Source organism: Helianthus annuus, chromosome 15 (genome assembly GCF_002127325.2).
Source record: "Helianthus annuus cultivar XRQ/B chromosome 15, HanXRQr2.0-SUNRISE, whole genome shotgun sequence".
Lineage (NCBI taxonomy): Eukaryota > Viridiplantae > Streptophyta > Magnoliopsida > Asterales > Asteraceae > Helianthus > Helianthus annuus.
This window is the reverse complement of record NC_035447.2, coordinates 12,036,392-12,101,569: the sequence shown is the minus strand read 5'-3', so window position 1 is coordinate 12,101,569 and position 65,178 is coordinate 12,036,392. Positions and strand designations below refer to the sequence as shown.

General features: G+C 36.6%; 4 protein-coding genes across 8 annotated transcripts; 3 read left to right on the top strand and 1 right to left on the bottom strand.

The window, feature by feature from the left end:
- Window positions 1-17,902: 17,902 nt before the first annotated feature.
- LOC110910681 (protein SCAI) lies at window positions 17,903-24,914 on the top strand. Its single transcript, XM_022155287.2, has 9 exons — window positions 17,903-18,503; window positions 19,773-19,979; window positions 20,065-20,307; window positions 21,041-21,107; window positions 21,194-21,373; window positions 21,462-21,553; window positions 23,117-23,299; window positions 23,378-23,514; window positions 24,383-24,914. Exons 1-9 carry the CDS (start codon window positions 18,018-18,020, stop codon window positions 24,567-24,569), a joined length of 1,782 nt encoding a protein of 593 aa, XP_022010979.1. The 5' UTR covers window positions 17,903-18,017; the 3' UTR covers window positions 24,570-24,914.
- Window positions 24,915-29,277: 4,363 nt separating this feature from the next.
- Window positions 29,278-36,983, bottom strand: LOC110910680 (asparagine synthetase [glutamine-hydrolyzing] 2). 4 transcript variants are annotated; one of them, XM_022155285.2, is made up of 14 exons: window positions 36,891-36,965; window positions 36,478-36,619; window positions 35,215-35,353; window positions 35,022-35,117; window positions 34,402-34,543; window positions 34,229-34,324; window positions 34,027-34,121; window positions 33,790-33,951; window positions 32,927-33,007; window positions 31,045-31,266; window positions 30,395-30,529; window positions 29,860-30,027; window positions 29,664-29,771; window positions 29,278-29,591 (listed from the first exon to the last, which is right to left on the bottom strand). In XM_022155285.2, the coding sequence occupies exons 2-14, from the start codon at window positions 36,555-36,557 to the stop codon at window positions 29,439-29,441; spliced, it is 1,677 nt and encodes a 558-aa protein (XP_022010977.1). In that variant the 5' UTR covers window positions 36,558-36,619; window positions 36,891-36,965; the 3' UTR covers window positions 29,278-29,438. The 4 variants fall into 4 exon arrangements, with proteins under 4 accessions (XP_022010977.1, XP_022010978.1, XP_035840053.1 ...); XM_022155286.2 differs by having other exon boundaries at window positions 29,289-29,591; window positions 36,478-36,562; window positions 36,891-36,983; XM_035984160.1 differs by having other exon boundaries at window positions 29,289-29,591; window positions 36,478-36,635.
- An 11,741-nt stretch (window positions 36,984-48,724) lies between these two features.
- On the top strand, window positions 48,725-53,041 carry LOC110910679 (pentatricopeptide repeat-containing protein At1g09410, mitochondrial). Its single transcript, XM_022155284.2, has 3 exons — window positions 48,725-50,292; window positions 51,174-51,596; window positions 52,438-53,041. Exons 1-3 carry the CDS (start codon window positions 49,479-49,481, stop codon window positions 52,944-52,946), a joined length of 1,746 nt encoding a protein of 581 aa, XP_022010976.1. The 5' UTR covers window positions 48,725-49,478; the 3' UTR covers window positions 52,947-53,041.
- Window positions 53,042-54,728: 1,687 nt separating this feature from the next.
- LOC110910678 (translation initiation factor eIF-2B subunit epsilon) lies at window positions 54,729-60,710 on the top strand. Of its 2 annotated transcripts, XM_022155283.2 has the most exons (4): window positions 54,729-54,883; window positions 56,843-56,980; window positions 58,103-60,265; window positions 60,337-60,710. In XM_022155283.2, exon 3 carries the CDS (start codon window positions 58,129-58,131, stop codon window positions 60,262-60,264), a length of 2,136 nt encoding a protein of 711 aa, XP_022010975.1. In that variant the 5' UTR covers window positions 54,729-54,883; window positions 56,843-56,980; window positions 58,103-58,128; the 3' UTR covers window position 60,265; window positions 60,337-60,710. The 2 variants fall into 2 exon arrangements, with proteins under 2 accessions (XP_022010975.1, XP_022010973.1); XM_022155281.2 differs by lacking the exon at window positions 56,843-56,980.
- The last annotated feature ends 4,468 nt before the right edge of the window (window positions 60,711-65,178 follow it).

Sequence of the window (65,178 nt, the reverse complement as noted above, 5' to 3'; positions counted from 1 at the left end):
CCGAAATCGTCGGAACGCCATAGTATATAATTTTTAGTTTTAAAAAATATACCGGTAGTCGTTGTCGTCGCGTTTAACCGTCGGTTGCGTATAAAGCATGTAAGTTTCATCGTTGGCCGTTTGTAAACCATTTTTAGATCTGTTTTCGACTACAGTTGTTAAAATTTAATTAAGAGGCTAAATATATCATAAATTTCAGTTTTGAAGGTAATAAGCATTTCCAATGCTTCCGTTTCGTTGTCGGTGCGTTCTTGCAGTCGCGTTTCTCGTTCATGTTTTCGTTTGTGACATACGTAAGCACGATAAATTCGCAAAATTAAATTTATAAATATAAAATACGCGTATAAAATTCATAGTTTTCGGCGTTGTCAGTATTTTGTACGGTATCGATTCATTACCGCTTATCGCTCAACAGATTTCCCGAAAATTACCATACGCGCACTATAACGTCAGATAAGCGTTCCTAGGCATTCCAGTAGCCTAATTGAGTTAATTCGTGTCTTAAACACTATTTATTACCGTCTAAACGTTTGTTAATCGCGTAATTAAGAGGCGTTAATTACCGGTTGTCACATTCTCCCCCTGTTACAGAAATTTCGTCCTCGAAATTTAGACTATGTTATCTACTCAGAGTTGTGTCGTTCCTAGGTAAGTCCGGATAATACCAATATGAATGATCGTAATTGAATCAAAACTTATTCAGATCACGTGAATGTAAGGACATTTTGAATCAATAAGAACCCAACAAATCAACTGAGTTTGTTCGAGAAATCGATGTCAAGTGAACGAAATGTTGTGATACTATCACCAATGTGACTAGGATTACTAGGTTCAACAAAACAGGAAATTCAACTAATGGAATTCCAAATGAACGTTCACAATATGCAAATCAATTTTTGAAACAATAGAATTCATTACCAACGGAAACTTGCGTTGGTTTTTGTATGACTGAAACTCGAATGTAACAAGTTCAAATAAATAGAATCATAAAAATGATTTGTCAACAATCAAACCGTGAAATGAATAAAATCAACGTGTTGAAATTACTGAGTTGCAAGGATACACCGAAATGAAATACAACCGAACCTGGTGTATCATCGTCTTAATACATAGTTGCATTAAGACTGTTTGAATGAGTAGTCAAACCAAAAGCATACGTTGTTTTGCATGAAACAGCTGATTGTGATTAGCACAAGCTACAAGTTTATCCCAACACCACAAGGTGTCACAGCGATTGGAATAATACAATAATAGCGGTGACCGAACAAGTTCACCGTGTTTGAAATCAGATGAAAAGTTCAGCGAAGTAAATCCGAATGTCTGTTTCAAACAAATCTCTTAGGATTTGCGATTAAAAATGAAACAAATAAATAATGTTTTTGAGCGGAGATGGAAGAGCATTAAATATCACAAAATGTTCGATCGATGCTGAAGGAACCGTTAAGAAGTACACTGGAAAATGAAATAAATTTGTGTACCATTATCTTAACACACGATTGTGTTAAGACTGCTTTAATATCATAAACCAACAATGCGGATTTAATATCAATGACAATTAAATAAATAATTAAATCTGTACATAATGTGAGCAACGAGGTTAGCGCAAGATTCAGACTTGTGAAAAACGTCACCACAAGGTGATCGTGATCAAAGAAACGATACAATGAAGTCGAAGACCAAACAAGCATGTTATGGTTCAAAGCAAATGAAGTGCTTGTTGGGATTATTTCAAATATGATGGCCTCAATCCATCATATGGAATCTTAAATCGAATATATATTATGAGCAAGTTCAATCAATTGAACTTGGTTGAAACGTAATCCAACAATGAATTCATGTATCAATAAAAGTTTCGACATGGCCACAACGAAAAACCATGTATGCCACTCAAAAGAAGATGAGTTTTCCAAGAAATTCGTCGACTCGATATCAAAGAGTCAACGCTTTGCAATAATGCGGGTCATCTAGATCACAAAGCAAAGATCAAGTGTAGCGAAACAATATTTGGACTTTTATACAACAACAATTTGGAGTGAAGCCACATGCGCAACAAACAATGCATGCATATCGGATGAATTTGTCAAGAAATAAGCAATTGAGTGTTTGCTATCATGGAAGAAAATCTTTGTGGTGCAACGATCTTTAGGGGGAGTAGAAATGCAAAAATCTACTCACTATATGCAAGAAGTCGAAATTGCAACAAAAGAAATTTAAGGACATTACCTGGAATTTCGAACATAGCGTAATCGCCATTAATGAGGGAGGGGGAGTGCGAAGACATGTGACTTCTTATGCAGCGCCAATAGTTGTGAGTCTCATTAGACTAAACACCGAATGTTATGAAATCTTGTTTAAGCGTACCTCGGCGTGATTCGTGTTGTTTGTAGGTTCATGTGGCAAATTGCCGCATTTCGGGTGGTAGTCCTCCCGCTGACGGGATTAGCATCATTGCTGCCGTGTCCATCATGTTTTCCAAAGGCCTTGCCTCGAAAGTAGTGTGTGATATACTTCGACGTCTGCTGACGCATAGTTTATGTTTCATGTATACTTGTGCACTATCGTTTCATTCCGCGTAGGTTACCTGCTCGGGTAAGTAAGATAGCATAGACGACATAATATAATGGCTTTTGCCCGAGTTGTTAGTCACGGTTTCCAAGTGAGGACCTTTAATAAGTTTTGACATAAGCTTTACAAAGGTCCTAAATGCATGTTATCCAAAACTCTCAAAGTTTTGCTTAATGTATGAATCTATTTCGTGAACCGTGAATCAACACAGCGCTTGTGTTTGTTTAAAACCAAAATTGTTGACTCATTGTTTTCGGCAACGGTTGGAACCCATATTCGAGTCCTAGGCATTCAATACGTATTCAATGTCTTAAAAATCTAAGTACCCAGAGGGAAAATGAGGTTAAAGCCTAGGTATCTCTACAGAAACCTAATTCGCTGAAACCTATAGCTCTGATACCAATCTGTCACACCCCGAAAAATCAGAGCTGGCGTGACTGGACCGGTATCTTCATTGCACAGCGGAAGCAAATAAGCTAAGACTTCTAAACAGTGAATGCCTGCTAGGTACTCGAATTCCAATGGGTTCTCCTATTCCAACCGTTCCATAGTTTTGAAAATGCAACCTGAGGAAGAACATGCAAAAAAGTCAACACAAAGTTGAGCGAGTTCATAGTTTGTTTTGAAAAAGATTTAAAATAAATCTTTTTGATAACCGGTTTAAAAGTTGTTGAGAAAGCATAGTAAAATCATTTTCTCGGCATGATATATGAAAGTTGTGAGTCTAGCCCACGAGAGTCTTTGTAAGCAGGACCAACTCGTCCTCTTACTTGTACATAAGTTGAAAACATTATCAAAGTTTGTAAATACATGTATTATGAGTTTGCGTCAAATGAATATCAAAAACATTTGAAGGTTATAGTGTTGTAAGTTGGTATGAAAAGCGTCTATGAACATGTTGATCATTAATGTTTCGCGAGGACATTAATATATGCGACGACATAGGAGGTACTCAACCCGCGTAGGCAATTTTTAGTGTCGAATCACCTCGACTGGGACACAACAGCACTCTAAGTGGTCACCCATGGACCGTGAGTGGGGCTCGCCCGTACCCATTAGATCTAACCTTTGTTCCTTGGTCCTCAAAAGGATTAATGGCACCTCAGTTACAGCCTATGCTCACATGATCTAAGAGTTCATTCCATAACTTAATCATACCTAAGTTTGACATGTATTTCCCCCGAAAGTTGTAAACCAAAACGTTGAAAGAAAAGGGGGACATGATCTCACTGAGTTGTCTCGTTTTTCGTACGCAGGCCAACCCAGTCCCGTTGTTGTAACTAGGACGTTCTCGTCTCTTGTCATGAAAATCATGCACGTTTCGAAAATATGCAGTTGTTTTGTAAAACCGGTATGTTTAGTATAAATCGTTTCGTAAACCATTTGAGTTTGTTAAAATCATGTCGCAAAATGGTTTATAAATATGCAATATTCATTTATCGAAACCTTGTGTGATTTTTGCAAAACTTGCATGTCTTTCCACCCCCGAAAACATTTTATAAAAATGTAAAACAGTAAAAAGTGGGGGTTATGAACTCACCTGGATGTTCCTGTGCAAAGCTAGCTTAACGTGATTCCGTGATGTCATTCCACGAATGTGATGTAGCTAGCGTGCATCTATAGTATTCCTAACAGGGAGAATGCTTATAAGTTTCTAATTAAACGTAGATAAACTACGTGTCCGAGCTCTACCGAGTCGCTAACTAAACGACTCTTAAGTAGTGTTATCTTGACGTAGAACAACCATTCTATGGTTAATGGATCCCGTTTATAATCGGAATAAAACTAAGTCTCGAAAACAACTTAGATTTCGATTGGTTTAAAATATATATTAATATATTTAATATAAATATACTTACATCGTCGTGTTAGTCGTCACAAATAGAAAGCGTAGGTGAATAGTGGTACGTATCCGAAATGTCGTATGTGGTGCGATAATATACCGCTGTAGTTTGCGTAAGATGTAAACAAATAAATATATATATGTATTCGAATCGTTGGCGTTCGGAATAAAAATAAAACATTATTTTTATTTTATAAAAGTATTTCCGAATTTTGGGCGTTTCAAATAGATGTAAACATTATATTTGTGTGTAAAAACGTTCGGAAATATCGATGTTCGAAACAAATAGAACATTATGTTTACCTTGTAGAAAGTGTTCGGAATATCAATGTTCGAGGTAAACGTAAATAATTATGTTTATTTTACATAAGTATCGGAAATATCGATATTTGAAATAACCATAAGCGTTATATTTATTTCAATTAAGTATCGGTTTCGAAATCATATAACGTCGTCAAAATGAGTATGTATTTATATTTAGTTTATAATAAAACTCGGATCTCGTCAAGTGTCGCTTTTAAATCATAATTAAGTGCCGTGTTTTGGATTTTTAACGAAAATTGGGCAGAGTTTCCTCTGTTTTTCGAATAACCCAACAATAAAAGTCATCGTATAATTTTAAAATTCAACGCAAAGTAATCACAATATATAGTTTTCGTCAAAGTATCAAAACCAAACTAATATTTAGTCGAATCGGGTCGAGCTCGGTCGCGTAAACTAAAAGTCTAACGTAAACCACTTCGATACGCTAACAACTTTACCGGGTCTTTCGTTGACTGTTGTTGACCGGCGTTGACCATCTGTTGACCAGTTGACTGGCTTTGACCAGTTGACCTAACTCAATCTTCTGTTGACTAACGTTGACCTGCACATCGAACCGAACCTCAACTCTGACCATGTTGACTGAGTTAACTGTATGACCCGGACCCGAACCGAGTTGAATCGAACCAGAACCAAAAACTCGAACCCGAACAGAAGCTGTTGACCCGATCCGTTGACCCGAACCTGAGACGTAACCCGAAAACGTGAGTTTATAACCTTTCACTTGAATCCGAGCCAAAACTAGATGAAATCACCATACATGTGTCTTCATCGAACTCCGACGGCCGGAGCTCGTCTCCGCCGTCAAGATCTTCATCGTCAACAACAGTTAAAAATAAAAGAAATAAAATGAACAAGGACAGAGGGGGGGGGGTTTACCGGAAAGAAAATACGTCACCGGACTCACCAGGGTCATCTTCAACCTCTTGTGGTCATCAACATCACTGCCTGGCTCACCGTCGAAACCCACAGCCGCCGCCTGCTCTCTCTCTCCTCTGCTACAGCGTCACCGGAAACAGAACCTCCAAGAAATCCCACCTCCGCCACCGGCATCTGAGGCGGTGGTGCCACATGCCGTCGCTGGAGCTCATCGGAGGGGAGGGGTGGGGTGTCGCTCGCCGGAGAGGACCACCGGCAGCCATCGGCTTCAAGGTTCCACCGGCCGCCGGTCACTAGACCGAGAGGGTATCTTGGTTTGTGTTATGTATGTGTGTGTTTGGAGTTATAGTTAAAAGAGATGATGGCAATGAAAGATTTTGAGAGGATGATGTTCCAGACAAGAAATGAGAGTGAAAAGGAGAAGAGTCGGTGTATGCGGCTGTAAAGTGAAGGGAATTAGGGTTTAGCTTCTCTTTTATACTTAGGTTAGAGTAGTGGGCTTTGGGCTTGGGCCCAAGGCCCACAAGCCCAAGTCTCATGTTTTAAGTGGCCCGCCAACTCATACGAACCCGTTTTCGAAACCCGAAATCGTCGGAACGCCATAGTATATAATTTTTAGTTTTAAAAAATATACCGGTAGTCGTTGTCGTCGCGTTTAACCGTCGGTTGCGTATAAAGCATGTAAGTTTCATCGTTGGCCGTTTGTAAACCATTTTTAGATCTGTTTTCGACTACAGTTGTTAAAATTTAATTAAGAGGCTAAATATATCATAAATTTCAGTTTTGAAGGTAATAAGCATTTCCAATGCTTCCGTTTCGTTGTCGGTGCGTTCTTGCAGTCGCGTTTCTCGTTCATGTTTTCGTTTGTGACATACGTAAGCACGATAAATTCGCAAAATTAAATTTATAAATATAAAATACGCGTATAAAATTCATAGTTTTCGGCGTTGTCAGTATTTTGTACGGTATCGATTCATTACCGCTTATCGCTCAACAGATTTCCCGAAAATTACCATACGCGCACTATAACGTCAGATAAGCGTTCCTAGGCATTCCAGTAGCCTAATTGAGTTAATTCGTGTCTTAAACACTATTTATTACCGTCTAAACGTTTGTTAATCGCGTAATTAAGAGGCGTTAATTACCGGTTGTCACACAGTAAGCTGAACACGGGGCCGTGCTCACTCAACACGCCCCCGTGCCCAAGATTCACTTACTGAAAACAGAACCGTTAGATCCCGGCGGTTGGTAATTTCTGACATAAACATGAGTGATAATAATTCTTTTTACTTTCGGCACTCTTATGGTACGTGGTGTCAATTATGTGGAGGCGAACATAAAGAGTTAGAATGTTACTTTCTAACTTATAGGCCCCACTACATAGACCCACCGATTCCTTATAACCTTAAGAGGGGCGAAAGTAAAAATAAGCACTATCTCTCACTCGAATGCGCCAAGCCAGATATTCTAGGAGAAATGCTCCTTGACGAGTTATTTCAACTAGAAGAGCTAATTCTAAATTGGTCAAAAGAGCTTAGGAAGGATTTCATTGATCCGCCCCAAGACGATGACCATGAAGAAGAGTTGGAACCGCATTCCGACAATCTCGTTGCTCCCGAAAATACCTTCATACCTAGCAAAGACCTGGACGATAGTCGTCCCTGTGCCGATTGTGCCGTGAAGGACTCTCTATCGACTTCGTTCGGTGCATACATAGACCTGAGCGATTCGGCATACACCTTCTTTAACGAGAGCCCGGGAAAGGGTTGGACTTGTCCACCTAGAATAAAAATAGGAATTACCCTCACCGACAACCTCTTGCGTTCTCGCCTTAGTCTAGGACAATTAAGGTATCTTAGGCACTTTGGGGTTGTTCCATCCAGTAAGGAACCACCCGATATCAACGAGATCCTTAGGAGTAACAAAACTCCATAAGATAGCCTCTAGACACGGGGCCGTGTCCAGGTCAACACGCCCCCGTGCTCACCTAAAAGATTCTCTGCTGATTTTGTCAGAATACGGACAAAATGTGTCAGGATTTCCTCTGCACACGGGGTCGTGTCCAGCCAACACGGGGCCGTGTCCAGTGCGCTGTCGTTTTCTTTAAATGCAGCCTGATTCCTGCTCATTTTTTACCACTTCACTAGACAGAGATTCCTGAGATCTTGACTCATACCATCCTAGGTAAGTGCTAAAAGAAGGTTCCCAAGGACCATCTTGTCCCTTCCACTTTTATTCATTTCCTCTTCTTTCCAAATTTTTCAACTCTTCCTCCATAGAAGCTTGGAAACTCCATGATTCCAACCCTCTATGTGAAGTTTGTAAGATTATTTGCTAAGGATTCTTGTTTAAAGTTAGTTGTATAACTTTGTTTTAAATTATCTAAGCTCAAAACACAGTTAAAAATCATGAAAAACCCCAAGACTCCTTAGCCTAAAATCCTGCAGACAAATGGACACGGGGCCGTGCTCAGCGAGCACGGGGCCGTGTCCGATGTACTGTTTTGTAGAAATTTAGCTTTCTTCGGTTTCTTTCACAGAAAATGGCCAGCAGAACGAGCGGATCATCTTCAAGAGGAAACCGACACGGGAGGAGGACATCAACAGCAAAAGACTCTCTTGTAAACTATGTTTACACCCTAAGGGAGGCTATTGATGAAATGACGGGAGTGGAGGAAGCGTTAGTGGACCGTATCAACCATCTGACGGTGGGACTGGAGGGTTGTCTCCGAGAGGTAAACCTCTTGCACCGGAGGTTAAACCTTCTCGCCTCCCCGCCCTTGGTGCCTGTGATAACCCAAAAAGCATGGAACGTGGTGCCCGAAGTCATCATTCCGGCCGAATGGTACGCCATGCACCCTGAGCCTCCGCAAAGGGTGGTGCAAGGAGTCCCGGTAAATGTGCCCCCTCAGCCACAAGTTGCTGAGGAAAATGAAGCCGCCTTCTTCCTTCCAAGGGAGATAGAAGAATGGCTTTAAACGACATCTAGGGAACCATCGGCCGAAGGTCCTACTATATCGGGAGACTATTCTCGAAATTTTCTTAAAAAGTAGAACCCTTTATGATAACCTTGTGTACCTCTTGACCTAGCTAGTTAAGTTTTAATTTTATTTTATTTAAGATTTATATGTATTTCTCTATGGTTGCAATGAAATGATGGTTTTTAAAGTTTGATGGTTCATAACGAATAAAACACACTCATGGTGGTAAAGGATGAACAAGGGAACGAGAAAAATGGCCCCATGCACAAGAACAAGGCAACCCGACACAAATTTCTCCATTACAGAAGGCTCAACACGGGCCGTGTCCAACCAACACGGCCCCGTGCTGAACCCCCTGCAGAAAAATGCCCAGTTCAGGTAACTGGACACGGGCCGTGTTCACCAGACACGCCCCCGTGTCCAGGCTTCTGTCTCATTTCTCTAATTTTTGTTACTGGCACCTGAACACGGGGCCGTGTCCGGTCCCCACGGGGCCGTGTCCAGACTGCCAGTAACATAAATCTTTGCTTTTTAACACCACATTACACACCCAATCAACCTAAAAATTTATTTTTGGGACACATTGAGGACAATGTGTAATTTAAGTGTGGGGGGAAGCTAAAACCTTGAAATTTTGCAAGTCCTAATAACAAGCCTTACACAAAACTCTATTGGAACCGCTAAACATCCCAGATTTATTTTCAAAAATTTTCATTTTTTTTTTACTTGTCTAAAGTTTAAGTTAGGAATCCTAAGATTAATAAGGTTATATTTTTACAATTTTACAACCGAGAGCATCGTGATAACAAGAACCAACATAAGAAAATTATGAAACGGCATGACAAGCTTAGTTAAAATTTGATTATATATACTTGATCACATAAAAACCCATTCCCACAAAAGTGAGTTTTGAGCCTTTATTGAGCATACAAATTTACATCTTTAGACTAAATGCTCATTTTTCGTTTCTTGTGTGAATAGCCGCTTGGTTCTTACAACTCTAGAACTTGCCACGACGATTCATTCCCGGTCCTTACCAACTTAAACCCAAGTAAGTAAATGATTGAGGCATTGGGACTAACCATTTTTTCTTTCTACACCATTATTTTTCAGTTTTTTTACCACCTACCTAAAATCCCCCTAGTTAACCCCTTTGAGCCTAAATCTTTCATTTCTTTACCCTACAAAACCTTTTTACCCACCAAAAAAACCCTTTTTATTTTCACCCTTTATTTTAGTATCAAGCTCAGTTTTTCGTGTGACTAAAAAAAAATGATGAAGTTAGAAATAAACAAAGAAAGTTATTAAAACAAAAGCTTGTTTGGAGAAATACTTCGAAATAAAAAGTCACTAAAAACAAAGTGTTTTACAAAAAACCGACGCTTTTTACGCTTTTCGCCCTTTTACTAACCACTAACCCAACTACCCACCTTTAGCCCAAGCCTAACCCTTCACCCAAAAAGTCCTCTTGATATTTACAAAGGTATATAGTTAAAAAGGAGGAAGATTGATTGCTTGGCAAGCTTATGGTAGGAATAAGTTCTATGCCGCTCTCGAGTGATTCACTAAAAATACACCTTCGGCCGAGTGTTGAGTGATTTCTCCCCTGAGGTATGTGAACTTGTATATAAATGACATTTTAAAAGGGCATGCTATGCCCAAATAAGTAATTACTCTTATGAAACGTTCTAAATAAATCATAACGAATAGGATTGTAAATAAATAAAAATAAAACCCAAAAAGATCTTGGATTCCCGACACTCTATGACAAGCCAAAAACCTTCTCTTCTACCCATTCCATTTGAGAGTGTAAGCCACATATTCAAAGAGTTTTGCTTGAGGACAAACAAAAGTTCAAGTGTGGGGGTATTTGATGTGTGTAAAATGCAACATATAAATTACATCAATTAAGGCATAAAACTAACCCTTTTTAAGTACTAATGTTGGAAAAAGAGTGTTTTTGTCTTCCTTTTGTATTTTCAGGATAAAATGAGCTCAAATTCGCAAAAGAAGCAAAAAGACAGCTAATTCTAACATAAATACAAGAAAAGGAACAAAAGTGGATTGCCCGACCCCTCAACGGCATCCTTCCAAGCAGAAAAGAGAAGTCAGAAGACTGAACACGCCCCGTGCTCAGCCAGCACGGGGTCGTGCCCAAGAAGCAGCAGAAAAGACAAACCTATAGAAGCTTCTATTGCCCACCACGGGGCCGTGTCCAGTGAGCACGGGGGCGTGGCGAAAGTACAGCAGGCGCATTAATTGTAATTGCGAATTACAACTAATGAAGAGAGAGAGTGTCAGACGGGCACGGGGGCGTGTCCAGCGGACACGGGGCCGTGCCCAGCCTTCTATTCAGCCTATAAATAGGAGTGCTTGGTTTCATTTCAACTCATCCCTTGGCACACCACCTCTCTCACACTTCATCCACCACCCACCACCATCACAACACCATCATCCACCATCATCATCCATTGTCCATCATAGAGTGTGTGCGTCGTCTCGGGATCCAAGATTGATCGTAAGAGTTCTTGACAATCAAGGCCATGTTTGCCTAAGTCTCTTACATCACTTGGTGAAGACAAGTGTTTAGTATAATACTTTTTATTTTTAATCTTTTGCACTTTTTATATGGTTTTGTATTAATGACTTTAATAACTAGTTGCTTATGTTGAAGGTGATCTTTCCTTATCGTTTGTCCGTGGTGTCTTGGCATTATTTTACTGTCTATATAAAATAAAAGATTTTCACCATTCATATCTCCACGGTCTATATGAAGGTATGTTGGCTACCTGGTCGGGGGTTAAGGGAACGGTTTGGTAAGAGTCTTGCCCTTGTTCAGCGTTTAGAGGTCCTACAAGGGACCTGGGTCAAATTTAGTAGGATCTCCTTCAATGCCCATAGGTATTGGATGGCGGGGATCCAAACTCTTTGACCCCCTCATAAGTTAACTACTATTAATACTATAACCGGGCTATTTAGGACTGTATCCCTGCTGACTCAGACTACTTAGCCGAGGGTAACGTCACCGCCAAAAGCGGGGCCTACCACAATTTGCATTAATAACTTAATTCATTATCTTCCAATAATCCAACCCTTTAGGATTGTATCCTTGCTGACTCAAACTACTGGGTTGAGGGTAACGTCGCCTTCAAAAGAGGGGCCTACTACAATAACTAAGATAATCTCTTAAACAAGTGCAAAAGTGCGAAAATAATCAAAGGTTATGCTAGTACACGAGTCGGATCCAAGTGATTCATCTTGTCTATCTGTTTTTATTTTATTTTTATTTTTCAGCATTTAGTTAGTTTTTATTTTCTTAGTTTAAAAACCTTTTCTAACTTTTTGATTTGATTAGACGTTGAGGATAAACCAGTACTAAAAGCTCTTGTGTCCTTGGACGACCTCGGTATCTTACCAACACTATACTACGTCCACGATGGGTGCACTTGCCCATATGTGTGTTTAGTGTTAGTAAATATCGTGTTTTATAAATTTAAAACTTGGCTAAAAGTGTAAAAAGGGCTTAAAATATACATCAAAAATATATCGCACTTCACGCACATCAGTGACGTTACCCTCGACTAAGTAGTCTGAGTCAGCAGGGATACGGTCCTAAATAGCCCGGTTATAGTATTAATAGTAGTTAACTTATGAGGGGGTCAAAGAGTTTGGATCCCCGCCATCCAATACCTATGGGCATTGAAGGAGATCCTACTAAATTTGACCCAGATCCCTTGCAGGACCTCTAAACGCTGAACAAGGGCAAGACCCTTACCAAACCGTTTCCTCCCGACCAGGTAGCCAACATACCTCCATATAGACCGTGGAGATATGAATGGTGAAAATCTTTTATTTTATATAGACAGTAAAATAATGCCAAGACACCACGGACAAACGATAAGGAAAGATCACCTTCAACATAAGCAACTAGTTATTAAAGTCATTAATACAAAACCACATAAAAAGTGCAAAAGATTAAAAATAAAAAGTTTTATACTAAACACTTGTCTTCACCAAGTGATGTAAGAGACTTAGGCAAACATGGCCTTGATTGTCAAGAACTCTTACGATCAATCTTGGATCCCGAGACGACTCACACACTCTATGATGGACAATGGATGATGGTGGTGGATGATGGTGTTATGGTGGTGGTGGGTGGTGGATGAAGTGTGAGAGAGGTGGTGTGCCAAGGGATGAGTTGCAATGAAACTAAGCACTCCTATTTATAGGCTGAACAGAAGGCTGGGCATGGCCCCGTGTCCGCTGGACACGCCCCCGTGCCTGTCTGACATTCTCTCTCTTCATTAATTATAATTCGCAATTACAATTAATGCGCCTGCTGTACTTTCGCCACGCCCCCGTGTCCGCTGGACACGGCCCCGTGGTGGGCAATAGAAGCTTCTATAGGTTTGTCTTTTCTGCTGCTTCTTGGGCACGGCCCCGTGCTGGCTGAGCACGGGGCGTGTTCAGTCTTCTGTCTTCTCTATTTTGCTTGGGAGGATGCAGTTGAGGGGTCGGGCAATCCACTTGTGTTCCTTTCCTTGTATTTATGTTAGATTTAGCTGTCTTTTTGCTTCTTTTGTGAATTTGAGCTCATTTAATCCTGAAAATACAAAAGGAAGACAAAAGCACTCTTTTTCCAACATTAGTACTTAAAAGAGTTAGTTTTATGCCTTATTTGATGTATTTTATATGTTGCATTTTACACATATCATACAGATTTTACAAACATATCTTTGATCATATAAAACACACATAGTACAGAACAATGTTGGCTTCAATAATCAACAGTTTATATAAAGCTACTATCAACTTGGATATAACTGATCCAAAAGTAGCATCTTGTAACCAATCTTTATATGAAAGTTGGTTGATTTAATCTATTTAATTTATTGCAAATTTGAATAACAATCAAAACTAAATCACAGAGGATGTATAAATTTGCAATTAAGGAAATCAAAACATTTAGTGATTCGTTACTTTTACATTTAGGATATCTTAAATAAGCCAAGTAAAGGATTACAAAATAAATTAATTAAATCACCAATGGTTCATTATGCCGTTTAACTATCAAAAAGTTTAAATATATATTGTATCATAGTCAACTATAATTTGGATTAATCCCAAAACATATTATGTACGACTTAGATTTCCCTTTATAACTCTAACAATGTAATTCATCGTAAAAAAACTTAGAACAAAATTAAAAGACTATTCAAAACAATTTATCCATAGTAATAAGTCAATTACAATTTAAAAACAAAAATTGAGATACTGAAAGTTTTATTAGAGATAAAGATATATATCAATAAAGTCAAAGTGACGGCACGCCATATTCTAATATTTAACCAAATGCCATATTCCAATCTTATTTAGGTAAACAAGATTATGTAACCCTAGCCACCAGAGAATCAAGTTTATATATGTTATTAGTTGGTGATTTAAATTAAAAAAAATCACGCACACACATCAAAAGCATTATAATCATGATTCATAGTCAAATAATTAACAGAAACAATATTGATTTTACTCAATTTTTAATGAACTTTACTAAATGGGTTATTTTTTAAAATTTTAATAACAATTATAAGTTAGTAGGATAGCATGGACTTCGAAAGTCAGATTTATGGTCATCTTAATTATTATTTTTTTCATGAAAAGAACTTGAATGATATGCATCAACAACTATAAAAGTAAATGCTTTACCTTGGATTCCATTTGAATTCTTTATGAATTCATTATGTTCTTATACAGAACCGAATTAATGAGCCCATCTTGTTCTGAGCCCATCTTGTTCACGCAGCTAGCATCTGGAATCCTTAATAGACGAAACCAAAAAAGTGTAGAGGAAGGGGTTGGAGGTGTCGGCTACTTATCACAAAAGAGTACTTTCGTGCTGATAACGTGTTGTGAAACAACGACCTACTAGCCTAATAGCAAACGATAAGAGAAATAGATGTAGGGAGAAAGAGACTAATATTCCATTGATAGATATGTCTAATACAAAAGATACAATGTAGTATATATATGAGAAGAAAACTTGGAGAAAAAGTCAATCTATTTTAGGAGTTGATAACCATAATAATATAATAATATATTTATAACAAACATGCATTTATACATGTCATATTCGGTTAGTATATTTCACTATCCGTATCCGGAACTTCGGATATCCGAGGGAGAATGAGTTTTGTAAATGATTGGTTAAAAATTAAAAAGGTGGTGATGATGTCATGATGTGGCAATGGCTGTAAGTGTTTTTAGGTTTCGTTATCGGGTGAGTTTTGTTTTTTTTAATAATGTGTGTGTTTATGATGTGATAGCTGACTAAGAACGTTTTTAAACGTGTTTAGAGTTCTTATTATGGATACTCTTACTTTTCTATCGAATGTTTTCGTATATGTCAGGTGTGGTCAAAGCTAATAAAAATATTAAAATAATCACTAAGCTAATTATAATAGTTTCTATTGACCTAATACTTGATTTGAATTGTATACAATGCAAGACTCTGTGTTAATCCATCTCACTTGGTTATAAATTTTAAACAGCGATTAGGATTGGCAATCCACAAAGAACATGACAAAAGAGGCAACTGTCGAAACTTCATATTGAGTTGCTTGTAACTTGAACTTCATACAATAAGAACAAGCTACATATGCGATTCATCTTTAAACGACCCTTAAAGTCTCAATCATCAGCATATCTCGTTTTGAAAACAAAATCGGCCAGGTGCTCCAGATTTGCATTAACATAATACAACATGCGTTATTTGCATAAACATAAGTAAAAAGATTAATACTAAATCACCGAAATTATTACACACAAATATAATAATATAACATTCATTATCAAATGATGTGGAAACGTTTAATGACAAAATGCAATTGATATGACATATATTCCATCCATTGAAGGATATACTCATATTAGACCGGAGGGTATGGGGGCCGGCTTAGGCCCGGCGCCACACCCCCCACACCGCCCCCCATAGGAACGGCGCGTCTTCTCCGGCCTCCCAACGACGTGCTCGACGGGCCCAGTTTCTCTCTCCTCACACACACAACTATACATACATACATACATATATATATAAAGGGGTTCATCCCCCACCCCACTAGGTCCATCCCCTTTAGGCCGCGCTTACATGGCGGTGACGTGGCGACCCATATAAGCACCACACATGGCTCGTCCCATATGGCTCGTCCCAAGGGTATTAGACCACCACTAATACAAATCTATGTACAACCATATAAGCACCACACATGGCTCGTCCCATAGACCCCACAACCGCGCGGCTACAAGTGTGAAGCATTTTTTTATAATTTACATAACTATATTATTTCATATGTGTACAAGAAAGAGATAGAACTATATGGTCTTTTAATAATCCAAATACTCGAAATATTATCACAACTCCGATAACAAATAAAAATAAAAAATATACATATAATAAACTTAAACCTAATATATTTGTCGTTTGTAATGACTAAATACAGACAACTTGTTGGGTGTGAGTATACTAAGGGTGAAGGGGGTGCTCACCTAATAGGTGAGTCCCCTCTCTTACGCCAAACCAATCCCCGTGTGCCACGTCAACTCCCCTCTTAAACTCCCCTAACACCCCAATTTGATGGCGCCACTCCCCTCTTAACTCTCCTTATTTTTTTATTCAAAAAAAAAAAAAAGAAATAAAATGGTTTGATTGGCTGGAAATATGGGGCCCATCACCGCTCTCGTTGAACCACCACCGAATCCACTCACCGATTCGGGTCCCCGCAACGTTGGCGGCGGTGTTCCCGATCGGTGGATGTGGCCACCGCAAGCCCTCCCCGAGAACGCCCCCCCGTCCACCCTAAGAACTAGAGTAATTATTATTACTATGCTATGGTTTAAACGTAGTGTAATAAATATCAGGTTATCATAAAAGTGTAGCGTAACATATATATTATCCTAGCTCAAGCATAACTACTCTAGCGCTTTGCACAAGTCGCACGCTAAAATCTATTTGTGACGGATCCCACCCTCACATTCCTAGTACTCATCATCTTCTTGTACATGGTGGTTCTTTATGATTGTATGATGAAGTTTGCTTCTCAATAACTACTACCACCATCATCATGGTTGATCATGGGTACTAACCACCCATTCACATCCATAAGCATTGGTTTAAGCTGTTTATATTGTTATCTAAAAAGTTTGACCTGAAAAAGTCAAACTGCAACGTTTTCATAGGCATTTGGAGAAATACAACTAACACACATGGGAATATGCTTGTAAATGGGATATGATGGTGTTGTGTCAACAAAAGGATGTCAAATGCCATGTGTTGACAAAATGGAGCTAAAGTCAAGATTGCTTTTTGGTCAAAGTCAAAGTCAATGTGTGAACAAACACTAGTGCACCACATGAACAAAAAATCTCCAATCATAACACAATTGCCCTTTCAAATTGTTTTTCACATTCCCATTACGGTAAGAAATCATACCTCATGCATTTTTGAACTTCGGATGTCTTCGTGCTGTCTCTTCAGTCAAAACAAGGCTCAGTAGAGGATCGTTGCCAGTCCATGTTTGGGTGGAGTTGTTGTGGCGTGGGACCATGGCTGGCCCTGAGGGTGGGCAGGGAGGACTACCGGCCAGGACCCGATATTTTGAAGGGCACGCTATTTTAAAAAAAATCGATATGTATATGTAAAAAAATAAATTAATAGGGGGTTTACCCATACAAACACCAACATAAGCCCACTTATAAAACTAATTTTATGGTTTAGATTAGTTATTAGCCAATTGGCATTAGGTTTAGACCTTTAGTGAGCCCAATACCCAATTTCGTTAAGTTCTAAGGGCACGTTTTTTCAAGCTCGAACATGGTACACGAATTCTCAGGGTCGGCCCTGCGTGGGACTACCAAACCCATCGGTGCCATCCTTCTTTTGTTGTTGCCCTCCTTTACCCAGCTCAACCTTGTTTCCACCACCACCTTTACCACCGTCAACCTCCCAACGATTCCCCTTCAAAACGCCCAAAATCTCTACAAGTTCCCCATTAAATAAAAAAAAAAGCAAAGTTTCACTGCCACATAAAAGAATATCCTTCAAGGATACTACTAATCAACGCTAGATATAACTTAGCATCACTTTAAAAAAAATATCCTTCCAAATACTACTCATCAACACTAGATATAACCTAACAGTTAAAAAAAATTTGTAACATTAACACACCATAAATTTACTTTAATAAAATAAAATATTTATTTATACGTAATGACAACATGTTGAATAAAAAAAAAAAAAAACATTTCTATATGTGTTAAACTAACAGATTCGCCAGCAGCTCCTTCCTGTCAACACACAGAAAAAGTCCAACCCCAACCCCAACCCCAACCCAAAACCCAAATGATGGTAGCCACCTGTCTCCGGTCAAATCCTTAATGGCAGAAACCGACGTCCCCAAAAAATTCCGAGCCCTACTCGAAACCGCCGACCGAAAGTTCTCCAAAGTTCGCGATGCTCCGCCGTACGGCCGAGCTCCAAACCACTACTTCCCCAAAGTCTTCAAAGCCTACACCAAACTCTGGGACTTCCAGCAGAAAAACCGGGCTAAACTCGTCGAATCCGGCCTCCAACGCTGGGAAATCGGCGAGATCGCCTCCAGAATCGGTCAACTGTACTTCACGCAGTACATGAGGACCAGTGAGGCGAGGTTTTTGCTCGAATCCTACATTTTTTATGAGGCGATATTGAATAGAGGCTATTTTGAAGGCTCGATGGTGAAGGATCGAGGGCTTAGGTTTAAGGAATTGAGGTTTTATGCTAGGTTTTTGCTTGTTGCGGTTATTTTGAACCGCTGGGAGATGGTTAGGGTTTTGCTCGACCGGTTTAAGAAGCTTGTTGATGATAGTAAAGCCAAGTTTCCGGTATGCTTGACTGATTACATGATTAATTAGGTTTTCTAGTTTAATTTGAATTTATGTTTCTTTTTAGGTTAATTTTGTTTGATTGTGATATAATCAAGTGCTGTGGTTCTAATTATACCAGTAGCGATTTAAGGCTCTTGTTTGTTTTCGGGTACGGTTGATTGTGTGACATTGAATATTAGGAAGGAACTTTAATTGATAGTTTATAGTTATAAATCTTAACAAGTGTTTACCGGTGCGCTTGATTACATGATATTAATTAATTAGGTTTTATAGTAACTTAATTCAAAGTTATGTTTGTTTTTAGGTTAATTTTGTTTAGGGTAAATTACTTTTTGAGTCCCTGTGTTTTAGTGGTTTTAACTAGTTGAGTCAAAAAGCAAAAAGTTTAACGACCCGAGTCCCTATAAGCATTTTCATTAACCATTTGAGTCCTTTTGGGTCCAAATTTTAACCTTTTGAGTCCAATTTTTTGGACTCAAATCGTTATAAAATGAACAAAATTGGACTCAAAATGTTATAAAATAAATGACTAGGGACTCAGAACGTTAAACTTTATAATTTTGGACTCAAGTGGTTAAAACCACTAAAACACAGGGACTCAAAAAGTAATTTACTCTTTTGTTTAATTGGGATAGAATGAAGTGATTCTTTGATAGTTATAACTCTTAACAAGTGTATATAGAGGGGTGGTCTACTAGTTTGTTGGAGGAGGTTTCAGTTAAATGTGGAATAATGATGTTAATAGTTTATAAGTTAGTATCATGCTAATTTTATTTGTTCTGAATTAAAGTCATGTTGAAAATGTGTAACTGAAGCATTGTGAGTATTAGAAGATCGCTTTTCGGTACTTCGACTAGGGCAGGATAGGAATTAGGAAGAGTGACACATTCATTAGATTCTCGGATGTCGTTTTGTCACATCTAGTAGTAAGATGCCGTTTTACCGTTTTACGGTTCACGTAAGAACTATTGATTAATTAGGTTTTTTAGGAACCTAGTTTGAAGTTTTTTCCTTCACATATTGAATGTTTGTTCTTAGGGTAATTTTATTTGATCGGGATATAATGAAGTGATTATTGTTGTTTAGCTCGTTTTAATTGATAGCTATAAATTTTAAGATTTACAGAATAATCACTAGTGAAGCTAGTGTTGCTTACTTGCTTCTGGTCTCATTAATTGTGAACACAGTAATGTATCATGTTAGGAGCTTAAAAGGTTTTGAATTTTTTAACCATGTTTACACTTTTGAAAACCATACTGTTTACAGGACACCACCTTCAAGGAATGGAGGGTGGTGATGCAAGAAATGGTGCGGTTTATGAAAGTCGATGCACCCTTTTCAAACACTAGGCCTTTGCGATACTGTGCTATGTTCGATTCACACCCAAACTCACTTCCATATGTGGCACGTTTCCATGCTAAGAAGGTTCTAAAGTTGGGAGATGCATTGCTGATGAGCTATCACCGGAATGAGGTAAGTAGTTGCATAGCTTGCTGGTAACACATTTACATGTACGCCTCTCCGTTAATCTATTTGCGTTCTGGATATATGATTGCAGGTTAAGTTTGCAGAACTTACGATAGATACGTTCAGAATGCTGCAGTGCTTGGAATGGGAACCGAGTGGATCGTTTTACCAGAAGCAGCTCGTTGAAGCGCATGAGAATGGTACTTCAACTGATCAGTCTGCTACTTCGGGATTGATTGATATAAATTTAGTGGCGGATATGACCGATCCATCTTTGCCTCCAAATCCCAGAAAGGCGGTTCTATATCGCCCATCTGCAACGCATTTACTCGCTGTGAGTTGAAAACTTTTAGTGTTATGGTTATATATATGGAAAGTAAATCTGAAGATTTCATTAGGCCTGTAAATGAACCGAACGGACATGAACAAAGGCATGTTCGTGTTTGTTTGTTTAACTGTAACCGAACACAAATATATAACTGAACACATTTTTTGTTCATGTTCGTTTATTAAGAAAATGGGCATGTTCGTGTTCGTTTATGCTCGTTCATTTAAAACCTAAACGAACAGCTCACGAACGTAAACGAGACATAAACAAACAAACTTAAACGAAGTAACGAACATAATTTAACAAACAATAAAAACACAAATGAACATATTGACTAAACATAAACGAATATAAAGTAATTTTTTATCAAAGTTAGTGATCAATTATGATAAATTCCATTGGAAAAACGATTTCTATTAGTAGAAAGCCCAGTTACCAATTAGTTATATTTATATAAGTAATTAGAAAGTTCCTTTAATATTTATATAAATATAACTACTTATGTATTTAAATTGAAACAAACACAACCAAATGTAAATAAACAAACATAAATGAGCGAACAAAGCGTGTTCATGTTCTTTCGTTTAATACATGAACAAAAAGTTATGTTCATGTTCGTTCGTTTATCAAAGAAACGAACTTCCCGCCGAAGAAGTTCACGAACAGTTTATGAACGTTTGGTTCGTTTACAGGCCTAGATTTCATTCAAGTTAAACCATCATTTTGTGGATATCTGCAGGTATTGGCTGCAATTTGTGATGAGCTCCCTCCGGATAATGTTATGCTTATATATATAGCAGCGTCAGGTTACTTCTCGGGTCCAATTATCCAGCTTGAAATCGAATTGTGATTGCTATATAATAAACCACATACTGATTTGTGCCCTTTGCAGGAGATTCTGGTCAAGCTAGTGTCCCGCAGAAGCAAATATCTGGAAGCGTGAGAACGTCTTATAAGCTAAACACGGTTTACGAACGCAGTAAGTTTATGCCTGAAAGTATTTCAAATGGCAAGGGAGGCTCCAGTCATTCTGTTGAAAGTTGTGTGTGGTTAGGGCCCACTAGAAGCGGAGGTAGGAAGGAGAAAACCTCTTGTTTTTTGACACAGCAGGCCAAATATGTTGAAAAAATGCTCACGTTGTCTCATGTTTCTTACTGCAGGGTCTAACAACCTTTTCCCTGCTGATCTTATCCCTTTTACTAGAAGACCTGCTTTTTTCATTATTGACAGCGATAATAGCCATTCATTCAAGGCAGGTTTGTCGAAACTTGTACTTATTTTAATATGCAAACAGTTTATAGTGGATTACTGTTGTCTTTGTGATCGATCATATAGAAACTAAACAAGCCAATTTTTTTTTCTGGAACAGAGGAATTAATATAAACAACATAATTTTTTTTAATATGATTAGGAGTAATGATTTATTTTGGCAGTGACTGGTGAGATGGAAGTTTGCCAACCCATATCTACCCTGTTCCCTTTCTTGTACTTCTAACTATCCTTTTTTTAAAAACTAAAGTAGTTTGATATATGCTTTATTAGTTTATTAAAGCAAACAATATGTTTTGAGTTTCTTGATATTGTCATCGGTTTTGCATTATGAAGCCTAACATAAACAAAGGGACACCTTTCCTTTTTTCAGTCGTGATGAGGTCTCAGAACATAATCACTTGCTTCTCTTCCGAGAATTGAGTATTATTGTAGTTAAGTTAAGTAATGTATATGCTAAAGTTTTTGTAGTTATGATGAAGTTGGTGTGCCCTAGCTGTCACCTGCCCATTTAAGGTTTCTGACTTAGCCTTACAACCCTAGATGATGAAGGCATATGTATTTTTTCTATCTAGCCCAAAATCAAGGATTAATCATTCAATCGTTGAGTAAATTGCCATTTTAGTCCCTGAGGTTTGATCCAAATTGTCATTTTAGTCCAAATAGTTTTTTTTCTCCTCTGGGTCCCTGACTTTTCCATTTTCTTGCCATTTTGATCACATTGTCTAACTAAGTCTAAAAGTCTGGTTATAACCAGGGGTATTTTTGGCATAACTGTTGTTTAGTGATAACTAGGGATAGTTTACAACATAATTTATAATCCTCATACTAATTTAATGCCAAAAATACCCCTGGTTATAACCTGGTTTTTAGACTAAGTTAGGCAATGTGATTAAAATGGCAAGAAAAAGGAAAAGTCAAGGACCCAGAGAAGAAAAAAAAAACTATTTGGACTAAAATGACAATTTGGACAAAAACTCAGGGACTAAAATGGCAATTTACTCTTCAATCGTTGGTTAGCAGTTCATGTTATTATAACTTACAAAGTAGTTGATATTTTTTGTGTGGTTTCTTTTCTTTTAATGGTTACCATAGAATAATTTATATCTTGTGTGTAGTGGTCCTAGCCCAATGAGCCTTACCGCTTAAGGTTTGGTTTAGAGATTCAGACCTTGAATAGTGATGCAATCACAACCCCTTGGCCCTTATATTAGAACTTGAAACCATTAAAGCTTTACTCAGAAGCCGAATTTATCATATATGGAACAAGCTGATTAATATCTATGTGCTGCATCTTGAGGGGGTGTTAGTTATGTAATACATATTAGGTTATGTATTAGCTGGTATGTAGCCCAAATACCCAATGGGCCTTAGGGCTTAATTTAGCGGTAGTCCCTCATTCTACACATGCATGCCCCCTTTTATGATGTAAAAAAAATAGACAAGATATATACAATTTAGTTACATTATTTCATCTTGTCACTCGCTACAATAGACACACACACATATGTGATCTTCAATGTGTTCTCTTTTATTTACCTTGCAGATTTTACATGGTGCGGAAAGGGGGGAACCAGCTGCCCTGCTTCTTTCGCCTTTGAAACCGACATTCAACGGTCAGTCTAGCGGTGATATAACACAAAACGGAAGTCAGTTCACCTTGTTCTTGACGGCTCCATTACGCGCATGCTGGCAGATATTTGGCCTCACATTTTCGGATGATGAAGCGGTATGTGGACTATGTATTAAACGACATCTAACAAAGTTGTATCCACATGGTTTCTCATATATGTTTGGTTGCTTTCAGGACATTATGGAAGATGCCGAGAGCATCGTTTCAGCTGCCTTTGCAGAGTGGGAAGTAATACTGTGTACTTCAACAAATCTAGATCTAGTGTGGGCCCAAGTTCTCTCTGAACCTTTGTTAAGACGGATAATTCTCAGGTAAGTTGTGTTCCACACGATAGTATTAACGTAACTAGTTGAGGTGGCATGATGGGCGGGTCAAATAACCCTCAAAACAGGTTCGGGTTGAAACGGGTTATTTCTCAGTAATCTAGCAACGGGCTAGGCCAGAGGTTGGATTGTCCCACAAACACATTATTGTTTGGTTTTTAAAGTTTATATGATTTTTTTGTTGCATTACGGAAACAATATATTTACGATAAAAGTAAAATGCCATTTTCAACCCCGAGGTTTGGCCAGTTTTGCGACTTTCGTCCAGATGTTTGTTTTTCCGTATCTGGATCCAAACGGTTTGAAATCTTGCCATTTTCATCTGGCTCGTTAACTCCATCCATTTTTCTCCGTTAAGTTAGGGGTATTTTCGTCTTATTTGTTAACTTAAAGGGCAATTCAGTCTTTTTCAGGGGTATTCGGTTTTTTTACATAAAGTGAAAAAGACCGAATTGCCTTTAAGTTAACAAAAAAGACAGAAATACCCTTGACATAACGGAGAAAAAAGAATGGAGTTAACGAGCCAGATGTAAATGACAAGATTTTAAATCTTTTGGAGAGAAAAAAGAATGGAGTTAACGAGCCAGATGTAAATGGCAAGATTTTAAATCTTTTGGATCCAGATGCGGAAAAACAAACCTTTGGACGAAAGTCACAAAACTGGCCAAACCTCGAGGACGAAAATGGCATTTACTCTTACGATAATTATCTTAATCTTTTCGAGTAAAACAACCTGTACTAAAAATTGCATTTTTTCCCGTTACACATTTTGCCACTCTTAAAGAATGCTTCCAATTTCAATATTGTTTTATGTTGGCCAATAACAAACATCCTTCATTTGACTATTGTTTTCCAGATTCATACTCTGCCGGTCTTTGCTCACGTTTTTCGAGCGCGAGGAAGACAATGACGACTATGTACCCGTGTGCCTACCTCAACTTCCGGATTCTGTCTCGCCAGGCGCTGAAGTCGTCCAAACAGCTGTCGTGAGACTTGCGGAGCACCTAAAGGTTTCTGATTGTTTTCAATTCGACAATTTATAGGCATAAAAGTTAGGAGGCAGATATGTACATTCATTTTGAGTGAGGGGAGGGGGGTATTACCGGCTGGTTGGAGAGCGCGTATAGTTGTGGGTTTTTTATTCTGTGATGCAGGTGTAAAGGTTTGGTGATGTTAAGGTATAGACAAAAGTATTGATATTGAGTTTGTGTTTTATAGCTTTTGTTTTGTATAAGTGAAAGTAGATTGGTAGGTAGGCAGGGTGATTTTTAAGTTGTCATTGATAACCCAAAAAAGAAGATATTGCATTCTCTTGACATCTTTTGATTTGTTTATGCTCTTTGTAAACTTATATGTTGGAATAAGACCTTATTGAAATGCTTGATATATGATTTTGTTTTTGAAATGATTCATGGAATCTTAAATCTACAGTCATTTGGGTAAACCACCTAAGCCATTGAGCGCTAAACACCATGCTGCAAAGGCGTTATCAGGACACGCCTTGGGGGGGGGGGGGGGAGTGTAGTAACGAGTGTTATGCATGTGTATTAACGTCTCACCCGATTAAAAAAAATCCACTTGACAAGGGGTTCATCCCACTACAAGTCTTAGATATAGACTTAAGAGACTTGTTTAATATATTGAACTAATCAATCAAAATAAACAATGGTTAACCCTTCATCTTTGTAATGTACATTTAGTCATTGAACTCTCAAAATTCTGGAGGAGAGACTTGTTTATATATATATATATATATATATATTTTTTGAATGGCTAAACTTGCACACAATGGGGATTGAACCCATAACCTCTTACTATTCTACACCTTATCTAACTCACCAACACCATTGGGCTATTCCCAATGGATACTTGTTTATATAATTATGTCTAATCTTCTTTGAGTTGGGTTTGTGCAATTTGAGACTCACTTGGGTCTCTCTATTACGTGGTTTAAGTTACAGATCGCACTTTAACTAGCCTAACTAGTCAGCATGAAAGTCCTTAACCTTGATCCTCATTCTTGATTGAAATGTTAAGCCTTTATAAGATCAACAAGAACATTTACCTGGTTAGTAGATATTCTGCTGACTCACAACTTGGAACTCGTAGTTCTTTACCTGTTAGAACTTCAAATTTGGGGAGTTTTCCTTTCATTTTCTTTAATAAATTAAGCGACCTAATTAACATATACGAATCCTTGTTACTATCTAGCGATTTTTTTTTTTTTTCAAATTCGAATTACATTGAATAATTATGAAACATTTACTTAATTTGTCTTCACTAGTATCTCCTACTTCAAAGTTAAGAAAAAAATAATCACTAAATGATAACCATAATTCATATATGTTCCACTATATGTCACTTAATTTATATCTTCTAAAATACTAACATTTATAAAAGAAAATATATGGATATATACTTATTTTTGAACATGGGTTACTTTCAATGTTTTTAGCTTTCTTTGAAAAAAGGCGATATTATTAAAATGAAAAATCAAAGCCTTAGCAAGATGCTAAGGCAGTAGTAATGTACAGCAACAAAAGGAAAATACAATGGGATATTACAAAAGAACGTTATTTGAAACAACTGAACTCGCCCCATTCCTTCCATTCTAAATCCGTTTTTCCAGCCCTTGCTTTCACCCATAAGAACGAGAGTGCCTTAATGTCACCAACTGCCCTTGAAACGTGTGTTGTCTTACAATTGAATATTAAGTTGTTTCTATATCGTTGGCTGTCACGTATAACTGGGGTTTATATCAACTTGATATCAAAAATGCATTTTTGCATGGAGATTTGAAAGAAGAAATTTATATTGAGCAACCACCCGGGTTTGTTGCTCAGGGGGAGTCGGATAAGGTATGCAAGTTAAAGAAATCTTTGTATGGTCTTAAGCAATCTCCTCGTGCTTGGTTTGGGAAGTTCAGTACTGTGGTTACTGAATTCGGTTTAAAAAGAAGCTCGTATGATCATTCGGTGTTCTTCACTTCGTCAAAATTGGGATGCATTCTTCTCGTTGTGTATGTGGACGATATTGTAATTACCGGAAGTGATGAAGTCGGCATTCAGAAATTAAAAGGTTTTCTTGGAACTCGTTTTCAAACTAAAGATTTAGGAAGATTAAAGTATTTTCTGGGAATTGAAGTATCTCGGTGTAGAAAAGGGATTTGTTTAAATCAACGGAAATACTGTTTGGATGTTCTAAAAAAATTCCGGAATGATTGAAGCTAAGAATTGTGATGCACCGATGATACCGAACATGAAATTAAAAGCAGATGATGGGGACCTTCTTGAAGATCCAGAAAAACATAGAAGAATAATCGGTAAGTTAAACTATCTGACCATTACTAGGCCGGATATTGCTTTTCCAGTCAGTGTGGTTAGTCAGTTTATGTCATCCCCTAGAACTGCACATTGGGAAGCTGTTTGTCACATCCTCAAGTATCTAAAAGGTGCTCCGGGTCGAGGTATCTTGTATCAGAATCATGGTCATCATATAGTAGAAGGCTTTACAGATGTTGATTATAACGGGGACCCGACAGACGTTCTACTACCGGGTATTGTGTTTTTGTTGGAGGCAATCTTGTGTCATGGAAAAGCAAGAAGCAAAATGTGGTATCCCGTTCAAGTGCAGAATCAGAGTATAGGGCCATGGCGCAAACCACATGTGAGCTAGTTTGGATTCGAAACCTTCTTAACAAGATTGGGTTTAGGCAAACGAAACCCATGAATTTATGGTGTGATAACACAGCAGCTATTCATATTGCAAATAACCTCGTGTTTCACGAAAGAACCAAACACATAGAGGTGGATTGTCACTTCACCCGGGAAAAGCTTGAAGATGAAACGATTACAACGCCTCATGTCAGAACTGGAGATCAATTAGCAGATGTGTTCACCAAAGCCTTGCCCGGAAACAAAATTTACTCTATTTGTAACAAGCTGGGCATGGTCAACATATATGCTCCAGCTTGAGGGGGAGTGTTAAATAAAATAAGATAAAATATCCACTTGCTAGCCAATTATTTGTTTCAGTAGATAATGTTTCTAGAATAATTATTCTGCAGCTTGCCTATTAGAATATTAGTTTCTTATCCTAAAAATAGCATGTATATTGTAACCTTTCATAATGTGAAATACAAGTTGTTCTTTGAGTGTTCACCATCAGTTTTCAGTTTTTTCATCTAGTAAATGAGCCGGGCCAAGCTTATTTAAACTTGTTTATGAGCCGAACCCGAACCTAATAATGATGTGGTTGTTTAGTAAATGAGCCCGAGCTTCACTTATCGAGCCTAAACATCATCATCATACTCAGTAAATCCCACCAATAGCAAAGCTAAGGTAGGGTCTGAGGAGGGTAAGATGTAGACAACCTTACCTCTACCCCGTTGGAATAGAGAGACTGCTTCCAGTGAGACCCCCGGCTCGATTGTAGTTTTGCATCAAGCCTTAGACATAAGGCTCATAACACTCAGCAATTGAGACAAATGCCGATTAGTGCATAATTAACCATCCGCCTCTTTTAACGTTATTTTCACGAATCACCATTGTCTCAATTAACCATCTGCCATTGTGGAAACTATAAGGTTGAAGCTTCATTCGTTCAAGTTCAAGAAAACGGATCGTGTTAGCAGACTGTTGGAGGAATGGAAGATTGCATCGGCGGATGTGATAGTGGATGACTAGTTAGCTGGTTATGTTATGTTGTTGATTAATTTGTTAGCTGAGTAGTCGGTAATTGGTTTCAATCTGTAGTGTTGCTTTATGCTTGTTTTACATTGGTAGTGGCATGTTACTCCAATGAACTAGAGCGGTACTCTGCCCTCTACTTGTGTTTTTTGGTTTTTGATAGTAATACAAATTACCAGGGTATACCCTTTTACCCAAAAAAAAAATATCGTCTCTTGGAATACAAATCACCAGAGTACAATCATTGTTGCTTTTGGACAGCATGGACTCTATGAGAAAACTCTTGGCTTTTTTAAGAAGATTGAATTGCATGGAATTGAACCAAATGGGATCACGTTTCTTAGCCTGCTGTCGGCTTGTGGTCATGCAGGTATAGATAATTCCGGCCAGATTCCGGCAAAAACCTTGAAATTCTGGCAATTTATCCTATCTACTTCAAAATACGGGTCGAAGGTGTTAAAACATGTCTACTTAAAAAATTGCATATAACTATGTGTGTATATACGTATAAAACTGAAAATTACATATAAAATCCAAATCCGATTAATCGCTAGTCGGTACCCCACCAGCAGACTAGCGCCTAGAGATTCTTACAACACTGCTAGCGGTTCGCAAGGTGACCCGTTTAACCAGTTTATTTTTTTATTTTATGTTTTTAAAAAGTGTTTTTATGTCATAACGTAAACTGGTTTGGTATTTTGTGCCAAAATACCGAACACGACTTGTTTAGCACTCCTACTTTTGAACCCTATAAAGTTACGTGTTTCGACATGTTAACCGATCCAACCATTTTGCCACCTCTGCTTGTTACAATGGACTTCATCGGTGATGCAGGTATGGTGAAGGAGAGTTTATATTGGTTTGACTCGATAAAAAACACTTACAAGGTGGCACCGAGGTGTGAGCACTACGCTTGTTTGATCGATATCTTGGGTCGATCCGGTCAAGTCGAGACCGCATATAAGATGATTCAAGAGATGCCATTTGAAGCCGATTTGGGAGTATGGGGTGCGCTTCTCGCAGGGTGTCGTTTTAGTTTGAATATCGAGTTAGCCGAATTAGCTGCACGGGAACTCATGAAGTTATTTCAAAATAAAAATAAGAGAGGTATTTTGGAATTTGAAACAATCATTTTCACATTTTTATTTCATTCCTCTACTCTTATTCCCATCACCAAACAGATGAACCAAAAACAACTAAACTGACTGCCATCATTAACCAGATTCACTTGGCGTCTTCGTAGGCCGCTGCATGAACCCCAAGAGCAGCTCGGCCCGACGGGTCAAGATTTTTGGACCACGATGCATCCCACTCTACCGCCTTAGCCGTGCTGCATGCCACACTTGGACCCCCTGGAACCGTTAACCTTGCAGCATTCTGCGTCAAATAGCACACACGTTAAGCCGACACCATTTTTATAAATAAATTATTAATGTATTAATAAGGTACCTTGGGGAAGAACTTTTCAAAGATTTTGCGATAGTAGTACGCTTCTTTAGTTGCAGGGGTGTTTTCAGGATAAACAAAGTTTGCATTTGCTAGCATCGAATCGGTAACCTGAAAACATCGTTATTGTCCGTCTTAGTTACTACTAATGTTGGATTTTACGCACAACATGAGTTAAGTTTTGGAACCAATCACAAACCTGTTTGTTTGCGTGATCCCTCAACCCATCGATCCAGCTGTATCCAACTCCGTCACTGAACTGTTCCTTTTGCCTGTATAATATATGCTTTGGCAGATACGGCTTCTCGTCATCATCGAACGCGTTGCGCAACACCCATTTCTCAATCCTCCCATTATCACGGTCAATCTATAATGAAAATTTACGAGATAAATTATTTTATATAAATAGAGTTAATTACTGTTTTCGTCCCTGTGGTTTGTCAAAAATCACTATTTCAGTCCATTAGTTTAAAAATTGCGATTTCAGTCCCTGTGGTTTCACTTTCGTAACCATTTCAGTCCACCTCGCAACCATTTCAGTCCCTATACTTGCAGAATAAATGGATTGAAGTGGTTACGAAAGTGAAACCACAGGGACTGAAATCGCAATTTTTAAACTAATGGACTGAAATAGTGATTTTTGACAAACCAACAGGGACGAAAACAGTAATTAACTCTTTTATATAAATAAGTGAATAATTTTTTTATAGACACATCCTAAATTCAGTTTTTACCATCTTCCACTTTGGGTCAATGCTCATTGCAACGTTAATGAACTCCTTATCGAGAAAAGGCACACGCGCCTCAAGACCCCATGCTGATGTGGACTTATTTGCCCTCAAGCAATCGTACAAATGAAGAGCCTTGATCTACATGCACACGCACAACATTAACCACAAACATATTATAAAAAAATGAAGAGTAAAATGCCATTTATGTCCCTGAGGTTTGGTCAGTTTTGCGACTTTCGTCCAAAGGTTTGTTTTTTCGCATTTGGATCCAAGAGGTTTGGAATCTTGCCATTTTCATCCGGATCGTTAACTCCATCCATTTTTCTCGGTTAAGTCAGGGGTATTTTCATCTTTTTGTAAACTTAAAGGGCAATTTGGCTTTTTCACTGTATGTACAAGCATTTAGCATAATGTACAAGTATTCAAAAGACCGAATTGCCGTTTTAACTAACAAAAAAGACGAAATTAACCCCGACTTAACGGAGAAAAATTGATGGAGTTAACGAGCTGGATGAAAATGTCAAGATTTCAAATCTTTTGGATGAAAAACAAACATTTGGATGAAAGTCGCAAAATTGACCAAACCTCAGGGACGAAAATGGCATTTTACTCAAAAATGGAAAAAGAAAAGTAAAAAAAAAAAAAAAAAAAACCTTTCTACATGTTTCTTCATGAAACTCTTCCTTGTTTGGAGCCTTGTGGAAATACAAGTAACCACCAAATATTTCATCCGATCCTTCACCGGAAAGAACCATTTTTACACCCAAAGACTTGATTTTGCGCGACATGAGAAACATTGGTGTGCTAGCTCTAATGGTGGTTACATCATAGGTTTCGATATGGTAAATCACCTCCTCAAGCGCATCAATTCCTTCCTAAAATAGTTAAAATGATGAACATATGCATTGATGCATGCATGCATGCATGTAAATTAGGTTTTTTTTTAGACTAAATTGCAGAAATCAACCTTTATGTTATACCCAAACTACGCTTCGTACCTTTCACTATAAAATCGGCAAAAACCAGCCTTTATGTTCATGTTTTGCTACAAAGTATAACCTTTAACACAAACGATGTTAGTTTTCTTGGTTAACTGCATTGCATGTGAGGGTATTACTGTCATTTCCCATTTATTTTTAATGAGTTTTTATTATATAAGCCCTAAATACAAAATGCAGGTTGTCTTCCCCAATTTTCTTCCCTCAAACCCAAATTGTCCCTCAAACCGGCTCAAGCAGCAACCGGAAACAACCGGTAGACAATCAGTGAACCGTACACACTGTCTTATTCATTTGCAAGTCATTCCAATGGCATTTGGTAAACATTTAGTTTGTGTGCATTACTGTGTGTACTTTCTCTTCTTCTTCTTCATCACTCTAAACCCACATGCTCTGTTTCATTACACCACCAAAAACCTTTAATTGATTCACAAATTTCTTCATAAACTCAAACCCATCACACTTCATGAATTTCGTCCCCTAAAACCCAACAATTTCCCCCAAATTTCGATCATTTTGTCTTTGATTTCCCCCAAAACCCTATACACTCTGTTTCAGGTCATTGTTGTTTATTCTGTGTGTCAGTTTAAGCTTTGTTAATAGTTGTATTGATCTGCTAATTGATTTTGAAATTGCATGGGTTTTTTATTTTATTTTGTGTGGGTAGTTTCTTAATTGATTTGATGATTTTTCGTAAGCTTTAAGAATAAACTGAATGTTGCTAAATTGATTTTGAAATTGTTTAGTTTAATAATACCTTAATAGCTTAATTGAAGTCATAATTTTGCACCATTTTTTGTGGGGGTTCTTTTTTGACTAACCTTTGCTTCGAACAGGATCCCGATCTAAATTGTATTGTTTTTGTTGTAATCTGTTGGATGATGTTGTTCGTGTAATCGCTTCTGATTTTGCAGAATCGGTTCCGATTGCTGGTACATGTGTTTGTATACATCGCCCTTCCTTTTGATTGTGTTTCTTCTGCATTGTCACTGTTATACGGTTTCTACATGGTCTGATTTGATTGTGTTTTTCATATGATTTGAATTTCATAGTCTGTAAAAACTATGTTTTGTTTATTTCAGGATTATCGGTTTGGGGATGCTCACAATTATTATAATCTACTAGTTGGATAGTTTGTTAAGAGGAATGTGTTCATTAGTTTGATTGAAGATTAAGGTTTCGGCGTTTGGAGTATTTTGGGGTATGTCTGGACTCCATTGAAGAGTGAGAAGAGGAAGAAGGAGAAGATGAAGAAGAAGTCAAGAAGAAGTGAGTTTTTATTAATAAATAAAAGATTGTATTAATTTAAAAGTAAAAGACTTAAATGCCCTCATGTGCAAGGCATGTGAGTCCATTTAACTGAATTTTTTGACGTGGTTAGTGCTAAAGGTTATAGGGTGTAATAAAACATGAACATAAAGGTTGGTTTTTGCCAATTTCATAGTGAAAGGTATAAAGTGCAGTTTGAGACAAACATAAAGGTTGTTTTCTGCAATTTTGTCTTTGTTTTATACCAATTTAGATAGAAAAGATTTACCTGAACCGTAAAGTAGAACTCATGGTGGCGAGTGCCAAGATAATCAGCTACCTCTCTGGCAGCAACCAAATCAGGAGAACCCTGAAAAAAAAATCGGCTTCATTTACAACTGGTATTTTGACCCGCCGCGCGTTGCGGCGGCGTCGAAACTTAAAGCAACTTGAACTTATACCGTCAAATAATTGACCCGATCACCCGACTCGTTTTCGAACAAAATTTACATTAAAACGTAGACCAACTGAAAATGCACATGAAAATAAGCATGAAAATGTATTATATTTGACCTGACTCATTACCGAGAGAATTTACTTCGATACGTATACCAACTTGGATTTATAACGTAACGTACTTAAATATAAGCAGTTAAGCACGTAAGAAAATAGTGTTTTTTATGTTAAAGAATGGTACCACGCGTTGCGGCGGAGTTGAAACGTGAAGTAACTCGAATTTATACCACCTAGTGAAAACGTATTATATATGACCCGACTCATTTCCAAACATAACGTAGACCAACAAAAATGTAAATGAAAATAAGCCCGAAAACGTATTATTTGACCCACGTACATAAAAATAAGCACATAAAACTCGAGGGGGTTAAAATGACGTTTTATAGAGTTTTTAGAAAGCTGAGGGGGGTGTAAGTGGCAATGCTAAAAGTTGAAGGGTTGAATACACAAAAAGAAAAAAGAAAAAAAAAACATGGGTTGAACGGTATTGTTGTAAATTTGGCCAAGAAAAATAGAAGTTGTGTCTAAGGTACTATTCCCAAGACACCCTCTTTTGTTACATTAATAATTTTTAGAATTTAAATTTTGTATTTCTCTTGAATCCAAATAAAGAGTTGATAATAAAACAATATTGACCTTCAATCCGATGCAAAAAGTATGCAACTGCGATCCCCACTGGCAATAAGCTTCCGAATCAACGAGATGACGTGAAGCAACAGCGGCAACGAGAGACGAATCAAGGCCTCCGGAAAGAAGAACACCGAAGGGGACATCGGTCATAAGTCTTTTAATCACAGCCTGCAAGTATATAAATTTTACAATCATGTATTAACTCACATATAAGTAATATCGATGAAATAAATTTAAAATAACCTTCTCAAACGCGTTGCGTAGAACAAGGGGATCATATGGAGTTGACGGAACGAGTTCTGACCACCATGGGGGGTTATACCACCGTCTCAGCCCACCTGTGACGTAAATATAAAAACTTGATTATTTTGGTTTATTTAATGAATATAAAATGGTAATTAGAAATTTAGAATATTAGATTGCTTGATTGAAGGATTACGCATACCGTTTTTGCTAGAATATATGTGCCCAGGAAGGAACGACATAAACTGTTCACAATCATCACTCAACGCCTTCATTTCCGATGCAAACCACACTGAACCTGTACATCAAATTCTTCGTTAAAATTTTTTTTAATATACATACCTGTTTTTTATTACAAAAAATGGATATGCGTACCATCGAGGCCCCAACCGATGTAAAGTGGAGTGATCCCGATCGCGTCCCTCGCTGCTATGTAACTTTTATTGCGAGTGTCGAGAAGCACAAAGGAGAACATTCCATCCAACATATGCACAAAGTCTTCTCCATGTTCTTCATACTAGTAAAATCCATAAACCGGGTTAACAGAACTTATCAAGAACATAGTTGTCGATAGCGAATAGCGACAAATAGCGACAAGGCATGGCTAGGCTACGTAGCGAATAGCGACAAATAGCGACGGCAATTTTATAAATAGCGATTACACTAGAAAAAGAATTTTGAAAATTTTTATATGTATATTACATCAAAATACCCTTGTATATATGCTATTTTACATGTATATTTAACAAAAACCTATAAATCTAGCTATTTTATAGCTATAACCCTTTATAACACTAAAAAAATTAAAAAAAATAAAAAAAAAATAATAACTGTCGCTAAAATCGCTATTCATCGCCATGACCAACTTAGCGAAACATAGTCGCATCGCCATAAAGCGCGCTATAGCGACCGCTATGGTCGCTATTAACAACTATGATCAAGAATAAAAATTTGGACAAATATACCCTCTATGCACGAGTTACAAAGCGACTTACAAGATGGGCGATCACTTCACAGTCGCTTCCGGTATTGAACTTATGAGACTTCAGTTGCTCCCTCAACTCTTTATGGTTGTAAATCTCCCCGTTCACCTAAAGACAAGATTATGGTCGATTAAGATAAGATAATTTGATGACACGCGTGGTTGGATGTAACTTACAAGTGATGAAAAAAGAATATTGCACTTACTGTGACGATGATCGATTTGTCTTCATTATAAAGCGGTTGATCTCCAGAAGCAGGGTCGACGATCGCTAAACGCTGATGAGCAAGATAACAGTCTTCTTCGCTGTGCAGCCCACTCCAGTCGGGACCTCTATGGCGCAACCTAAAAGAGTAAAAATAAAATAATTAAATAAATAAAGATAGAAACAGACGGTTTAGAACTTACCTAATGTAATTCAAATGTTGATAAATTCCACTTCAAATTCTGAAACACTTATAGTTGAAGAATCTAACTAACTCTTAAAATACTCGTGTACCTGCACCTCGTAGGATCTGAACCCTCCACCTCACACGCGCTTTTTAAAACTAAGCTAACTAGTTAAAAAGATTGAGATTCTTAATTCCAAAACCTAAATAACTATCACCACATACAACTTTAGGCCAAACCGACTCGTATTCTATGCAGTCAATATCGGCGATATATCGGTTATACCCGTCCCCTAGTAAAATATTGATGTCAAATATCGGTCAGAACATCGGTACCAATATTATCGGTGATATTGACCGATATTTGACCACAGTTGACAATAGCGATCGCTACGGGCGCTATAGCGAATAGCGTGGCGTATAGGTCCATGCTCGGCGCTCGCTATATGGTCTGTAGCGATAGACAACGGCCTTTAAAAATATTGTTTTCTTAATATAAATAGCAATTAAATATAGCTATAAAATAGCTGGATTTTAGGTTTTTGTTAAATATACATGTAAAATAGCGGATATACCAGGGTATTTTGATATAACATACACAAAAAAAAAAATTAAAGTTTTTTTTTCTAGCATATCGCTATTTATAAAATAGTTCCCGCTAGTTATCGCTATTCGCTATGTAACAACTATGTATTTGACCGATATAACCGATATATCACTGAATTATTATTTATTAGTGTTAAATTACTATTATATATAAATTTTGCATGATATTAAAATTACCGATATCCCACCGCAATAACCTATACCTCAAATATCGGTCAACCGATATATGATATTTTACCGCATTAACTGCATAGCTCGTTTTACATAAAACTTTTACATTTCACACACAATATATAACACTTTCTAACAGATCAAAAGTTAACACATCAAATAACTGAAAAAAAAGCACAAAACCTAAACAAATGAAATCTAATCAATAAATAACCGAGTAAATAATTAAATCGACAGAAAAAGGTATAGAAAAATGTAGAAAAAATGGTATTAAATTAATTAAATATTAATAATAATAAGTACCGTGAAGAGAGTTCAAGGATTCTGGCCCGTTTAGCCTGAGAGCAATCGACACAACCGAAAACGGCGAGTATTCCACACATGGCGGCTGGCAGATAATGAAAACCAGAAAGGGTTTGGAATCTGTGAGTGAGTGGAGGCTTGGCTGCGCTATGAATATACTATACTGCTGTCATACATTTGGCAATTTTTTTATATTTATTTTGTCGGGTTAACCCGTTAACCCGAATTACATTTAATTAATGGTTACAGAAATGTATGTTTTAAGTTCCTTTTATTTTATTTGTAATAATAATGAGAATATCAGTTACAAAAACGTAATTAATTCCTGGTCAGTGCACGATTTTCGTTTTGGCTCAAATGTAATAGAGAAGAAAAGGTGGGGGTCTAATCGAAATTGCTGAATCGAAGCTTACCTGCTGGCTGGCTGATTGAACCTTACCTTCCTTCCTTGCAATGAAAGAAGATAGACAAGAGGAGTACCGCTGCTTTACTTGTTTGTTTAGGGTTATTTTAACAGTTAAATGTATAGTTGGTCCTTTTGGTTTGCAAATATTGCAGATTTAGTGTAAGTGGTTTCATAATTACACATTTGATGCTAGTAGTTGTAAATATCGCACTCGTATGGTCCTTATCACTAACATTTGTTAAGTTTTCCAGTTAAGTTCATGTTAAATGACCAAAATACCCTTACTTATTAACAAAACCCACCAAATTATATAAGTTTTCAGAGGTCTCTCTTCAAACAAGTAGCACAAGTGCACAACCACAACCACTGAACACCCACCACCACCACCATCTCATCTCCACCCGAACACCCACCACCACCATCTCACTTCCGCCACTTCTCACCCAAGCCCGGTTTTAGTGCTGGGCAGCCCGGGCAGACGCCAAGGTCCAAAGGGTTTGTAGGGCCCGACAAAATTTCAAGGCTTAGATTTTTAAGTGAGCAATGTTATGTTAAATGTTTAATAAATGAGTTTAATATCAAAAAAAAGAAGTTAGCTCAATAGTTAAGACACTCAAATTTAAAAACCAAAGTCAGAGGTTCTAATTAATTAACAGTTAATGTTTACGGTTATAGTCTTAAGGTCATGAGTTCAAACCTCATTATTAACTTTTATTTTTAGTTAATGATTTTGTAATGATTCATTTTCTAAAAACAATATTAACGTTTTATAAAGTGAGATTACGCGACATGTTATGCCTAAGAACATCACTAATTTGAATCACATATTTAAATATACATAGGTGTATAAACATATTTTATCAAACTACACAACTTTTGGTTTATTTTGTTTATTTTGTAACAATTATCGTCATATTGTGGTTTCTTGATATATAACTGATGAGTTTATATTATAATAAGTGCGCCCAATTTTTTTTGTTTCGTCCGAGGCCCAAATTTTTTTATCGTTCTCGGAGACGGCCCTGTTCTCACCTCCACCCCCGAATACCAAAACACCCACCAACACCGGATCTGCGGGCTCCGACGAGAAACACCACCGGGAAAACGGATCTGCTTGCTTATGATTCTCACATATTGTGGTTTTCGTTTTTGGTAGATAACGGAGTCAATATCCAGTTTCGCAAGCCAGTTGACCTCTGGTTTGACTTTGTTAACGTCGCTCAAATACTCCTCTAAAGGACGATCATTTTCGAAAGTACTGGAATCTTTGAATGAATTATTTCCGAATTAGAGCTTAATAATCCAAATTACAGGCAAACAGAGGGAAAAACAATAAGTTAATGAACCTCTGTAATCGACGCCAGAATTCAATTTGACAACAGGTCTGCCTCGAATGTATTTAAGATAATCAGATGGGGTTTTGGTTGTTGATGAACCTTTCTCTGCAGAAAGATTAAAAAAACATGGTCATCACTTTATTCTTGTTTTTTTGAAAATTTCACTAGAAAACCTACAAACTCGGGTTTTAGCTCCAAACAGCTCCATACTTTCCTCTATGATCATGCTCATAAATTTCTCCATCTCGAGTACAATTGCAGTGGTGGGGGGAGAGGGGAAAAGAAGATGAGTGCGAGCCATATTTATTTTTTATTTTTTTATTGTTTAATGGCAACCTAGTCATTTCGTATACATTTAACTGAAAAAAGTAATATGGGTTAGTGATAAGGATCACCCAAGTATAAAATTTTCAAAGTGAAAAATACCAAATCGCCCTTTGTGTTAACAAAAAAGACGGAAATACCCTTGACTTAAAACTTAACAAAGAAAAGAATGGAGTTAACGAGCCAGATGAAATGGCAAGATTTTCAAATCTTTTGAATCCAAATGCAGAAAAGCCAACCTTTGGACGAAATTCGCAAAACTAGCCAAAGTTCGGAGAGGAAAATGGCATTTTACTCTTACGAGAATTATCTTAATCTTCATGTAAAACGACTTGTACTGAAAATTGAATATTTTTGTCTGTTGCACATTTTGCCACCCTTAAAGTATGATTCCAATTTCAATATTGTTTTATGTTGGCCTATAACGAACATCCTTAATTTAACTCTTGTTTTCCAGATTCATATTACGTCGGTCTTTGCTCACGTTTTTCGAGCGCGAGGAAGACGATGACGACTACGTACCCGTGTGCCTACCTCAACGTTCGGATTCTGACTCGCCAGGCGCTGATGTCGTCCAACCAGCTGTCGTGAGACTTGCGGAGCACTTAAAGGTTTCTGATTGTTTTCGGTTTGACAATTTATAGGCATAAAAGTTAGGAGGCAGATATGTACATTCATTTTGAGTGAGGGGAGAGGGTTATTACCGGCTGGTCGGAGAGCGCGTATAGTTGTGAGTTTTTTATTTTGTGATGAAAGTGTAAAGGTTTGGTGATATTAAGGTATAGACAAAAGTATTGATATTGAGTTTGTATTTTACAGTTTTTGTTTTGTATTAGGGGGGAGGGGTGGTCATCACTTGCAAAAGTTTCGTCACTCGCAACATCCAATCAAATTCCGCCATGTCATCAACCATTATTCCATCACTCACAACTTTTTTTAGTGGCAATGATCATCACTCACAACACCCAACAATAAACCCTCACACCCCCTCACATCCATTTATCACTCACAGCCCATCACTCGTTGATTTTATCACGCCAAACCTTCATCACTCGTTGAATATGTTGGTGGCGGTGGGAATTTCACCAAGTTTCATCACGCACAAAATAGCCAATCACCCCAATCCCCTAAGTGAAGTAGATTGGTAGTTAGGGAGGGTGATTTTCAATTTGCCATTGATGACCCCAAAAAGAAGATATGGCATTCTCCCCTTGACATCTTTTGATTTGTTTATGTACTTTGTAAGCTTGTATATTGGAATAAGACCTTATTGAAATGCTTGATATATGATTTTGTTTTTTAAATATTTCATTCATGGAATCTTAAATCTACAGTCATTTGGGTAAATCACCTAAGCCATTGAGCGCTAAACACCATGCTCCAAACAAGGTTGGAGAACTCGCTAGTCGCTAGTCGGCTGGTGAAGTGGGTGGGGGGATGTAATTTTTAGTTTTATGTATACATATACACATTTTTATTGGTAAATATTTTAAGTAGCTAGATTTTAACTCTTACTCAACTATTTTTTTAAGTATACAAGATTAATTGTTGGAATTCACATGGTTTGGTTGGAAACTGGCCGGAATTTAGAGGTTTTGGCCAGAATATACATGTTTTTTGCCGGAATCGACAATTTTTGGCTGGCCGACTAGGCCCGACTTTATTCAGTTACTAGCCGACTAGCGATTAATCACCGACTAGTCGCAATTTTTACAACACTGGCTGCAAAGACGTTATCAAGGTCGGGAGTTCCGAGGAAAATGGCATTTTACTCTTACGAGAATTATCTTAATCTTCAAGTAAAACGACTTGTATTGAAAATTGAATGTTTTTGTCTGTTGCACATTTTGCCACCCTTAAAGTATGATTCCAATTTCAATATTGTTTTATGTTGGCCTAGAGTTAATTACATAGTTAGTCCCTGTGATTTGCACAAATTAACATACTTAGGTACTAATAGTTTAAAATCACATTCTAGGGTATTAACTTTTCATTTTGTAACGTTTGAAGGTATTTACGTTATTTGTAGATTTAAAATCACATTCTATTAGTACCTAAATATGTTATTTTGTGCAAACCACATGGACTAACTATGTTAATACCCTAGAAGTTAATACCTCCAAACGTTACAAAATGAAAAGTTAATACCCTAGAAGGTGATTTTAAACTATTAATACCTAAGTATGTTATTTTGTACAAACCACAGGGACTAACTATGTAATTAACTCGTTGGCCTATAACAAACATCCTTAATTTAACTCTTGTTTTCCAGATTCATATTACGTCAGTCTTGCTCACGTTTTTCGAGCGCGAGGAAGACGATAACGACTACGTACCCGTGTGCCTACCTCAACTTCCGGATTCTGATTCGCCAAGCACTGAAGTCGTCCAAACAGCTGTCGTAAGACTTGCGGAGCACTTAAAGGTTTCTGATTGTTTTCGGTTTGACAATTTATAGGCATAAAAGTTAGGAGGCAGATATGTACATTCATTTTGAGTGAGGGGAGGGGGTTATTACCGGCTGGTCGGAGAGCGCGTATAGTTGTGAGTTTTTTTATTTTGTGATGAAAGTGTAAAGGTTTGGTGATATTAAGGTATAGACAAAAGTATTGATATTGAGTTTGTATTTTACAGTTTTTGTTTTGTATTAGGGGGAGGGGGTGGTCTTCACTTGCAAAAGTTTCATCACTCACAACATCCAATCAAATTCCGCCATGTCATCAACCATTATTCCATCACTCACAACCGTTTTTAGTGGCAATGATCATCACTCACAACACCCAACAATAAACCCTCACACCCCCTCACATCCATTTATCACTCACAGCCCATCACTCGTTGATTTTATCACGCCAAACCTTCATCACTCGTTGAATATGTTGGTGGCGGTGGGAATTTCACCAAGTTCCACACGTGGAACTTTTCATCACGCATAAAATAGCCAACCACCCCCAATCCCCTAAGTGAAGTAGATTGGTAGTTATACAGGGTGATTTTCAATTTGCCATTGATGACCCCAAAAAGAAGATATGGCATTCTCCCATTGACATCTTTTGATTTGTTTATGTTCTTTGTAAGCTTGTATATTGGAATAAGACCTTACTGAAATGCTTGATATATGATTTTGTTTTTTAAATATTTCATTCATGGAATCTTATAGAGGTAAGGCTGTCTACATCTCACCCTCCTCAGACCCTACCTTAGCTTTGCTATTGGTGGGATATACTGAGTATGATGATGATGATGATGATGATGATTCATGGAATCTTAAATCTACAGTCATTTGGGTAAATCACCTAAGCCATTGAGCGCTAAACACCATGCTCCAAACAAGGTTGGAGAACTCGCTAGTCGCTAGTTGGTCGGTGAAGTGGGTAGGGGGATGTAATTTTCAGTTTTATGTATACATATACACATTTTTATTGGTAAATATTTTAAGTAGCTAGATTTTAACTCTTACTCAACTCATTTTTTTAAGTATACAAGATTAATTGTTGGAATTCACATGGTTTGGTTGGAAACTGGCCGGAATTTAGAGGTTTTGGCCGGAATATACATGTTTTTTGCCGGAATCGACGATTTTTGGCTGGCCGACTATCGAGATTAATGGACTGATTAGTGAAAAATTATTCAGTTACTAGCCGACTAGCGATTAATCGCTGACTAGTCGCAATTTTTACAACACTGGCTGCAAAGACGTTATCAAGGTCGGGAGTATAGTAACGAGTGTTATGCATGTGTGTGGATACGTGTGTATTAACTTCTTACCTGATTAAAAAAAATCCACTTGACAAGTGGCTTCATCCAACTGCAAGTCTTAGATATAGACAAGTCTTAGATAGAGACTTAATAGACTTGTTTAATATATTGAACTAATCAATCAAAATAAACATAGGTGAACCCTTCATCTTTGCAAGGTACGTTTAGTCATTGAACTCTCAAATCTCTAGAGGAGCAACTTGTTTATATAATTACTATGTTATAACCCCGTGTATTACATGGGGTTGAATAAATAAATCTTATATACTAAATAATAAAACATTATATCTTTAAAATCTCATTTATTGTACGGGTTGAACAAGGGGCTGTTTGGTAGCCTCTGAATGGTCATTAAGAGGCTACCTCTTAATAGAACCATTAACAATTTTACCAATGAGAAGGTAGAAGAATGTGACATGTGATGTTTACCATTCAGATGTTACCTCTTAACCATTCAGACTTAAGGCTACCTCTTATTCATTCAGAGGTTTTAAATCATTAAGAGGTAGCATCTGAATGGTCATTAAGAGGCTACCAAACAACCCCTAAATATAATTTTATATATTAAATAAGAAAAAATTATATCTATAAGAACCATATTGACATATTGTACAGGTTGAATAAATGTAATTTTATATACAAAATAAAAAAGTTATATCTTTAAAACCACGTGTATTACACGGGTTGAATAAAATGTAATATTGTTTATCAAATAATAAAATAATCTTTAAAAAACTCATTTATTACACGTGTTGAATAAATGTAATTTTATATACCAAACAATAAAAAAATTACATCTTTAAAAATATGTGCATTACACGGTTTGAATAAATGTAATTTTCTGTACTGAATAATAAAAAATATATATCCTTAAAAAACCCCGTGTATTGTACGATTTGAGTAAATCTAATTTTATATATCAAATCATAAAAAGTTGTATCATAAAAACCTCATGTGTTACATGGGTCGAGTAAATGTAATTTTATACAGTGAAAATAAAAATCTTCCTATACTAATAAACGAAAATCTTTTTGTATACGTGTCACTCTCTGGTGCCTCCTCCCTTTTAATAATAGTGTTACATATTAATTTTATACACAAAATACAATATAATATTAGTGGAGGGTTCAAGTGAGAAGAATTTTTTTGTAAGAAGAAAAAAGAAGAAGTTTCAACCAATAAGAATGCTTCATTTTACTTCATTTAATATTTGCATTTAATTTTAATATAAGGGTATATTGGTAAACTTATATAAATCATTAATTTGTATTATTTCTCTTTAATAACTAACTAAATTAAATTTGTAACTCCTTTTCAAAATATATATTTTTTCCAAATTAAAAAAAACAACTTAATTTAAAGTGTAGAATAAATTACTAGTTGTGTAGGATAAATTACGAGTTGTGTAGGATATATTTCGAGGTGTGTAGGATAAATTTTGACTGTGTATGATAAAATTCTATAATGTGTAAGGTATATGTAGGAAATTTTTGATATGTGTAGGTTTTGTAGATTATATGTAGTATAATTAATGATTTGTTGACTAATTAATTAAAGAGAGAAAAATAAATGATATGAGTTATAAATGAAATAGTATTTTACTAATATGTCTTTTTCTTCTCACATTAAATTCATTCTCAAATGAACCTTCCCCTATAATATTAATTAATATAGTTAGAGATAAACGTCTAAATTCAAATTTAAATAATAATTATCTATAACAAATATAAATGTATCAAATAATATAATAAGTATAATATTATTTAATATAGTTAGAGATCAAACATATAATTTCAAATTTTAGTAAATTACTTTTTGAATCCCTATGTTTTAGTGGTTTTAATCACTTGAATCCAAAATAAAAAAGTTTAACACTTTGAGTCTCTAACCGCTCATTCACACACTCTGTAAAAAATTCAAAACACCTTTTGTAAGGTTGAGTTCTCTAAATTCTCACAACTTGTAGAAGTTTTCATTTTACCCTAACAATATATATTTATTAAGATAAAATATATTATTTGGATATAAACTATAACTACTAATAAAGTATCAAATCACATGTATAAGTAATGAAAATATAACTTTTCTTTATTTTACTAATTTATCTAAATAAGTTATTTCATTAATAAGGATTATATACAAGTTTATAATTTATATTTTTTGTCACCCAACCCGTGTAATACACGGTGTTTGAAGCTAGTATTTAATATATGAATACAAAGTTTGGTTTTTGTGATAAAAATATATTATTCTGATGTTGCAAAATTTGTTAACGAAGTCTCAATAAATTTAACCCTTTATTTAAAACTTCGTAAATGTATAAATGATAAATAATATTAGTTAATTTTATTTTAAGTTTCGTAAGATTTATTTTATACCAAACTAAACAAAACGTTCAAATATAATTAATTCAAATAAATAATATTATAAATGAGAAGGAGATTAAACTAAATAATAATTATTCATAAGATATTAAACTAATAATATTTAGTAGGAGAGTTATCTATAATATAAGATATTAAATTAAATAATATTTTGTAGGAGGATTATCTATAATTAATTAGAAAAGATTAAATTAAAATAATAATTACCTATAAGAGATAGCCTAATATGATGACAAATGTCCATAAAGTGGTTTATTTTATTATAGTAGTTAGATTAGATATCTAATCTTCTTAGAGTCGTGTTTATGCAATTTGAGACTCAAGTCTCTTTTTATTGCGTAGTTTTAATTGCAGATCACACTTAAAACACGTGTTACCTAGCCTTCATGAAAGTCTTTAACCTTGATCTTTATTCTTGATTGAAATGTTAGGCCCTTAGACCATCCGTAGTGGGGCGTGATTTAAAAAAAAAATTGAAAAATAACGCCCCAAAACGCCCCCACTACCATTACATGAGGCGTTATTTAAAAAAAAATCAAAAAAATGATGTTTGGCGTTTTAATAATAACTGATGGAAGAATGGAAATGAACAATCACTACTCACATGTCTGACATGTCATTTAATGCTTCCCACTTTTTGCAAAGGGTAGCAGCTTTCTCTTTGCCCCAACCAATGAGAAACTAGTAAAGTGTTTTTTTTTTTTTTTTTAATGATTGGAAGGGGGTTATTGGCATAATGCCCCACTACGCCACTTTTGTTATAATGCCCCATCGCTGACTAGGACGCCACGTGTCGAATAATGCCCCATGATGAGGGCATTATTTATAACACATTATCACTACACATAGTCTTATAAGATCAATAAAAACATTTACCTGGTTAGTAAATAATTTGCTGACTCAACTTGAAACTCATAGTTAGAACTTTTTTTTAATTTAAGCGAACTAATTAACATATACAAATCTTTGTTACTATGTAGCGAATTCTTTTTCCAAATTCGAATTATATTGAATAGTTATGAAACATTTACTTAATTTGTTTTCACTAGCATCTCCTACTTCAAGTTAGGGGTACTAAACGGGTCGTGTGTATAGGTTGGCGGGTTCAACCCAACCCGAACCCAAAAATTTTACACGAACCCGAACCCGACCCGAATCCGAAAATCGTATAATACAAAAGAACCCGAACACGACCCGAAGTTTTTATGGGTTGACCCGAACACGACCCGTTGAAACAAATTTTTTTTTTCTGAAATTCATCCCCATCATCATCATCATCATACTCAGTAAATCCCACCAATAGCAAAGCTAATATAGGGTTTGAGGAGGGTAGATGTACACAACCTTACTTCTATCCCGTAGGAATAGAGATGCTGTTTTCAGTGAGAGCCCAGACTCGATTGTAGTTTTGTTTCAAGATTTGGACCTAAGACACATAATACTCAAACAATCGGGACAGAGACTATTTTTTTCTGAAATTAATATATTAAAATTAAAATTTACTTAAAAAATACAAATATATCACAATTATATTTAAATTATAAAATCTTATGCTAATTTCTATTTTTAAGTTATAATTATGGCATAAAATACACACCCCATCTATACTATATAATAAAAGAAACCACTTTTGGGACACTTGTCATCATATTAGAGCATCTCTTATAGATAATTATTATTTTAATTTAATTTTTTCAAATTAATTATTGATAATCCTTCTACTAAATATTATTTAGTTTAATATCTTATGGATAATTATCATTTAGTTTAATCTTATTCTAATTTATAATATTATTTAGAGTAAATTACGATTTTGGCCCATGTGGTTATATCACTTTTACCCTTTTAGCTTAAAAAAGAATTTTTTAACATCCGAGCCCCCAACGTATTCTTTTCTAACCCTTTTGGCCCCTAACACTAACCTCATCCATTAAATGTTATTTTTAACATCTAAGCCCCCAACGTTTTCTTTTTTAACCCTTTTGGCCCCTAACACTAACCCCATGCATTAAATGTTAGGGGCCAAGAGGGTTAGAAAAAAAGATGTTATGGGCCAAAAAGGTTAGAAAAAAAAAGGACGGGGGTTTAGATGTTAAAAAATTATTGGTTGGGCTAGACGTTGGGGGTCAAACGGGTTTTACGAAACTTAATATAAAATTAACTGATATACAAGAAGTTTTTAAGATATAACTTTTTATTATTTGATGTATAAAATTAGATTTATTCAATTCGTACAATACACGGGGTTTTTTAAGGATATATATTTTTTATTATTTAGTACAGAAAGTTACATTTGTTCAAACCGTGTAATACGCATATTTTTAAATATGTATTTTTTTATTATTTGGTATATAAAATTATATTTATTCAAACTGTGTAATAAATGAGGTCTTTAAAGATGTATTATTCTTATTATTTGGTAAACAATATTACATTTATTCAACTCGTGGAGTACACGTGTTTTAAAGATATAACTTTTTTATTTGGTATATAAAATTACATTTATTCAACCCGTACAATGTTGTTCTTATAGATATAACTTTTTATATTTAATATATAAAATTATATTTATTCAACTCGTGCAATAAAGAAGGTTTTTAAAGATATACTGTTTAATTTTTTAGTATATAAAATTTATTTATTCAACCCGTGTAATACACGGGGTTATAACCTAGTTTAATTTATAAAATAAAATATGTTGTAAAAAAATATAATATAATATAAATGTGTTAAACGGATCAACCCGCCAACCCAACCAGGTTGACCCGACCCCGACCCGTTAACCTAAACAGGTTCGTGGGTTCAACCTGTAACTGACCCGTACCAGTTTACATTAAACCTAAACCCGTAAATTTCGTGTTAGGTTTGTATCATGTTTTCGGGTTATGTCAGAAATTCACACTCCTATTTCAAGTAGAGTTAAGAAAAAAATAATAACTAAATGATAACAATAATTCATGTATGTTCCACTACTAGAATATATACCCGCGCTACGCGGCGGGATTTCGAGCAACATCGGTTTGTTTGGTAGGGCATCGACATATGGTATAGCAGCCGCAAAAAGATTCCCCAAGAGCACATCTACACATGTTTTACTTACATTGAAACCATGAAAGAAAATGTACATGGATCACCATTGTTGTGACGCGTTAAGTGGCCGAAAAGTAACATTTCCTAAACTCCAAATGGTCCTTAAAAATGATAGTGTCTAACTTTCGACTATTTTTTAGACGGTTACAAACAAATAATAAAATTTAAAATAGGGGTATACAATGAAAAGTATTAAGTTAGAAGCCTAAAATCAAAACTTGCCCAAGTTCAGAGACTATATAAAAGACATGTTGAAACTTAATCAAAGCTGGCAAAATGAGGATAGCCCCATGTATATTCATCAAATTCATAACTGTGGGTATGTATGAACCTACTATAGCCGGTAAAGCAGGTCACTATACTGCCATTCCATCTTAGTTCCAAAGTCTCAAAACCAGGTTTGTTTTCACATCTCTCCCTCTCTCTCTCTCTAAATCCTACCAGCCCCAAATCTCTCGTCCATTGTTTGTCGTCCATCGTTTACAGTGGCGGATTCAGAAATTTTTTCCAAGGGGTTCACTTTTTTAAGTGTTCAAATATCATAGGTCCGAACATAACAAAAAAATGGGTCGGTTTGACGGTTCGGGTCGGGTAAGTTCATCGCAGAATAAAAATGCGATACAATAATGAAAAAAACATAGAGGACGAATGGAAGATATCTCGGTAGAAAATTGGAGCAATTTGGGTGTAACCGTAATTCAAAATTAGGCGATGTATGATTAGAACTTGTAATGACTTTCTAGCTCTTGACAAATTTGTATTTCACGAAAGCAATAAAATGCATGTTTACTTTAAGTTTGCACTAACAATCCTTTTCAAGAAACCATCTATCCGAATTTGGCACATTAACAAAATTTAGAAACAAAGACCAAGACCCTTGATTCTAATTAATCTCAGCAACTTCCAAACACCTTATCCAAATCAGACACAAAAAAAAAAAATCTAAACATAGCTCTCCTTACAAGACTTGAACTCAAGACCTCAAGTTCAAGAGGTGTGCGCTGAACTAGTTTACCACCTATGGCTTTGTTTAGAAGGTTCCCCTATACAATATAAAAGGATTCCTTCAGAATTTTCAATATAACTTAACATTATAAAATACGAAATGAACGGGTTCCTGGGAACCCCCAAATTAGCTCTAGATCCGCCTCTGACCGTTCAACATCTCCAGAGTGCCCCAAGGGTGTCACGATGGTCTCCGACGACCGTAAGACGACGATGGTGAGTTGCAGCGATAAATCGGTTTCCAGCAACTGTCGTGCATGTCGCCTATTTTGTCAGATCGAAACTGTTGGTGGTTGATTTTGACGGCGGTTAAGTGATGGCCAAGGCAATTAAGGCTCGATCCGTAGTGCAGTTATAGATTGGGGATGGCTGGTCGATTTTCGCCGCTGCTGGCGACGACGTTTCTTCTCGCGACTCACCGTATTCAAACAACCACTCTCGAAACATCTTATGCGGAATCGATAATTTTCCCAAAAAAGTTGTGGTTTTGTAACGACGATGGTGAGAAGCCGTTGGTGTAGATGGACGGTTTGGAAAAAAAAATTGGGCGAATATCGAGGTGCCACGTCAGCTGGTTGGCAATGGCATCCAACTTCGAAAATGTTATAGAGTTAATTAATTAATTAATATGTCACTTTATTTATATCTTTTAAAATATATACTAACATTTATAAAAGAAAATATAGATATATACTTATGTTTGAACATGGGTTACTTTCAATGTTTTTAGCTTCTGTTAGTCATTGTAACCGTATGCTTTCGCGGGCAAAAATTCAAAACATCACTCGTTATATCTCCACAAACATTCTAAATTCCCCTTCAATTCAAAGTGTATATTCTTCAAATCTCAGAATCAGCAGCCTCTCTAGTCAAGGGAAAATGGACCTTGCACGCAAGCTGTTCGACGAAATGCCTAAACGAGATATTGTTTCTTGGAACTCACTCATCACGGGCTACTGGAAAAACGGGCATATGGGAGAGTCCAAGAGCCTATTCGATGCAATGCCGGAGAGAAACATAGTGTCTTGGAACTCCATGATCGCGGGTTGCATCGAATGTGGGAGCATAGATGCTGCATTTGAGTATTTTAGCCAAATGCCGGAGAGAAACATCGCGTCGTGGAATGTTATGATCGCCGGGTTTGTTCGGTTTGGAATGATCGATAATGCGTTGAAGGTGTTTGATGAAATGCCAAGGAGGAATGTGATATCTTATACCGCTATGATTGATGGGTATGGACAGATTGGGGAGGTTGATAAAGCTAGGCGGTTGTTTGAGTCAATGCCGGTTCGTAATGAAGTTTCGTGGACTGTGATGATCAGCGCGTATGTGGAGAGTAATCGGTTTGATGAGGCTAGAGAGCTCTTTGGTCGGATGCCTTGCAAGAATGTAGTTGCTGTGACCGCGATGATTACTGGTTGTTGTAAGGAGGGAAAGATGGAAGATGCTAGAGTGTTGTTTGAGCAAATCCGACACAAAGATGATGTTTCGTATAATGCTATGATAACAGGTATGCTATTGTGCGTAAGAGTGAATTCTAGGGTTGTTCAAATTTCAAAAAGCTCGCGGCTTGAGACTTGCTTGAAAAAAGCTTGCGCAAAGTTGGCTGTTTGTAAACGAGTTGAGCCCGAGCCAAGGTAAGTTGGCTCGCTCGTTTAGTGTATAGCCTAAATTTTTATATATATAATTTAAAATACAAATTTATAACCCAAATTTAAATCTATACAATTTATAAATTCTGCATTATGGGTATGTTATAAATATTTGTTTATTTTTACTTATGTATATATCAATATGTATATAAACTTTTTAAAAATTTTGAAAAATACACGAGCTGGCTTGTGCTATTGATGAGCTGAGCTCAAGCTTCCATTTCAGCTTAGTTTGTGAACAAGCCGAGCCTGAGCCCACCCTAGCTTGGCTCATTTACAGCTAGGGATGCAAACGAGCCGAGCTGCTCGAGATCGGCTCTAGAAAGAGCTCGAAACGAGCCAAGCCAAGCTTGAGCCTAAAATAAAGCTCGTTTATTTATGAAGCCCGAGCTCGTGCCGGCATGTGAAGCTTGTCAGTCACGTTGAGCCTTATCGAGCCTTAGTGTAATATTAGTTTTTATTAATATTTAATAACATTTACCCCTTATTTATAGTTGTCTAGTAAACGAGCCAAGCCTAGCTTATTTAAACTTGTTTACGAGCCAAGCCCGAGCCTATTATTTATATCATGTTTATTTAATATATTAATTAACAGATAATAAATGAACCGAGCTGAGCTCTATCTTGAGAAACTACCAACGAGCCGAGCTCGAGCTCTCATAAGTTAATCGAGCTCAGGCTCGACTCGTTTGCATGTGGTGTTGCTTATAACAAGCATTCTTCGTTTGTATGTACGTAGGTTACGCTCAAAACGGAAGAGGTGAGGAAGCACTAAGACTACTAGTAGATATGATACGTAGTCGGTTAAGACCAGATCAATACACTCTTGTTTCGATTCTTGTTGCATGTTCCGGTCTTGCTTCACTAACAGAAGGCAAACAAACTCATGCACTTGTATTCAAACATAGGCTTGACACTCACGTTTCTGTAGCCAATGCTTTGATCACTATGTACAGCAAATGCGGGTCTCTTCCGGAGATTGAGTTGGTTTTTGAACATATTTGTGCTCCGAATATTGTTTCTTGGAACACAATCATTGCTGCTTTTGCACAGCATGGACTGTATGAGAAAGCTCTCGGTTTTTTTAAGAAGATTGAATTGCATGGAATTGAACCAGACGGGGTCACGTTTCTTAGCCTGCTGTCTGCTTGCGGTCATGCTGGTACGGATAAATTTGTTCTATGATTCTTATAGGACCTGACTCTTTTGATTTAAACTTTGAATTTATGACACAGCATGAACCTAACACGAAATTTGCGGGTTTGGGTAACGGGTTTGGAATTCGGATAAGTTTTGGGTCGAACAACGAACATATTTAGCTAAACCGGTCGTGTTCATGTCAACCGGCTAGGTTCGCGGGTTGACCTGTTTAATCAGTTTATCTATTTATTTTATTTTGATTAAAATTCCATTTTCGTCTCTAAAGTTTGGCCAGTTTTGCGACTTTGATCCAAAGGTTTGTTTTTTCGCATCTGGATCCAAAAGGTTTGAAATCTTGTCATTTTCATCTGGCTCGTTAACTCCATCCATTTTTCTCCATTAACGCAGGGGTATTTCCGTCTTTTTGTCAACTTAAGGGTATTTTCGTCTTTTTTGAATCTTTGTACATTATACTAAATGATTGTACATAAAGTGAAAAAGACCAGATTACCCTTTAAGTTAACAAAAAAGATGAAAATACCCCTGCCTTAACGGAGAAAAATAGATGGAGTTAACGAGCCGGATGTAAATGGCAAGATTTCAAACCTTTTGGATCCAGATGCGGAAAAACAAACCTTTGGACGAAAGTCGCAAACTGGCCAAATCTCAGGGACAAAAATGACATTTTACTCTTTATTTTTTTTAAAAAGTGTTATATATCTTTATGTAACTTGGCCAGGTATTTAATGCCAAAATAGCCAACCCGTGAACACACGAGTCATTTAGCTCCTACTTTAAAAAAGTTACATGTTAACCCATTTTGCCATCTCTACTTGTTACAATGGGCTTTATCGGTGATGCAGGTATGGTGAAGGAGAGTTTATATTGGTTTGACTCGATGAAAAACACTTACAAGGTGGCACCGAGGCGTGAGCACTACGCTTGTTTGATCGATATATTGGGTCGATCCGGTCAAGTTGAGACCGCGTATAAGATGATTCAAGAGATGCCGTTTGAAGCCGACTTGGGAGTGTGGGGTGCGCTTCTTGCAGGGTGTCGTTTTAGTTTGAATATCGAGTTAGCTGAATTAGCCGCACGGGAAATCATGAGGTTGGATCCTAAAAACTCGGGGGCTTACGTTATGTTGTCTAATATTTACGCTGCAGCTGGTTTGTGGAGAAAAGTGAGTCGAGTGAGACGTTTGATGAAGGAAAATGAAGTGAAGAAGCAAACGGCGTTTAGTTGGATGGAGATCGACAACACGGTGCAGTATTTTGTGGGAGGAGATGTATCGCATATAGCTATTGATGAGATTCACACTGTTATTGTACAACTTTACTCACAGATGAAAGCCATGGAGTATATTACTTAGTTTAGCAACACAACATATGTTATATGTATAGATACTAAGCTTTTAGTTTATGTTTTTAAACTTTAACTAAATGTGTCATATGACACTTGGTACAAGCCACAAGTGGATTGCAAGTCATCACACTTTAATTTAAATTCAACACCTTTAAACCAGTATGCTTCTAAAGAATATAGGTTAGTAGTCCCGGTTACGTAGAGTAAAGCCATAGGTCGAAACCTTAGAATGTTGATTTGGCAGTGGATGCTCAAGACATGTCTTTGGATCACAAATTGTGATAACTTCGAAGGTAAAAAAGCGGGAATGTGACCATAAATGTATCGTAAATCATAATCTCATGAGCATAATGTGGCACGCCAGATGTTTGATGATCGCACCTACTCGAATTGTGTTGAACCTTTCGGGTTTACCAACTACTCATGTGTATTCTTTGGAATATGCCTCAACAATTAAGAATAGGTGTACAACACAAGTACTCGAAACTTTCTGTTGTTTTCTTGATGAGTTCATGGCAGGACAAAACCAGTGACCCATGTCAATAAGCGAGACAAAATGGTTGGTCCTCAAGCAACAAAGGGTGCCCCACAGGGCCTCGGTTGACGACTCCGTAACGATAAGCCAACTATGCAATGATATTCATGAGGTTACATTTAGAAAAAAAAAATAGAGAAGTCATTTATGGCCCTTCTATAAAAGCGAAATGACAAAAAGATGGTTATGTTCTAGATATGAAGACTAATAATATGACACAAGTTTCAATATTTGAATTTCTCTTTGGTTATACACTGGTTTTGGTTGATGGTACTAAAGGTTGACATAGGTTATGTTCCTAAGGGTCAAAAGTGAAACCGCAGAAGCTGTTAAATTCATCAAAACATGGCTTGTGAAACCATGGAGTAGTTGAAAGAAGAACTATGACTATAACTAGAAAGGCTAGGACCATGGCTTTGTGGTCTTAGTTTGATGCCTTCCTTTTGGGCCGAAGCAATCAACACCGCATGTTTCACAAGGAATATGTCCCGTTATAGCGAAAAGACAACAAAAGCGATCGTTTGATCAATATATTCATTAAAATGCCAAAGTAACAAATTACAAATAAGTGGCAGGTAAACAGGCAACAAGCTGCGCCGCAACCCTCTTTTGAAATGCAAAACGAAGTGCATCATGAGTTGCTGTTAGACCACCCGTAGTGGGGCGTGATTTTTAAAAAAAATTGAAAAATAACGCCCCAAAACGCCCCCATCCCCATTACATGGGGCGTTTTAAGGCGTGTTTTTTGAAAAAAAAATGGGTTTCGCGTTATAATTAAAACGCTATGTTGATATTTGCCAAACCAATCAGTGATGAGCATGTTCTGACAAGTATTGAGAACCCCACCTTTGCATGTGTGGAAAGATTGACTACCCAATCACCATTTGCCTTTTTTTTGCATGTGTCCAAAGTCTGACAACTTTCCATCAATTTGCTTTTTTTTTTTTTAATGATTGGAAGGGGGCGTGATTTTAGGCATTATTCCCACTACACCACTTTTGTTATAATGCCCCATCGCTGACTAGGACGCCACGTGTCGGATAATGCCCCATGGTGGGGGCATTATAACACATTACCACTACACATGGTCTTATAGGGAGGGGGGGGGGGGATCCGGACCCAAAGGCATACAATGGGTCAGTCTAGTTTTTTTTTAAATTACACTGGGTGAATTTGGGTGAGGAAATTTAGTTCAGGGGTCAAATTGGGTTATTTAAAAAATAAAAGGTTTTATCTACGGGTCAAACAGGTTTGAGAAAACTCAAACGGGTCAGTTAGGGTTGAACAACTGGGTTATCTTCTTCAATCTTAACTTCATCGAGGCATTAAGAAACCCTAGAGAAACAGCTACGACACTCGATCAAGAAACCATTCTTCGCGTTCTTCCTCTTCAATCCTGCTCGATTAAGGTTCTTTTTCTCTTCGATTCTGCTCGATTTTTATTTTGCCCATCGATTTTTCTTTGTTCAGTTTCGTATGGCTACATGATTTTAGTTTGCTCGATTTCGTATGGCTACCAATCGATCTGTTCTTGCTGCAATAGACATCATTATGATTTTAATGTTTGCTCCATATGTTCTTGCTTTTGATCTCTATGATTGCAGAATTGATTTTGTTAACATATTTTTTAATTAGGGCAAAATAGACGGCCCCAAACCGCTGCTCAAACCTTAGTGTTGTTTTTTTATACAAAGTGTCACACGTATTCAAAATTCGTAGCTAATGTTAAACCTAGAATGATTGTCAACAAATATATTATAGAAATCGAATACAGGATAAACATAAAATTATAGAAGATTCTATGTGTCTTTAGTAATTTGTTATATTGAATCGATCATCGTAATTAACTCCAACGATATTGTTGCTTTATCTTCAAGAACTTCAGTAGAAACTCTTGCTTCAGTATTGATCTACAACCTAAGTAGCACTGGAACGGGTACGGGATCGGGGTACGGGAACGAGGAACGGCAAAACTCAAAATTCCAAGATACGGGTACGGCAATAAAAAATATAAAAAAATAAAAATACATTAAACAAATTCCAAAAATACTACATCTTTCAAAGGTAATTAATTATCAATAATCAAATCATTTTAAAATTATGGTTCATCTAGTGAGAGATCGGCACTCGATAGAGAATTAGAGATGATGAGACTTGAGAGTTTAGAGATTAGAGAAGCCGAATATGATAGGTCTATTTATTTAATGGCCGGTTGTGGAATTTGAAAGGGTAAAAACCCTAAAAATAAATGGAAACGGGCTGGATACTTCTACCAGATACGTCCCGGACATTGGAAATGTTTAGGAAACGTCCCCGACGAGTACCCATGGTGTTTCCGTCCCCGACAAGTACCCGAGACGGGTACGGCCACATAAATGGAGTCCCCGTGCTACATAGTCTACAACTCATTAGTCAATTTCAGTTGCAACGAACTTTAGTAGTTAGACATGCCTTCTATGTGGTAACATTAAGCACAATACTAGTTTCACTTTAGTACTAAAGCCATAAGTTCAATACCTAACATACTTCAATACATGTCTTCCTTCAGTATCCTAAGTTAAATACATCTCAACATTGAGTTAAACTCAGTATCACACTCCATCCTTATGTACTTCACTTAGTCTTCGGTACCTAACATATTCAATACCTTATAATCTACAGCACCTTCATACTTCAGTGTTAGCTCAAATTAGTAATGCCAAACTTCAATACTAATAACTAAAACCTAGTACTTAGTTTTGCAATCATCAATTATAAACATATCCCAATAGAAAACTTTATTTTTCTGCTTTGTGGTGTTAATATGCGTAATTTACTTATCCACTTCAATGTATTATTCTTTCTCAGCCTTTCCTTATATTTCATTCTCATGATGGGTGTTTTAACTTCTTTCTTACTCTCGAACATCCTTTTTTACACGTAAACCGGTACCAAAAACGGGGAAAGTGGGTATCGGTAACGAATATACCTGGTACGGTTCGGTACCGGTACCTGATACCAAATGCTCATCCCTACTCTCTAGCGCGAACCCGGTTAAGACAACGTATGCTAAACCTCCCGACATTCGCGAATAATTCACACTTAAAAAATGATAATTTATAAACAAAATTATAGATCAAATAAAAAAATAATAATTAGAAGTTAAATAGTGTAGTGTACAAAGTTAAACCATATGAACCCTCGATTGTCTATTGAACCCTAAGGGGCTGTTTGTTTTTTAAAAAGAGCTTCCTGACTTCTTATGTCTGCACCACACAGACCACACACAGACCTTTGGGTCTGAAGACTACTTGTTTTCTCGAATACCTTTTATTCTTTCGGGGCACTCATGTCTTCAAACCTTTCTCATTTTTTTCCTTTTTGCCCAGCGACAAACACACTCCTTCTCCTTCTCACCCCCAAAAAAAACCCTAGTTCCTCCCCTGCTCGCTGCTGTTACCCCCAAAAGAAACCCGTCACTGCTGTTGTTTTTCATCAAACCATCGCTGCCCTCTTCTCATTTCAAGGTATGTTTTTCAACAAACCATCGCTGCTGTTTAACATATCGATAGGGTTTATTGTTTGCCCGTCGCTGCTGTTTAACATATCGATAGGGTTTCAAATCGAACACAAATTGAGCCTGAAATTGTCGAAATCGTGCATCTATACGTTTCAGTGAACCCTAATTTGTTGTTGATTTTGGTTTTTTTGACCTGCTGTTTGTGCATCTATACGTTTCAGTAGAGTTGATTTTGGTTTTTTGACCTGCTGTTTGTTGATTTTGGTTTATTGACCTGTTGTTTGTGCATCTAGGTATAATGGATGATATTTTGTGGAATGTATGCAGATGCATATGCATATGCATACGAAGATTCGATATAATAAGAACATCTATGTATATGTGTCCTGAACTTGTACCTGATGCTTTTATGCTTGTTAGTTATTAGAAACCAAAGTATTTATAACATCTACAGTATCTGCGGGTGTATCTGCGATATGTATCATGAAATGACTTAAAACTTACATGCTTAAAGACCTGTTAAAAAACAAACAGTCTTCTTCTGGCAGACTGAAGAGGTTTGGTCCATCTCTTCTGCTGCAGATGTCTGCAGATGTGGTCCGCAGACTGCAGACATTTTACCTCATGATTATTGATTACTCAACTGTCTATTTCCAATAACATACCTGTATGGTGGAGCACTAGGAAATTCTATAAACAACAAACCAAATCATGGACTTAAGTGAACATCAGCCAACAATTTATTTGACTTCAAATTCATTACTTACTAGTTACTACTTGGTTTCTTGTTTTTTATATTATTATTTTTTTTATTTTATTTCTTCATATTTTTATATATACATATATATTTTACTTCTTAATTTTTTATATTTTTAAAAATTTTATATTCTTTCTAACAGAATTTACCCGACAATTTGTTTGATTTTGTAGAAACAATGGTAGTTAATCAGTGTCTGAGTCCGAGTGTCAGTTCTGGTTCAAACTTTCTGGTATACCATGATCATTAATTAATGAAAAATCAGATTGAGTCGCTCATGCTTCTTTTGAGGTCAAAGTTAAAGCACATGAGTTACTGAATTTTATGTTTATCTGTGACTTAACAATAGCTTCTGTTTCTGTTTGATTGCAGGCGTGAAAAATAAACCTACCAAAACAATGGGAGCTAAGAAAGGTGGAAAAGAAGATGCGGTAGAGGACATGCCACATGTTCCTTTAAAAGCCATTTTATTGGCCGATAGTTTCACCACAAAGTTCCGTCCGATCACCCTCGAATGTCCAAAAGTACTTCTACCAATAGTCAACACTCCTATGATTGACTACACATTAGCCTGGCTTGAATCCGCAAACGTTGAAGAAGTTTTCGTCTTTTGCTGTTCTCATTCAAAACAAATAATCGACTATCTCGACAAGTCAAAGTGGGTCAACCAACCAAATTTCTCCGTCTCAACAATCGAATCCCACAACTGCATCAGTGCTGGTGACGCCTTACGTTTCATTTACGACAAAAACGTGATCAACGGCGATTTTGTACTCATCAGCGGTGATACAGTCAGCAACATGATACTTACAGAAGCACTTCAAGAACACAAAGAAAGACGACAAAAGGACAGCAATGCTGTAATGACAATGGTGATCAAACAATCAAAACCGTCTCAAATCACCCGTCAAACACGTTTAGGAACCGATGAGTTATTCATGGCAATCGACCCCGCTACGAAACAGTTGTTATATTACGATGATAAGTCCGATGATCAGAAAGGAACGTTAACTCTCGATAAAGCATTTCTCGCTGAAAACCCTTCAATTTCCGTCCACAACGATAAACAAGATTGTTATATTGACATTTGCTCCCCTGAAGTCCTTAGCTTATTCACCGACAACTTCGATTACCAGCATTTACGCCGTCATTTCGTTAAAGGTTTGCTTGTTGATGATATAATGGGTTTCAAAATCTTCACTCATGAAATCCATTCGGATTACGCTGCTAGAATCGATAATTTCCGAAGCTACGATTCAATAAGTAAAGACATAATTCAAAGATGGACGTACCCGTTCGTGCCAGACGTCCAGTTTTCATTGAACAATCCAACAAACCTCGAAAGACACGGGATTTATCGGGCCTCGGAGATATTACAATCTCGTTCGGCTGAAATCGGTCCGTTTACGTATATCGGGAAAGGAAGTAGTATCGGTGGTAAAACGGTAATTTCAAATTCGGTTATTGGGGACGGTTGTAAAATCGGGAGTAATGTGTTGATCGACGGTTGTTATATATGGAATAACGTTACGATAGAAGATGGATGCAATCTAAAGCAAGCGATATTATGTGACGGGGTTGTTATGAAATCTGGGTCGGTTCTTGAACCGGGGGTAGTTTTGTCTTTCAACGTTGTTGTCGGACAGGAATTCGTGGTCCCCGCGTATTCCAAAGTTTCTTTACTCCCGCAGCCCGTGACGCAAGACAGTGATGAGGAACTTGAATACGCTGATAATAACAGCGGAATCATACACACAATCGATACGCTCGAGAACGGGAATTCGCGTACGGAATGGGAATCGTCTGAGGTCGGCATCGGTGGGCGAGGTTTCATTTGGTCAATGAGCGAAGTTGACCATGAAGAAGAATGGCGGCATTCGGTTGCACCGATACCTGAAACAAAACTAATCGAGCTTACGCAAATGGTTTTCGATAATCTTGAACTCAACATTCAAGACGACATCGTTTTGGCGGTTCCCGGTGAGCAGGAATCAGGTAACGAATCTGACGATGATAATATCGACGATTCTCTACAGATTTTCGAAAAAGAGATTGAAGCGACGTTTTTGAGGGCTGTTCATGAAAAAGTCAAAGACGACCATATAATCCTGGAAGTCAACTCGCTTCGGTTATCATACAACTTGGCTCTTGAGGATTGTGCTAGCGCGTTATTTTATTCCATGATGAAATTAGCACTTGATACCACGCATACCTCACCTGCAAGTCTGGTTAAAAACGCTAATGATGTGATGTCGCGATACGGGAAGCTGTTAAAACCGTATCTTCAAAGTGTAGATGGTGAAATAGAGGTTATATTGAAATTTGAAGAAATGTGTTCGGAGAGTGCGAAAGAGTTTGCCGCTGTGTTTGTGCAGATTTTGCATATGTTGTACGATAAAGACATTATTCAAGAAGAAGCTATTCTTAATTGGGCTGAAGAAAAAGAAGGTGCCGATGAATCGGATAAAGTTTTCGTTAAACAATCAGAGAAGTTTATTCAGTGGTTGAATGAAGCATCTGAAGAAGAAGATTGAGGTTAGGTTATTATTGTTTTAATTTAGCATTTTATTCTATTATCTTTATAATATTTCTTATTGTTCGTGCAGAAACTGGTTTCGTAACATGGAAAAAAGGGTTGCAAAACAGTTGCTCAACCAGTGAGTTGTTATTTTTAAATTTTTGTTAAAACCTATGTTCTGCATACAATTTGGTTTGTTTCATGTTGTTTTAAACATAGTTCAGATTTTGGTAGTTTATTGCTCTTGTTAGTCAACGCGTAGAGGGTATGTGATACGCGTTTCGGAAGTAAGGTTCTTGTCCAGATAAGTGCGTCTCAGGACATCACATGGTGCTCTTTGAGATGATCTGCGACTGTGTGCTTTTTTTCCGTCTTTATTGATTAGAGGTTCGTGGGTCAGTTTTGAGCGTAAACTGAACCAAAATCAAAAGTTCATACAATGATGTTATAATTTATTCAATACTTTATGGAACTTTTGTATATCGGTTCCCCCTCTCTTCACCCAAACCGGTTTTAGGCACACTGGTTTCAACCCGACCCAAAAAGAACTTTGTTTAAATACCGGTTTTGGGTAATAGTTTATGTCTCAAACCGGTTTCAACCAAAACTGGTTTATGATCCAAGTCGTCGGTTTCTCCTCAAACTGGTTTTGACCAAAGTTGACCAAACCAATTTGATTTACGACCCGAACTGGTTTGGCAAAAACACCCGATTTGTCGACTTCTACCTTTAACTAAAACAAAGTCAAAGCCTTTAGTTTTTGACTTAGAAATTCTTAAGTTACTAATTTTGCTAGTTGGAAATAATTTATCCTATTTAGTTCGAGTATAGTATTTTTGTCAAAAAAAAAAAACTTCATGGCTGATGTACGATTGATTACAACGAAAGTTAAAATACGTTATATGTAAAGTTAAAATATGTTATGACGTGTGTGTAACCATTACAACGGTATTATAATGTTTTAGGTCTGGAGTGAATTGCAAGTTTTGTCCTTTATCTTTAGGCCATTTTGCAAGTTTTGTCCTTTATGTTTAAATTTGACGAGTTTTGTCCTTTATGTTTGAAAATCAAGCATGTTTTACCCTTTGGGGCAAAACGTGCTTGATTTTTAAGGACAAAACGTGCTTGATTTTTTAAACATAAAGGACAAAACGTGCTTGATTTTTAAACATAAAGGACAAAACGTGCTTGATTTTAAATGCCCAAAGGGTAAAACGTGTTTGATTTTTAAACATAAAGGACAAAACTCGTCAAATTTAAACATAAAGGACAAAACTTGCAAAATGGCTTAAAGATAAAGGACAAAACTTGCAATTCACTCTTTAGGTCTGATTATGAAGAAATGTAGAAACTATAAAATCTAACTATCAAGTTGTAAATATGTTTTAAGCTCATATAGCCCTCTGCCCCTCTGAATGAAAAGTTGAGGTCTCTGAGTTGTGTTCAGATACTTCTGAGTGTATTCTTATATTTAGATTTCTTTGATACTTTTATCTTAGGAATTACAAAATAAGAAGTTGGGATATAGCAATTTCTTAACAATCCCCCTCTTTGAGTATCGAAAGAAAAATATAGCATTTTAGTCTAGACAAGAGTTTGTTTACATAGAAAAACTAATGAAGTGAAAGGTTAGTATGCATGCTCAATGTTGTCACAAGTGTTTCATCAGAATTTGAGTAGAAGGTACTTAAGAGACTTTGTAAAGCATTTTTTTTTTATCAAGGTGCTTTACCTCTCCTATGGTCTTGTATGTTGAGATGGAACCACTATAGAGTTGTATGTGTGTGTATGTCGGATTCCTTTCTTTACTTATAACTCGTCTCTATCATGCGTAGGTTCCCACTTCAGAGTTGTATGTGCGCATCAATAGCAGTCCTTCTGTGTATGGGTTTGGCGATCATTTTTGTCGTTTTCACATGTCTTTAAGCTTATAACATCAGGATGATTGTAACATTTCCATCACATGTTCTAACTTTACCATCCTAAAAAATAATGCGATTAATATATACACCAACACATCCTAAAAGGTAAAACTGGTCGAGGATAGCTTAATAGTAAGCATGTGTAGTAGTAATGTGGCAATAGGAATAATGCCGTCAATGATATTTGAAAAGAAGTGGTGATTGCGGCGGCTATGGGATGATCAAAAGGAGGAAGTCGGCTGCTAGGCTAGGAGGTAGTTGATCGAAGAAAGAGAGACATTAGTAGGGATCAATAGTTTAGACTTTAGGCCGATACCACGTAAAATTTAATACAACTTACCATGATTTTTATGTTTAGATTAGTATATATAACGAATTACATAACAAGCTATCCTTGGTTTTACGTGAGGTAACAAACTAATATAATCAACAATCATACACATTCAAATCTCACTTACGGCCAAATTAATAACATTTGAAAATTGTGAGATGTAAGCAAATGTTAAATCTATCACAAAAGATAGAGATACTCTTTCCGGTGAGATCCAAACTCCAAACTAGGGAACTACACAAAGTTATTCTATTATCTTGAACTTCAAATATACTTTAAATATTATCTCTTGAATAAATATCATCTAGCATTGGTCCTATATTTAATACATGGTTTTTGATACTTATATTATATGATGTGATTTTTGCAACAAATTCACTCGCTTTCGCTACAATATTATTGTAAGTGACATTTCATTATTTTTTATTGAAAGTGGAGTAAAAGGGTGTGTAACAAAATTATATTTTTAAGTTGAGAGTGGGTCCCATATGATATAAGAAAGAGATTCCTTTTTGAAAGTGACTTGTTTAATTTTATTTTATAAATTAAATATCTGATAATAAATTTATTCGTTTTAAATTTGTTTTGTTAATAGTTTGAGTATTTAATCATTATATACAAATGTTTGTTAGATTACTTGTTTAAAAAAGTTGCCTTTGCTTTATGTTTACTTGGAGTTTTTAAACTTCTATGGAATTCTATAATGTTTAAAGTTGTTTGATCTTTTTTGGGTTTATTTTTTTATAACTTTTAAAATCTTAATATAGTGACGGAAATAAATGAAAAAAAAAAACTTATAAAGGAATAAAATAGTTATGTAAAATTTTTAAGTGTATATACAGGAGAGGGAAAAAGAAAGGTGAGTTAATGTAAAATGTGATTTTCAATCACGTGTAAAGGATATGAAGTTATGAGGATGGGACATGAGTTTTGCCCAAAAGGTAAGAGCTATTCATAAAGCAGCTCGAGGCTCGTAACTCGCTCGACTAAGCTTGAAAAAATCTAGCTAAAGAAACTCAATTTAAAACGACCTGAGCCAAGTGAGCTCATTTTGTAACTGAGTCGAGCTCTTGGCTCATGGCTCAGCTTGTTGGCTCGTTCTTAGGCTCGTTTAACTTCTATCTCAAGCTCAAACTGAGCTGAGCTGCCTCGTTGAATTTTGAGCACTAGCTTAAGACCACCCTAGCTCGACTTGACTCTACTCGTTTACAGCCCTTATTTTACATCATTGTGCAAATTATAAATGACTACGCAACCATATATAACTAATTACGCACATATATTAAGCAACACACGTAAATAATAGCACTACATATTACATAACTTTATTAATATTTCCTAAACCCTAAACTCTATCTTTGTACTTCTTACGTACATAAACGTAAGTAATGTATATTAAAAATCATCAAGCAAACTTTTTTATATGTTTTTTCTTTAAATTTGTATCGTTTATCTACCCATGTTGTGTAGTGTACGTTGTATAACTAAACAATCAAACTAGTTTATTCTAGGAACACATGTGAATCTTATATTTGCTTAGACAATCAAATTATATATATATATATATATATATATATATATATATATATATATATATTTGAATTTAGGAGAGATGGGTGAGATCATTTCAATAATATCCATTTTTATTTTCTAAATTTCCAAGATTATAAAAATAAGTGTTAACTGCCATTTTCGTCCCTGTGGTTTGATGAAAAATGCCACTTCAGTCCAAAAAAAAAAAAATTGCGCAAGTTCTCTCCTCAACATTTTGGAAATGTGTCATTTCAGTCCAAAAAGATAACGCCTTGCGCCAGTTCCGTCCTCAACGTTTTTAACGGGCGTTATCTTTTTGGACTGAAATGACACGTTTTCAAAATGTTGAGGGAAGAACTGGCGCAAATTTTTTTTTAGACTGAAGTGGCATTTTCCATCAAACCACATGAACGAAAATTACAGTTAACTCTATAAATAAAAATTCCTTTCATTTTGCATGGTCTCAAGATATATTAAATTTGAATTCATGGATGTTTCAACTTTGATGATGTTTAATTGTTACTTTGTTTGATAATTGGATGAGAAGTAAGAGTTTGTAATTGATGAAAACTGTGGATTTCTCTATTTTCATTTTACATTTACTCTACTTTATTGATTTACATTTTTATTGACTTTGTTACTTTCTTGGTTTTATTTTTTTAACTTTGTTGACTTGTGTCTTACTTTGTTGCTTTTTCTTAATTATTGAACATATTTCTTACCTAACTTTCTTCACTTTGATTGAACGTATGATGTATTAAATTTTGTTATTTTTTTCATTACTCTCGAATTCTATTTTTTTTTTTACTTCAAACTGTGGTCTGACTACTGTATATTTGTATGTAAACATGTAGCCAATAACGTCTATGGGGTCAAGTTATTCTACAAAGGCTTCTAATTGTAAGAAGTGTAAGAAGGATTTATAGAGTGACAAGTGTCCAATAACCTAAAACTAAACCCATTACATCACAACCAAAAACCTAAACACCCACCCCCACCCCACCCCACCACCACCCAAAACCTAACCCCCCCCCCACACCCAAAAACCTAAACCCCCCCCCCCCCCCCCGGGCAAAAAAAACAAAAAAAACTATACCTCACCAAAAAACCCCCAAAAAAACCTAAACCCCCCCCCCACCCCCAC

Bases quoted from the DNA above. Each gene is read 5' to 3' on its own strand.
- LOC110910681 (XM_022155287.2), top strand. From the start codon at position 18,018: ATGGCAGAAACCGACGTCCCCAAAAAATTCCGAGCCCTACTCGAAACC. The intron at 19,980-20,064 runs GTAAGTAGTTGC...ATATGATTGCAG, and splicing joins TGAGCTATCACCGGAATGAG to GTTAAGTTTGCAGAACTTAC. The intron at 21,108-21,193 runs GTTACTTCTCGG...TGCCCTTTGCAG, and splicing joins TATATATATAGCAGCGTCAG to GAGATTCTGGTCAAGCTAGT.
- LOC110910680 (XM_022155286.2), bottom strand. From the start codon at position 36,557: ATGTGTGGAATACTCGCCGTTTTCGGTTGTGTCGATTGCTCTCAGGCT. The intron at 35,354-36,477 runs GTACTTATTATT...TTACTCTTTTAG, and splicing joins ATCCTTGAACTCTCTTCACG to GTTGCGCCATAGAGGTCCCG. The intron at 31,267-32,926 runs GTAAATCTTTTC...TAACTATTTTAG, and splicing joins AGTTCTACTTTACGGTTCAG to GAAGGAATTGATGCGCTTGA.
- LOC110910679 (XM_022155284.2), top strand. From the start codon at position 49,479: ATGTTTGAACATGGGTTACTTTCAATGTTTTTAGCTTCTGTTAGTCAT. The intron at 50,293-51,173 runs GTATGCTATTGT...GTATGTACGTAG, and splicing joins GTATAATGCTATGATAACAG to GTTACGCTCAAAACGGAAGA. The intron at 51,597-52,437 runs GTACGGATAAAT...TCGGTGATGCAG, and splicing joins GTCTGCTTGCGGTCATGCTG to GTATGGTGAAGGAGAGTTTA.
- LOC110910678 (XM_022155281.2), top strand. From the start codon at position 58,129: ATGGGAGCTAAGAAAGGTGGAAAAGAAGATGCGGTAGAGGACATGCCA.